The 72,089-nt window shown below is 41.5% G+C and overlaps 2 long non-coding RNA genes and 1 other non-coding gene across 3 annotated transcripts; 1 reads left to right on the forward strand and 2 right to left on the reverse strand.

Moving 5' to 3' along the window:
- Positions 1-24,759: 24,759 nt before the first annotated feature.
- LOC131002820 (uncharacterized) lies at positions 24,760-26,053 on the reverse strand. Its single transcript, XR_009094424.1, has 2 exons — positions 25,694-26,053; positions 24,760-25,055 (listed from the first exon to the last, which is right to left on the reverse strand). It is a non-coding gene; the product is annotated as an uncharacterized LOC131002820 (long non-coding RNA).
- Positions 26,054-30,698: 4,645 nt separating this feature from the next.
- On the reverse strand, positions 30,699-31,992 carry LOC131002819 (uncharacterized). The gene is made up of 2 exons (XR_009094423.1): positions 31,633-31,992; positions 30,699-30,994 (listed from the first exon to the last, which is right to left on the reverse strand). It is a non-coding gene; the product is annotated as an uncharacterized LOC131002819 (long non-coding RNA).
- Positions 31,993-53,520: 21,528 nt separating this feature from the next.
- Positions 53,521-53,627, forward strand: LOC131002832 (small nucleolar RNA R71). Its single transcript, XR_009094435.1, has one exon. It is a non-coding gene; the product is annotated as a small nucleolar RNA R71 (small nucleolar RNA).
- Positions 53,628-72,089: the final 18,462 nt, after the last annotated feature.

Genomic DNA, 72,089 nt, shown 5'->3' on the forward strand with positions numbered 1-72,089 from the left:
CTGTATGATATTTCCCGATTTTAAAAAAAATAATCTCGTTCTCCAAAATCTCGAAAATAATCCGTGTTAACATAACACGAAAAAAATCATACTCACATCATCATACAACCACACGTAACAAGTAGTCACGTAAACAATCACTCAAACCATCTCCGATAAAACACGGATACAAATCACATCAAAGCAATGAGCAATCATCTCATAACTAGATCATCTCTCAAATCGACTCTCCCTTCTATAAGGTTTCTCACTCACTTATCTCAACTCTATTCTTAATCAAATGTTCCTATTAACAATAGGTCAATTAAACTCACAGATACTCGATCGCAGTTCTGCCAACAGAGCAGAGAAATGAATTCTCGGTTCAGGGCAGAGGAATCATGATTTCTCTGTCAAAAGCAAAGACCGCTCCAAACATAGCTCTCAGAGCAGAGGAATCACTAGTCAGAGCAGCGAAATCACTGGCCAGCGGAACCGAATGCCAGAGGAATGCTCGTCAGCGGAATACTCGCCAGCGGAATGCTCGCCAGCGGAATGCTCGCCAGAGGAATGCTCGCCAGAGGAATGCTCGCCAGCGGAATGCTCGCCAGCGGAATGCTCGACTTCTCTGCCAGAGCAGAGGAATGCTCGACTTCTCTGCCAGAGCAGAGGAATAAATTCTCGGCTGAGTAGAGTAAGACTCAAGACTGAACAGTGCAGACAAGAGTAAACTCGAGAATTCATCAACTTTTTCATTCCCAAAGTTCATCAAACACTCTCAAACATCAAAATACTATCAGACTCATACTTCCATCTAACATAATAACTCGTCTCATCAAAAAGTGTAACTCTAATGCTCAGTATCTCTATTCATCATCATAACTTCATCTCATCTTAATTATAATCTCATATTTCAGTACCGTAGTACTCTCTGTAGTGTCTCGACACTACTACTACTCATAAAAGTACGGGGTGTTACATCCTACCCCCCTAAAAAAAATTTCGTCCCGAAATTTGAGTTATTCAACTTCGGGAAAAAGCTCGGGATATTACTATTTCATCTTCTCTTCAAGTTCCCATGTTGCTTCCTCTTACCCATGATGTCTCCATTGGATTTTCACTAAAGGAAATTGACTTGTTTCTCAGTTGCTGGATCTTGCGGTCCAGAATAGCATTGGGCCTCTCTTCGTAGCTCAAGTCCGGCTCTAGGGACACTTCTTCTTGATGAATGACGTGTTTTGGATCAAACACGTATTTATTTAACTGTGAAACATGGAAAACGTTATGAACGTTCGCGAAGCTCGGAGGCAACGCAAGTCTATAGGCAACAGGGCCTACTTTCTCGAGTAAATTGTAGGGTCTAATATATCTCGGTTTGAGTTTTTCTCTAACTCAAAACGATGTACTCCTCTAAATGGAGAAACTTTAAGAAAGACTTTGTCTCCTTCATCAAAATGAATCTCTGTTTATCTGGTGTCTGCACATAAGAAAGATTTTGTCTCCTTCATCAAAATGAATCTCTGTTCATCTGGTGTCTGCACAAGACTTTTGGCGATCTTGTGCTTCTTAAATTCTCTGTTGAATCTGTCGCACAATAGTGATCATCTCTTCAATGGCTTCTGGTTCAAGCACTTTTCTCTCTCTAACGTCATCCCAAAAAAAACGAGGATCTACATTTTCGTCCATACAAGGCTTCGTATGGAACCATGATAATAGTAAATTGAAAACTGTTATTATAAGCAAACTCGATCAGGGGCAAAACTTGCTCCCATTAACTTCCTCTATCTAGCACAATAATTCTAATTACGTCTTCTAAAACTTGTGTAGTCCTTTCGGACTGTCCATCCGTCTGCGGATGAAAGGCTGTACTAAAAAACAGTTTAGTACCTAACTCTTTTTGCATACTCATCTAGATACGTGAAGTAAATCTGGAATATCGATCCGATGTAATCGCACTATCTCTTGGATATAAATCTAAGCTAATTAGTCAGATCCATAGGTAATTGGGATCGGTATTAAAATGTGCACTCTTCGTCAATCGATCTATGATTACCCAAATAGTTGTGTTTCCTCTTTTAGATTTTGGCAATCTAGTCACAAAATCCATGGCTATATGATCCCATTTCCACTCAGGAATTTCTAATGGGTGTAACTTGCCATAGGGTCGTTGATGTAATGCTCTCACTTGCTGGCATGCCAAACATCTCTCAACAAAGGCTGTTATCTCTCGTTTCATTCCTTCTCACCAAAATCTCGTTTTTAAATCTTGGTACTTTTTCGTTCCTCTTGAGTGTGCTGTGTAAGGGGTGTCATGAGCTTCACTCATGATTTCATTTTTCAGCTCTTCTCTAACAGGCACACATTCTTCCATCAAATAATGTGGCATTGTTTGCCGCGTCTTGATAATTCTCCATCTTCTCGGTTCGAGTCTTCACTAGTAACCTCTCCATCTTTTCATCCTCTCTTTGAGCTGTGATTATTCTTGACCGTAGGTCAGATGTAATGTTCAGTGTAGCAATTACTATTTCCGTCGCTTGAGGTGGTATCACTACCTCCAATCTCAATCTCTCGAATTCTTTGATCAAGTTTTCTTCTTGAGTAAGGAAAAATCTTAACTCTCCTTGATTCTTTCTACTCAACGCATCAGCGACAACGTTAGCTTTTCCGGGGTGATAATTTATCCTGCAATCGTAATTTTTCACCAACTCTAACCATCTTCTCTGTCGCATGTTCAGCTCTTTTCGCTCAAAGAAGTATTTGAGACTTTTGTGATCGGTGTATATCTCACACCGTACTCCATAAAGATGGTGTCTCCAGATCTTCAAAGCATCCACTACGGCTGCTAACTCTAAATCATGCGTCGAAAAAAAATTCATCTTATGCGGCCTGAGTTGTCGTGAGACATATGCAATAACTCTTCCATCTTGCATCAGTACACATCCCAGTTCATTCTTCAATGCGTCTGTATAGACTGCATACTCTTTGTTCGCCTTTGGAATGGCTAAAACTGGGGCAGTGGTAATTCTCTTCTTCAGCTCTGAAAAAAAACTCAACTCACACTCGTTTGTCCACTCAAATTTAACTTCTTTCTTTAGCAGGTGTGTCAATGGCTTAGCGATTTTCGAAAAGCCTTCAATAAATCTTCGGTAATACCCTGCTAATCCTAGAAAACTGCGGATTTCATGCGGTGTAGTCGGTGCTCTCCACTCTACCGCTTGAACTTTTGTTGGGTCTACTTCGATTCCTCTCGTAGAAACGACATGGCCAAGGGAGTTGATTTCTTTAAGCCAGAACTCACATTTGCTAAATTTAGCATATAGCTTTTCAGCTCTCACTCTCTATCACGATTCTCAACTGCTCTTCGCGTTCTCGTTTACTCTTTGAGTAAATCAGAATATCATCTATGAACTCTAACACGAACTTGTCTAAGTATTCGTGTAAGATTCGGCTCATGAGATCCATGAACACTGCAGGAGCATTCGTCAATCCAAAAGGCATGACTATGAATTCATAGTGCTCGTATCTCGTACTAAATGCCATCTTCAGAATATCTTCCAATCTTATCTTCAGCTGATGATACCCCGTTCTCAAGTCAATCTTTGAAAAAGTGCTCGTTCCTTGGAGTTGATCGAATAAATCATCGATCTGAGGTAATGGATACTTATTCTTCAGTGTCAACTTATTCAGCTCGCGGTAGTCAATGCATAACCTCAAACTACTGTCCTTCTCTTTGACTAAATGAACCAGTGCTCCCCACGGGGAAACACTAGGTCGAATGAAGCCCAAAACTAGCAATTCTTGAAGTTGCAGCATCAATTCTTGCAACTCTGTCGGGGCCATTTTATATTGTGCCGTTGACGTCGGTGCGGCTCCGGGTTCAAGATCAATCGTAAACTCGAGCTATTGATCTGGGGGTAATCCTGGTAAAGTTTCAGGAAAAACATCCTTGTATTCTCGCACGACTGGCACGTCATCTATATTTGTTTTGGACTCCTCACTCTGATTAGGTATACAACATACGCGGTTGTATCCTTTCTCTGCAAAAGCTTTCGGGCTTGAAACGCCGAAATTATTGGCGACTTTCTTTATTTTCTCTCAACACCAAAAAAAACGAAGTAGGCTCATGGCTTGGAAAATGAAACGATATTCGTCTCTCCTTGGATTATATCGTCACATGGTTCTCCTCTAACCAATCCATTCTAAAATAATATCTATGTGCCATATAGACATCATCCTTAGGTTTTTAGCTTTAGCTTAATCGATTCTAGCTCGAATTCTAAGTCAGGACATACGAATGAGACCGTAGTGGTTCTACCAATAGGAGTCATCACTCTTAGATGTTGCGGAACAGGCTCTATGTTCAAATCCATAGTATCGACACAAGTATGGGAAATAAAAGAATGGGATGCTCCCATATCAAACAGTATTACTATGGGTACACCCTTCAACTCATCCATACTTGCTAGATTTCCTCGCTTCTTGTCCTGAGCCTTCTGCTCAAGCACAACACTCTCTGATGATGGGATTGATTCGCCTGCGGGGCTGGCGGCTGCCTTCCTGACTGACGTGGTCGATAGGTTGGCTGCTGTCGCTGTGGCGGCAGTAGCGGTAGGACTCCTTCCATCGCTTTGAGCTGCGGCTGGTACTGGTTTGGCCTTCCTCCGCCTCCACTTTGCTAACGATTTGGTCACTGGTTGAGTAGTGCCCGTCCCCTCGACAGGTGTAGCAGGTATTCTGTCCCATTTTCTCTTTCCTTCTTGCCCTTGTCCAGAAAAAAATAGATTGCACGTTCGAGTGCTCTTAACTGTTTTGGGGTGCTGAAGATTAAATCGCTTTCTCTGGCTACATTGCCAGTTCTATATCCGATACTCTATTTAATGCTTCCGTACACATAACCGCATTCTGACTCGTTAAATCGTCTCGTACCTCTTATCTCAAACCTGATCGAAACAATTCTGACATCTTCTTGTTCATCTCTTCTCGATATGTGGCATACCGAACCAAGTCGCAAACTGACGTTCGTATTCAGCTACGGTTTTATTGCCTTATCTCTTATCATCAACTCTATTTCTTTCTTCAATCGGTTTCTCTTTCTCAGCAAAGTCTAAGGGGACATGTATCAACCTTAGAACTAATTCTCATAACTCACAAATCATAAGACTCTTACTCAACATCATATTATTTCCTTAATTCTCATAACTCAATGTCAAAGACATATTCCATGTCTATCATCGTAACATCAGATCAAGACTATACTCAAGCATAGGGACTCTCTGATCATTGTCGTATAGACATATAAGAAAATTTTCTCTTTCGAGAACTCTTACTAATTGCGGGGCATAACGGAAATAAAACATCACGTACTACGACGACGATGCTGCTTCTATACTAGTCGTCATCTCAGTCTACTATTGTGGAAAACGTCATCTTGTTCTAATCTGTCATCTCGATCTCCTTAAATCTGCTATTGCCTATTCTGGCTTAGCATCACTTCTTTTCATCCTCGAAATGGTTTGCTTTCTACATACTTGGCTAATATATGAAAATCCATAATCGCACATTTGTGCTCGTCCCGTAATATTATATTCTACGACTGCTCCCATAACTCGTGTTTTCTTCCAAATACTCTTCTTGTTATGCCATCCTAGTTACCTAGACATTCCTAAATCTTGTCGGTAGGGACTAGGATGTGATGAATAAAAATGTCTGATCTTGAACAAGACGAGCTCAAGTAATGGAATGATTCCATAATAGCCAGTGCTATCTCAAGAATAATGAAGAAGTTACAATCAAAGGAAGATCAAAAGCTAGAACAGAAACCAAGATAAAAACTGAGATATGATATGATGGGAGTAAATCAATACTGGAAGTAGAAGCAATCCACTAAGTGGAAAATGAATAAATTGTCCACTGTTAAAACAAGGGGTAAGGATTTTCAAGACAACCAGCTCAGGCTCGAACACAGTGGATCTGGAAAAAAAATTTCTCAATAGCAAATAATTCATCTCATGTAGGAGTTCAAATGGATGCAGAAAAATTTAAAAATGACCAAGCGGGATAGGGACTCAATAAGTCTACTCTCATGATTACTCTAGCGATGATAAACGCGGTCCAGGTGAAAGTACCTCTATTACGAAGTATAATTGGTAAATAGTATCTATGCATCCCGTGAGGTCTCCATAATACGTTCGCCCTATTAGGGTCGTGTCTATAAAACGCGATGAAAACTCTAAATTCTCATCTCAGTTCTTTATATCTCAACTCAATTCTATATTTCTCATATAGTATTTTCATAGTTCTCGTTATCTCTATCGTTCATCTAACATCATGCATCAAATTATCAATCTCAAAACTCTGATGTGACATAAAGCTCTCTAGTCATCAACGTCATCTCTATATCATAGGGAAAAATTGCCTCTCTTTTGAGGTCTTACTCAAAAGCGAAGGTTCTCTGTGTACAAAACGCCCTATACTATAATGATGCTCTCGCTATGCAAGCATCATAGGGACTAAGCGTCATATATGTTCTATACTATGCTTCTAACTATGTACATTGGCTATGCATTACTATCAATATACATATACATCTCTAGATAGTCTCGGTAATCATCTATCAATCTCCCATCTCGTCATTGTTATCGTCATCACCTGATATCCTACTTCCAACATCATCAGTCGGTGCATCCTCACTCGACTCCGACTCTTCCTCTTCATACTCGTCTATGATCCGATACACGCTATCATCGCTCGGCTCATCCTCAACATCCGTGTCATACATCGGATAGTAAACCGGCACCTCGAGAATAGAAACCCATGTCTCGGTGCCGTCATCCGCAACCTGATACCGTAAAGGCTGGGTTCGCCCGCGTCCAACTATCAAATCCGGAGTCTCCTCGTCCGGATCCTCCTCATCGCTATCTGACCTCGCAGGTCGAGATCCTCCCTCTTTGGCGCCTCGATAAGGTGCATAGTGGAGCTGGTGCGCGTAAGGCTGTAAAGCCAAAACGTCGGAATCTAGCACTGGGGCAACTCTCGAATTGTATGGCCTCGATACCCGCTGAATCTGAGGCTCTGTAAAAACAATCGGCGGTGCTGACTTGATAGGTAGCACTGGCAAGGGTGCCGTCACCGGGGTCAAATCCCATAATGGTAAGTTGGCGCTAAGATATGTGATCATCGCCAAATACGAAAATGGATCGTGCTCCACGACCGGTGAATACGTCTCGAAAACTATCGGATCTGAATCAGCCTAGTCAGGTATAATCGGCATCGCCTCACTAGGGGGTGGTGGTGCAACCGGGTAAGGCTCATCTGGCAGTGGGGGTGCAACAACCACTAACTCTCCACCCTGGACTGGCCCAGCGGGCACTTTGTACGGCGGTGCAGGGGAATCGCCGAATGCAAAAATAACGATGGCCGAGCGTCGCGATTAAACCGCTAATGTCACCATACCTCACTCCTCCCAACCACAGTAGTGCCCACGAATAGGGGGACGAATGTTGTCGCCCAAACTCCCCACGTGGGTGGTAACCGCGGAATCAGAAGATCGATAGCTTCCGCTCCGTCGATTCCGTAGGGAATAACCCTCTGCCTGCGTCGATGGTAATGCGCTAGAAACTCTCCTAGCGTATAGTCCTCATCTGGCTCATACTCTCTAAACCAGCGTTTCGTTGCTTCTTCAACAATACGCTGCATCCTGAAAACAAAAACATCGTGTTTCTCAAAAGTGGATACGAAACTTACTTGGTATTCCACCACAATCATCAACATACTCTCTCTCATTTGGTCCGGTGGAGCAACGGCTATACTAGCCTCAACATGACTCCCAAATATTCCTCAACTCATAGTTCTCATCATGCTCAGATAGTTCCGCCATCAAACATCACATAACTCATTAGTGGGTCAACTCAAAACTCAGCATGAAAGCGGAAAAGAAAACATCAAAAGCTCTTACCTCGATAAGTCGGAGGAGATGGGGTGCTGGGGTTCTGTTTCGACCGACTCTCAAACCAATCTAAGAACTCAAATTAGACTAGTACTCAACTCATAAATAAGAGCAAATAAAAGCTCAACTCAATCAAGCATTTAACTCAGAGCAAACGACCTGCTCTGATACCACTCTATCGCAGCCCGATTCCGACACTAGTAATAGCGGGGACCGAGTATCGATACGACTAATAACAGAAAGGGGGAAGATAGAAAGAATACATAGATCAACAGCGGAAGCTCACAAAGAAACATGTTAAGGAAAGACCTTCAAAGTTCATCAAAAGGGTATATTCGACAACATCGTCATAACTCGATAAATATTGGGAATCTCAACATGAAAAGCAAAACAAGTGTAACTCAATTTTTATGTAGAATCATAATATTCAGAGTGTGATAACAAAAGGTGAACCGACTATATGTATGAAGACACATAATCGTGAGTAAAATGCTTGATTTAATACAACATAACTTCATATCAAAACTCTATCGACAAAACAGACATACGATAGAGAAAGAAAATGTCAACTCGAAACATTCCCCACCAGCACTGCACCATACTCCCCCTCCGCTTATCCTGCACGTTTAGAAATACATGCAGGGCGTGAGTACATAAATACTCAGTGGACATATCGCCGAAAAACAAAGCTGCTCATAGAGCTATAAATTGAACTTGCCACATTTCAACAATACACAAGTATTATATAAAAGAACTTGTGCAAGCAGTTTTATCCATAAACATCATAATTAAGTGTCTGCAGACAAGTACTCGACATGTATGTACCACAACTACCACTCTTCATCATCATCAAGGTACTGAGAAGTAGGCCTCCTTCTCAAGCACCGTGACTGGCCGTCCCGAAGATGGCTCACAGTCACCTCAGTGTACACTAGCCCTGGCAAGATAGCTATCAACTAACTGCCTAGGACCCGATCGTCTCATCTCAACTCATCAGTAGAGGGTAAACATACAAGCTCAACATTATCATATAAAAAATAATTGGCAAGTCAATAATTCTCAAACATCATCATAATCTCAAAACATCAAAACATCTCATAATTTCATCATTATTTAAAACAGTTTAGAAAAGCTCTTAAACTGTATACTCAAAATAATGCCCACCTGAAGACCTTACTCAAAATCTCCCGTCAAAGTGGAGTTAATTACTTCCTTGCTCTTCTCGTCTCTTCAGGGATCATCATCATCATCGAAAGTTCATGTCATAAAATGAATCTCGATTAGAACTCATTGACTAATTCTCAGGCCTTATCTCATACTCTATCTCATATTCTATCTCTTTACTCAACTCTATATAAACTCTCCACTCATCTCACATCCTTAAGTTCAAGGATAGGTTTCAAGAAAATCATGGCTCTAAGTCTCGATTTATCTCTCATATAAGGTTCGTCTAATCTCATTCAAACACATAGGCAACACAATCACATAAGGCACATAAGAAATCACAAACAAACATCATCAAAACATGCACTGTTTTTACACTGACTCAACTTCAAAATTTAAACTGTTCTGACTCCGACATCTCCTGGACTCGAGACTCATACCGAAAGAAAGATCTTCGAGTCTAGTTTCATTTAAAAAAAATTAGAGTCGAAAACTCCAAGTGATTTGAGAGATATGACGTTTTTACCACGATCTACCATTTCTGGCAGTTTTGTGCAACCGAAGGTTACAATTTTTGAAAAATAGTAAACGTTGTCAAACTAGGTTCAATCTTGGTGGATATCTAGCTAACACAATAAGGTTGATACCATAAAAATTTGGAAAGCTATATCAGAAGGAAGCTACTGAAATGAATGACTCTTTCTCCTGTTCTCTGAAATTCTCAGTAATAATGCACAGTTTAGGTTTTGCATTTTAAAGAAATATTAAACGAAGTTGAAATGGCTTGAAATTTTACCAGGGTACTCAAGACTCATGTCGGGACTTGATATAAAATTTTCAAAGCTATTAGACATCGATAAACCATCGATCACAGTAGGTCAGTAGGCCTACGAAATTTCTCCAATTTGGACATAAAAAACATATATCTCAAAAACATCTCTAACTTGAATATAACATCATAACTCTCAACAACAAACTCATACCACAACTCATTTCATCACTTCAAATCATCAATCTAAACCATCACTTAACATCATAGCATGCTCAAGAACTCATATAACCATTCAAGTCTTCAAATCAACTCAAGAACTCATGAATTTCCTCCAAACTTTCGAAAATTAAGAAAAACAAAGAGTTGAAGTTTTCATGCTTCAATCTTCCATTTAAACTCACATAGCACATCATAGAAGCTAGATCTATGCAACTAAAGATCACTTACCCCAAGATTAACAAAGATCAAAGTTTTTCTCTCTCATCCTTCATGATCAAGCTCCACGGTTCTCTTGAAAATTTCAAGATTTGGAAGTGTTTAAGCTTGATTTGGTGGATGATTTTGATCTTGATGTGTGTTTAGGAAGCTTTGGAGGTGCATCTATGGTGATCTTTGGAGAAAAATCGGAAGAGGGAAAGAGAGATTGAAGGTGGCCGAGAGTTGAAGTGTGAGGGAGAAGTGGGATGCTTGCCTTGTTAAGGAAGAGTGATTAAGGACAAAGCACTATTCCCAATTAATGCATGGTTCCCTCATAACTCTACATACTAATCCCTTGCCAACCTCCTTATCCACTTGCCTTTCAGATATAAGCATGTGGTAAAAATCAAAATAAAATAATAATAACACCAAAAATAGTGTACTCGAAAATATCACCTCGCATGTCTCAGTAAAATATTTCTCATAAAATACTGATATGCAAAATAATAATAGCTGTATGATATTTCCCGATTTAAAAAAAAATAATCTCGTTCTCCAAAATCTCGAAAATAATCCGTGTTAACATAACACGAAACAAATCATACTCACATCATCATACAACCACACGTAACAAGTAGTCACGTAAACAATCACTCAAACCATCTCCGATAAAACACGGATACAAATCACATCAAAGCAATGAGCAATCATCTCATAACTAGATCATCTCTCAAATCGACTCTCCCTTCTATAAGGTTTCTCACTCACTTATCTCAACTCTATTCTTAATCAAATGTTCCTATTAACAATAGGTCAATTAAACTCACATATACTCGATCGCAGTTCTGCCAACAGAGCAGAGAAATGAATTCTCGGTTCAGGGCAGAGGAATCGTGATTTCTCTGTCAAAAGCAAAGACCGCTCCAAACATAGCTCTCAGAGCAGAGGAATCACTAGTCAGAGCAGCGAAATCACTGGCCAGCGGAACCGAATGCCAGAGGAATGCTCGTCAGCGGAATACTCGCCAGCGGAATGCTCGCCAGAGGAATGCTCGCCAGCGGAATGCTCGCCAGCGGAATGCTCGCCAGAGGAATGCGCGCCAGAGGAATGCTCGCCAGCGGAATGCTCGCCAGCGGAATGCTCGACTTCTCTGCCAGAGCAGAGGAATGCTCGACTTCTCTGCCAGAGCAGAGGAATAAATTCTCGGCTGAGTAGAGTAAGACTCAAGACTGAACAGTGCAGACAAGAGTAAACTCGAGAATTCATCAACTTTTTCATTCCCAAAGTTCATCAAACACTATCAAACATCAAAATACTATCAGACTCATACTTCCATCTAACATAATAACTCGTCTCATCAAAAAGTGTAACTCTAATGCTCAGTATCTCTATTCATCATCATAACTTCATCTCATCTTATTTATAATCTCATATTTCAGTACCGTAGTACTCTCTGTAGTGTCTCGACACTACTACTACTCATAAAAGTACGGGGTGTTACACAATCTTATAATATGGTTTTAGTTTATACGTAAGAAAGCCCACCTGGTAGTGGTGACTCACGGCTAAGCCTTAGACTCTTGCGTTCAACCTTGATTCGGGAAAGAATAACGTAAGGTCTTAGTCCGCAGAAATTCTAACATAAATGAGGATGCGTAATGCATTTATGCATGGCTCATATTCCTTTTTATTAACCATTTAACCCAGCTAGGTTCCATCCCATGAGGTCAAGTAATTAACTACATTGATTCGTTCTCATTAGGGTGTTCTTAAACTGTCAGTAAAACATCGTAATCTCCCTTCGTGTAAGCAAGGAAAGAAATGATAAAGATTTAAACACCCTAAGTTCTCTTCGCTCTCTCACGGTCTGCTCTGCCTCTTCGCTTTCTGCTCTGGAGGTCAGCTCTGTGGCGAAGTGGTTCCTCTGGGAGGAACGATTCCTCTGGCGAGGTGATTCCTCTGGTGAGGTGATTCCTCTGGCCATTCCTCTGGCGAGGTGATTCCTCTGGCGAAGCGATTCCTCTGGCGAAGCGATTCCTCTGGCGAGGCGATTCCTCTGGACTGGACGACTCGGCTCCGCTGGCCTCGTCCCCACTGGACTTGTCCCCGCTGGCCTCGTCCCCTCTGGTCTCAGCCCCGCTGGACTCGTCCCCTCTGGACTTGTCCTCGCTGGACTCGTCCCCGCTGGACTTGTCCTCGCTGGACTCATCCCCGCTGGACTTGTCCTCACTGGACTCATCCCCGCTGGACTTGTCCCCTCTGGACTTGTCCTCGCTGGACTCGTCCCCTCTGGACTTGTCCTCGCTGGTCTGGGAAGAGCGACGGGGACTCCAATTTTCAAAACCAGACATCTTCGTCCTTATCTCGTCTCGATTCTCACTCGTATACAGACCTTAATCTCTACCTATGTGAGCATGCTGTGATTATTCAAGTTCGTCTACGTTTTAAAGCTAAAGTTCTCGTCGTTCATCAAGGTTCAAGTCGTAGGTTCCACTAAATCGTGACTTAACATGCTTTTTGTTCATCCGTTTACGGCCCATAAAATATGATCCCTGTGAGTGTGATGCATGCCGATTGGAGTAGCAACAAAGGTCGAAGGTTACCTTGGTATCTCGCGTGCTTTGGTTGGGTAAAGAACGATGGTTTCTCGCTCGCTTTTTCGAGCGTCGAGGTGCAAACTTAAAATGAATTGGCTGTTGTTCTTAGGCCGAAAACAGGTTGAAAGAAACATGGCGAAGGGTGGAAAAATTAAGCCGAGTCTTTACCTTGTTCAAGGCGGTAGCAAGAATCTCGCTCTACTCCCCTTCGTGCAAGGCGTCGAGAGAGATGAACTTCTTGCTGTTGCTGCGGAAAAATTCTAAGTGTTGAAAGGAGAAAGGGGTGGCTCAAGGATTGAAGGGTGAATTTATAGTTGGAGCTCGGCTGATGTGCACTTGAGTGCCGAAGGGGGGGGCATTGGTTGGTACTGCATAGCGTGAGGCCTTTCGATTTCCCGGCCAATGGGAGGAGTTGCTGCTGCAGTCTTGGCGTGCGGCTTTTCGGCTGCCCAGCCAATGGCTGTTGCTGCAGCACCTTATCCACCTTTTCTTTTTCGTCTTTTTCCTTCTTTTCCTTACATGTGGCGTTAGCAGGCGGCGGATAGGGTGGCAGATAGGGCGGTGATGTGATCTAAAAAGATCTAAGTAAAATCCTTCAGTGTTGCTCTCTCTCTGTATTAGAAATACTAGTTTCGCGTTTCTGCTAAAAACGATACTTGCTAAATTAAATCCGTAGATTTAATTCGTTCGTCATCCTAATACTTAAATTAAATCCGTAGATTTAATTAGCATCAAAGTCGGAAACAATTCACGATTTAAGAACGTGACATAAACTCCATCTTGATATATAACACAACTTGGCTAAGTTGGTTATAACTTTGAATAACGATCATTCATCGACTCAAAGATTCTCATCGCGGTCTTAAACACGCGAAGGTAAATAGAAATGCATACTGCTAGTGTAGTGACTCTGTCTCCAAAATACGTAATTCAGAAACATAGTTGAAATCATAAAGTGCTTCGATTACTGGCAGATAGATAAATAAACATGCAATACTGGAATTAAATACTGATAAAGGAGCGGGTTGTCACAATTTTTTTTTCAAATTGGAAAGGTTGTATAATTCTTTACGATATATATAATGTTTATCGCTTTCATATACACATATTCCAACAAATGCAGCTGGTCTTATTGAATATAGGGCGCATCCTTTCTGGTCCCAGAAGTACTGCCCTAAGCATGAGCACGATGGCACTCCTCAATGTTGTAGTTGTGAGCGAATGGAGGTAAGTGTGGAGTTTACCGTCACTAAATCTCAGCAACCTCTCGCTGTCACCACAAAATCTTTACTTTGGATCTTTTGCTTGTTGCAGTCATGGGAAGGTACTCGGTTATTCTGGAAAATTCGCCAGTATACATATTCTTGTATTAGAATGTATTACTACTTTCTTTGGATTTTATTGATTGGTGGAGTTCATTTGCAAAATTACCATTCAACAATAATTTGGTTGGTAAGAGTCGGAAGAAGAGCAACTTCTTTTTTAAGTTACACGTACATAGGATTGAATCATCATGCAATATATGAGTTATATTTACTTTTAGTTTACTGGTTGTGCATGGTAGGCTGGTAGTAAGTGATGCCATATTTTCTTTTGTATGTTTGTGACATTACAAAAGAAATGTATCTTAGGATATGGAGTATTCATTCGGGTTATTTTCCTAAATTGAAGTCAACATTCAAACTCATTTTAATTTACTCATGCTGATATGCAGTTTTGATTGTTTTTGGCCAAAGATTCTGATTACAATTTTTGGTTTATGCTCATGTTGTGGTTGCTTAAGTTTCAGCTTAACTTTTATATTCGATCAACTTTTCTAACTTGTCTCTACTGTCAACTGTCAACTATAGTCTCATCAACTTTCGCCATGTGCCGAGTGCAGGTTGACAGCATACTTGGAGCCCGTGGCGATGCTTTTGAGCATGAGGCAACTAGAAGAATGCATAATGAATTTATGGTAGCTTGGGATGGATTGAGGTCAAAAGAAAACCAGAGAATTATAGCAGGTTGATTAACTAGTTCTTGAAGACTTGGTGCTAGAAACATTGTATGATAGATTTTTGTTTTAGCTATAAGGTAGTTGGTATTTTCAATTTTGAATCGGAGTATGCAATGATGATGTATACTTGATATTTGGTTCATTTGTATAATAATGTATGAATATTTTGGATGATATATAATATTGTTATTGTTGATTTTATCATTTTGTCGTTTTATAAAAATTGCAAAATTTAAAAATATACTACAATTATAAAAAGTGCAAAAAACTGTTATAAAAGGTGTAAAAAATCGTTATGTATTCTAATCAAAGATAACGGTTAAAATCGTTATAAAAATTGCAAAAATCGTTATAAAAAGTGCAAAAAACCGTTATGTATTCTATCAAAGATAACCGTTAAAACCGTTATAAAAAGTGCAAAAAACTGTTAACTATGATTAAAAAAAATAAAAAAAATTATAATACATAACGGAAAAATCTTAATACATAACGGTGAAAAACCGTTATGTATAACCTTTATAGATAACGGATGCGTACTGTTATGTATGACGCATCGTACCGTTATCTATGCTACTATACATAACGGTTTTAAACCGTTGTCTATGATACGTATCATAGACAACACCACTATACACAACGGTTTTTTTGCTCATAGATAACGGAAAAAATCCGTTATCTATGAGCGTTTTTCTAGTAGTGAAAGTACTATTTGGGCATTTAATGGGCATTTAATGCTTTTAGCTTATAGAGTAAGATTTGTGATTAAAACAAAAGACCTTCTCTCTCTCTTTCCGTCACTCTCATTTTCGGCCCTTCACCTTCTTCTCTCTCCCTCACGCCATTCTCTCTCTCCTCCATTGGAGACTAAGCTCAAACTTCTCAAGTCATAACTGTGATAATATACTCCGCTAAATCTAGACCTTAAACACTTTCTACTCTTGAATCAAGAAAATTAGTGGAGTTTAAAGCTTGAAGAATAGAGAGAAGACTTCCTTTTTCTTGAAACTGTTTGAGTAAGTGTTCTGATCTTTTAGATCTAGACTTTTTGTGCGATATATGTGTTTGTAAAAGGATGATTTAAGCATGAGAAACTCCCCCTCCTCCATTTTCTTCACTTTCGAAAATTTGGGTTCATGCCCTTTAAAAATCTTTCCTTTCTTAAATCGAGATGAGAAATGTGTCATATGTGACGATTTGAAGTGATTAAGGTGTGTTTTGCAAAACTTAGTCTTGAGATATGAGTTTTACAAAATTTAGTTTGATATAAGAATTTGGGAAAAATCTGTAAGTTATGTCTTGAATGATGACTTGATGATGAGTAAGAACTTATGAAAGGATTAACGTGATTTTTGATGATTTTAGTGTCTGTAAGAGTTCATGAGTTGGCTATGATGCTGAATGATAAGTATTTTGATGTTTGGGAGTGTTTGACGAACTTTGAGAATGAAATAGTTGACGAATTTTCGAGTTGCTCTTGACTGCACTGTTCTGCCTTGGGTCTTGTTCTACTTTGCCGAGTTGTGATTCCTCTGCTCTGAAGCGAGAATTCATTTCGCTGCTCCGAACCGAGAAGTCATTTCTCTGCTATGACAGAGAGTTCATTTCTCTGCTGACAGAGAATTCTTCATTTCTCTGCTCTGACCGAGAATCATTTCTCTGCTCTCTGAAGTAAATTTTTCCCTCTGCCCTGACGTAAATTTTTCCTCTGCTCTGGCGAGCATTCCTCTGCTCTGGCGAGTATTTCTTCTCTGCTCTACCGAGCTAGTCTGCTCTGCTCTGCTGAGTTTTTCCACTCTGACCACCGAGCATTTCTCTGCTCTGGTCACCGAGTCAAACTTATGTTTGCTTGTTTGTGATATGTTTATATGTGAGTTGTATGCTTATGTGTTTGTGCATGCCTATGTGCTTGATTGCTTTTAATCTAGCCTCTTGAGTGTTAAGTTGAGAATAAGATTAGAGTTTATTGTCATAGAGTTGAGTGATTAGACGGAGATAAGCCGAAGAATAATTATGATGGATGTTATAATAAGATTAAGGTTAAGTTTTTAGAGAGGAAGTTTCTAACTAGTTCATCTAACTTGTCCCATGCACTACTCCGATGTTTACAACTGAAGAGACCAGTCGAGGACGCAAGTGAAGATTTTTCCGAGTACCACCTACAGTAAGCCGAGCTCTACAGGTGGGCAGTATGTTCATAACCACTATTTACATGGACAATACTTTGAGTATGCAAATATTACGAGCTTTCTGAAATGATTTAATGATGTTATGAGCTTATCAAATGTTGAGTTAAATGATGTTTAAGAACTGTTTGACTTGCCAATTTTTGATGATGAACTTGTGTGTTACCCTCTACTGATGAGACGAATTCGGATTCTGCCACAAGCGGGGTTGTGTACACAGAGGTGACTGTGAGCCGTCTTCGGGTCGGCCGGTCACGGTGCTTGAGAAGGAGGCCTACTTCTCAGTACCTTGGTTATGATGATAAGTTATAGATGCGGTACATACATGTTGATTACTTGTCTGCAGAAAACTGCATGCACAGATTCAGTTGCGCTAACTTTATTTCTGTGTAATGCTGACGATGTGGCAAGTTTCAAACATATAGCTCTAAGAGCACCTTTCTTGTCTTTCGGCGTCTGCCCACTGAGTATTATGTACTCACGCCCTGCATATATTTCTAAATATGCAGGATAAGCATGGTCGGAGGATGGCTTGGTGTTGGCGAGGATTGTTGTTTCGGATGATCACCTTCTGTCATACTTTAATCTCTATGGCAGCATTATGTTTTTGAGTTGTTCTAGACTTAATTAAGGAATACACTCTCAGCTATATGTCTCCATACATATAGTTTGATCACCCTTTTGTTGTGTAACTCTTTATATATTGAATCCTTGTAAATATTGAACTACGATCGTTTGTAAATGTTGACAAAAACTCCGATGCTTTGGTTTTTGTAGCGATGCCGATGTTTATGATCTAGAAAGGATGTTATGCTGCTAAAGTTAGTATGAATTGTTACCTTGCTTCCGCATAAAGATGAGATCAGTTTTCCAGCCTTTGTTTCCTTCTTTTATTTAGTCGTATCGATACCCGGTCTACGCTATCACTGGCTAGACGGCGGGCTGCGACAGAGTGGTATCAGAGCAGGTCGTCTGCTCTGAGTATGTTTCTTAACTATGTCGAACTTTGCTAGCACCTGTCCTCAAATGAGAGTTTTTTTTTTTCGAAATGACACCCCAGCACCCCATCTCCGCCTGCTTACTGAGGTAAGAGTTATTGCTGTTCTTTACTGCTTTCATGATGAGTTTTAAGCTTGTTTCACTAATAAGTTAACGAATTGGTTTAATGATGGGACTGCTTGAGGTGATGGAGTATGACATGAGACGACGATTGTTCCTTTTGTGGAGAGATATTGAGGCTAGTATAGCCGTTGCACCACCGTACCAAACGAGAACGAGTATGTTGTTGATTGAGGAATACCAAGCAAGTGCTACGTCCACTTTTGATAAGAATGATGTTACTATTACAGGATGCAGCGACGATTGGGAGAGGCGATGCGTAGATGGTTCAGAGAGACTGGACCTCGAGAGGGCAAAATGCTGGGAGAATTCTTAGCACTCTACCACCGACGTTGGATAGAAACTACTTCTTACGGCATTGATGAGGCTAAGGCCATCACTCACTTGATTCCGCAGCTACCTCCAGAGTGGCAGGATTGGGCAGCTTCGCTAGTACCGCAGTACATCTTCAGGACTGACTTTGGACGCTTCGTGAGCGCCGATTTCCGCGGGTTTATTGCGATGATCAGCTACCGCTACTACGCTTTCGGCGAGCCACCTTCACCGCCTTATGGAGCCCTTGACGGACCAGCGCAGGGAAGAGCAGAAGAAGCACCTCCACTGCCAGCGGATCCTTATCCAATTATTCCCCTACCTCCAGCTGATTCTATATCAGTCTTACCTGAGCCGGTTGCTTCCGATCCAGTTATTTTGGAGACTTACTCGCCCGTGAGAGATCATGATCCGTTTTCATCCTTGTCACTTATGCCTTTTCCCAGTGCCGATTTACCATCATGGGATTTTACTTCGGTGACGGCGCCTTTGCCATTACCGCTCCCAGAGATAGCACCGCCTGTTGTGATTGCTGAGCTGCCGATTGAGACTATGTCTTTTGATCCTTACCCGCGAGTTACCCCTTTACCCGAGTCGGGCACGCGGGCTTTCCAGCTGTATATGCACTCGATTCTGTATCCGCCATCCCGGGATGCCCATGAGGGAGGATCGCGGCCTGCACGACTCGATAGTGATGAGGAGGATCCCGATGAGGAAACTCCCGAGATGACAGTTGGTTATGGACAGACCCGGCCATTGCAGCGTCAGACGGCTGCCAATGGAGAGGAGACGTGGGTACCTGTTCCCGAGGTGCCTGTCTACGGGCCAATGATGGATACCGATGTGGAGGACGAGAAGGATGATGACATCGTGTATTGCTTAATCGATGAATACGAGGATGAAGAGACCGAGCCGAGTGAGGACATGTTAGTTGATGATGCAGAGAGTAGAGTGTCTGGAGCTGATGACGGGGGATGACCGTGCTGTTTAGCATGGATGTCAGTATATATTAGTGATGCATAGCTGATGTACATAGATGGAAAAGTATAGTAGTGCGTAATTATAGATGCCTAGTACTTATGATACCGGTATAGATGGAGCATCATTGTAGTATTAGGGGTTGTTTTGCTGTACATAGATCCCAGCTTTTGTAAAAGACATCGAAGAGGCAATTTTCACTATATATATGATGATGACCAGAGGGTCTTTATTTTTACTTGATCTTCGATGTTGCTTGACTTGATGTGTGATGATAGAATTGAGTAACCGATGAACGAGAACTATGAGATGATGAGAAATACAATAGAGTAGAGGCAAAGAGAGCTTACGTTATGGGTGAAACCTAATCGAGTGGATATAGATTTCACATAAAGGGTAAAATGGTAAATTCATCACTGGAGCATGCGCCTTGCGTAGTCAAGGGCATAATAGTAAAATTTCCCTTACGCGGGTGGATTTTCCGCGTTTCTAGTGATTCCTCTGGCGAGACCGACTTCTCTGGCGAGAGCGGCTTCTCTGGTGTAAGTCGTTTCTCTGATAAAGTTTATCCCTCTGATTCCTCTGCGAGAGCCCGTTTCTCTGGTGAGGTTCATTCCTCTGCTAAAGGTGGTTCCTCTGGCACAATCCATTTATCTGATTTATCCATTCCACTGGTGAAGCCCATTTCTCTGATGAGCCTGCTCCTCTGATTTATATCGTTTCTCTGCTCTGCACATATTACTCCTCATCAGTTATGTAATATAGAGAGATTAGTTCCGAGGTTAATGTGAATTTTCATTTCCTTATAGCATGCCTCCGAGAAGACAGAATCGAAACCGAGTAGAAGAGGAAGAGGAGGAGGAAGAACAGAGAGATCCCACACCACCACCTCCACCTCTCCCACAGCAAGAGAGAAGAGTAGAAGAGCTTTTTCTACGACAAAATCCACCTACTTTCAGCGGAACTGGAGATCCCGCTGAAACGGAAGAATGGATTAGAAGCATGGAAAGGATTTTTAGATTCCTTAGATGTAACGATGATGAGCGCCTCATGTGCATGTCTTACCAGCTCAAGAAGTCCGCAGATTTTTGGTGGGAGGCCAAACAGAAAACTTTGACCCCAGAACAAGTAGACGAACTTACGTGGGAGCAATTCAAAGCAGCTCTTTGTGAGAAAATACATACCACGGAGCTATCGCAAGAAGAAAGAAATGGAGTTCGTGAGTTTGAAGCAAGGGAATAATACGGTAGCCGAATATATGACCGATTGTTCTGTGACTTAGCTCGATATGCACCATATCGAGTAGATACCGATGAGAAGATGTCAGAATTATTTTGTGCCAGTTTGAAGCAAGAAATTCGAGTCGTTCTAGCAAGTCAGAGCACACTTACTTATGCTGAAGCACTGAACCGAGCACTGGACATGGAGCTGGCTATGCAGCCAGAAAAGATGAGTCAACCCTCCGTACTCCAATTGAACCCGAATGCTCAATCGGGGAGTCAATCCTTTTATGGACAAGGACAGAAAGGTAAAAGGAAGTGGGACGAGAGAAACCAAGGTCCCAAGAAGCCGTGGCAAGGTCAGAATGCGCCACCATATTTTCAAGGCAGAGATAAACGACCTTATGCAGCCCCAGCGGCAGCAGCGCAAGGACCACGAGGAATACCTCCCTACCCAAAATGCAATAAGTTACATTTGGGAGAGTATAAGATGGGAATGAATAGTTGTTTCACCTGTGGAAGAGTCGGACATTACTCCAACCAATGCCCGAACCGACAGCAAAGTGGAACCGGTGGAAGACCGAAACCTTTCCAGCCGCAACTCAAGGCCAGGGAAGGAGCCCTACCGCTACCACCGCCAGAACGCCAGCAATCAATCCACTGACAACATCAGTCGGGGAGGCAGCCAGCTGACCCGTAGGCGAATCAACAGCAACATCATCAAAGAATGTTTGCGATCGATTAGAAAACTCAAGGCCAGAATCGGGGTAATCTAACAGGTATAGGCGAGATGAAAGGTGTACCCATAGTAGTTTTGTTCGACACTGGAGCATCGCATTCTTTTATCTCTCACACTTGTGTAGATACTTTGGAACTGAAAGTAGAGCCTGCTCCACAATGTCTGAAAGTGACTACACCCATAGGCAGAACTACTATGGTTTCACATGTTTGTCCTAACTTAGAATTCGAGTTAGGAACGTTAAAGCTCGAGGCTAAAAATCTGAGGTTGATGCCTATGTGGCACTTGGATATAATTTTGGGAATGGACTGGTTGGAAAGAACCACGCGAAGATACAATGCAAGGAGAGACGGATATCATTCCAGCCACCTGGCCAAGAGCCTACTTCCTTCGTTGGCATTGAAGGAAAATGGAAGAAGACGCCAATCATCTCGGCTTTGCGAGCCAAGAAGCTTTTGCAAAGGAAAGATACGACCGCGTATGTCGTATATTTAAATCAGAGGAAGGAATCCAAAGCAGATATTCATGACATGCCAGTTGTGCGAGAGTACAAAGACGTTTTTCCTGAAACTTTACCAGGTTTACCACCTGATCGACAGCTTGAGTTTACGATCGACCTTGAACCTGGAGTCGCATCGATGTCGAAAGCGCCATACAAGATGGCCCTAGCAGAGTTGCAAGAATTGAAGCTACAACTCCAAGAACTTCTAGACATGGGTTTTATTCGACCTAGTGTTTCCCCGTGGGGAGCGCCGGTCCTTTTCATTAAGAAGAAAGATGGCAGCTTGAGGTTGTGTATCGACTACCGAGAGTTAAACAAAGTGACGTTGAAGAATAAGTATCCGTTGCCCCGGATTGATGATTTGTTCGACCAACTTCAAGGAGCAAGCATGTTTTCAAAAATCGATTTGAGAACGGGATACCATCAATTGAAGGTACGAGCAGAAGACATTCCGAAGATGGCATTTCGCACGAAATACGGACACTATGAGTTCATAGTTATGCCTTTTGGATTGACGAATGCCCCCGCAGTATTTATGGATCTCATGAACCGAGTCTTTCACGAATACTTGGATAAGTTCATGCTAGTTTTCATAGATGACATACTAATATACTCGAGGAGTAAACAAGAGCATGAAGAGCATTTGAAGATCGTATTGGAGAGATTGCGAGCTGAAAAGCTTTATGTTAAGTTCAGCAAATGCGAGTTTTGGCTCGAAGAAGTCAATTTTCTCGGCCATATCATTTCTGCGAGAGGAATTGAGGTAGATCCAGCGAAAGTTCGAGCAGTACAAGAGTGGAGATCGCCGACTATGCCGCATGAAATTCGTAGTTTCCTAGGATTAGCAGGGTATTATCGGAGATTCATTGAGGGCTTTTCAAAAATTGCTAAGCCATTGACGCACCTACTAAAGAAGGAAGTCAAGTTCGAGTGGACGGATAATTGTGAACGAAGTTTTCAAGAGCTGAAAAAGAGACTCAATACTGCCCCAGTGTTAGCCGTACCCAAGGCAGATAAGGAGTATGCCGTTTACACGGACGCGTCGAAGAATGGTCTAGGATGCGTGCTTATGCAAGAGGGAAAAGTTATAGCATACGCTTCACGACAACTAAGACCGCATGAGATGAGTTACCCAACGCATGATTTAGAGTTGGCAGCAGTAGTACATGCTTTGAAGATTTGGAGACACCACCTCTACGGAGTTAGGTGTGAGATCTACACAGATCACAAGAGTCTCAAATATTTCTTTGAGCAAAAGGATCTGAATATGCGACAAAGAAGATGGCTTGAGTTGGTGAAAGATTACGATTGTGGAATCAATTACCACCCGGGAAAGGCCAATGTCGTGGCTGATGTGTTGAGCAGAAAGAATCAAGTAGAGTTAGGATTTCTCCTTACTCAAGAGAAGAGCCTGATTAGAGAGTTTGAGAAGATGAAATTGGAAGTAGTAATACCACCCCGAACGGCAGAGATCATAATTCTACGCTGAGTATTACCCCCGATCTACGATCAAGGATTGTCACAGCGCAGAGAGAGGATGAAAAGTTTGAGAAGCTGCGATCGAAGATCCGAACTGAGAAGGTGGATGGATATCATGAAGCGGCCGACAACGCCATCATGTTTGAAGAACGATTGTGTGTGCCTAATGTAGAAGATTTAAAGAATGAAATCATGAGCGAAGCTCATGACACACCCTACGTTGCACACCCAGGGAGTACAAAAATGTACCAAGACTTGAAAACAAAGTTTTGGTGGGAAGGCATGAAGCGAGAGATTGCATCCTTCGTGGAGAGATGTTTAGCCTGTCAGCAAGTGAAAGAACTTCACCAACGACCCTATGGCAAGTTACATCCACTAGAGATTCCTGAGTGGAAATGGGACCATATAGCTATGGATTTCGTGACTGGTTTACCAAAGTCAAAAAGAGGGAACACAGCCATTTGGGTAATCATTGATAGATTGACGAAGAGTGCACATTTCATACCGATTCCGATCACTTATGGATCCGACAAGCTAGCTCAGATCGATATTCGCGAGATAGTGCGATTGCATGGAGTACCGATGACGATCACATCGGATAGAGATTCAAAGTTCACGTCACGATTCTGGATGAGCATGCAGAAAGAGTTGGGTACTAAATTGAATTTTAGTACAGCGTTTCATCCGCAAACGGATGGACAGTCTGAGAGAACCATACAAATCTTGGAAGATATGATTCGAACTGTTGTGTTAGACAGAGGAGTCCAATGGGAGCAAGTTTTGCTCCTAATTGAGTTTGCGTATAACAACAGCTTCCAATCAACCATCAACATGGCTCCATACGAGGCCCTTTATGGAAGAAAGTGCAGATCCCCGTTCTATTGGGATGAAGTTGGAGAAAGGAAGATACTTGGTCCCGAAGCAATAGATGAGATGATCACCATTGTCCGACAGATTTGACAGAGGATTAAAGAAGCACAAGACCGTCAGAAGTCTTATGCAGATACCAGGAGAACGGAGATTCATTTCGATGTAAGAGATAAAGTTTTTCTCAAAGTTTCCCCATCTCGAGGAGTGCACCGTTTTGGAATCAAAGGGAAACTGAAACCGAGATATATTGGACCATATGATATACTAGAGAAAGTAGGCCCTGTAGCCTATAGACTTGCGTTACCGCCGAGTATCGCGAACGTCCACGTTGTTTTCCATGTTTCACAATTGAGAAAGTACGTGTTTGATCCCAGACATGTCACGACCGGCCTTAATTAAGGATAATTAATCCGGGAAAACCATGACTGGGGAAGGGAAATTAAGAAGCGGGTTTAGAAAGGGGCGCATAAAAGAATACTCAAAGAGCTTGAATACGCGTGAAATATTCCTTAAAAAGGAAAAAGGCATAGTTCGCATAAAAAGGGTACTCAACGAACTTGTATAAGCGTTATATTCCTTAAAAGGAAAAAGGCATCGTTAGGGGCTTGGCTAAAACATTATCAGAGTTTGCAACGGAAGGCGTAACTGAAATAATCAGTGTTTACAGCGGAATGCATAACTGAGATACATGTATGAAGACATGTATCCTTTCTGAGCCTACTTTAAGTTAGACAAAAACTCCACTCAGCAACAACACTTCATCGCCCATCACAGCTCAACCTGCACAAACATAAACATCGAAGGGCTAAGTACAAGAGTACTTAGTGGGCAGTTGCCAAGCATATAACATAACATCATTAACAATTTCACAATATCACATAAGAGGCATGAGTTTCTTTCATATCCTTTGCTCATTAAACATTTCCAAATTCATAAATAGCATAAGGGCATTCTTCATCATCAATCTTCATTAACAAACATCGTGTCGTGGAGAAGGCCTTCCCCAACGAACACGGGCATCGCGCCGTGAGAGGGGGCCTCCCTCAGCGGTCACGGCATCGTACTATTGAGGGAGGCCTCCCCCAATAGACGCTGTAACACTGGCATACTGGCATCGCGCCGCGAGAGAGGCCTCTCTCAGCGGACACGGGCATCGCGCCGTGAGGAAGGCCCTCCTCAGCGGACACGGCATCGTACTGTTGAGGGAGGCCTCCCCCAACAGACGCAAGCATCAAACATAAGCATAAACTTATCAGCGTAAAGCATTCAAGCGTAAATAAGCGTAATCATTTAATGTGCATCATAATAAAGCTTAACTCATTTAAGCGTAATAAAGCATACCATACTTGAAGATCCAATTTGCATTTTAAAGCATAACACTTGCATAGCATTTTATTTACGCGTAAGAAATTGCCCACCTGATAGCAAAGTTTTGCTAAGGTACTCTAACTCCTTGTGTAGTTCTTACTCTTGCGCTTGACCTTAATCACGAGAATATAAAATAAGACATTGCCTCGAGGACAATTCTCAATTAATGAGAAAGCGTAATTAACTATGCATGAACTAATATTCTGAAATAATAATCATGGAAATTCTATTGTTAATCCAGGTTATCGGATTTAAACAAAAGCTAAGTCTCGTCTCATGATTTCGGATAATTAACTAAAATTAATCTGTTCTCTTCAGGGTGTTCTAATCCGTCGATTAAATAAATCCCGCTCTTCGTAGTCGATAGAAAATAATTAAATACTTCAGCTTATTCGCTTTATAAACTCATAATTAACCGGCTTAATAAAGAGAATTTGAAATGTTATGAGTTCGAATAATTAAAAGGCTCAACATAAGGTAGCCTAATAATTAATTAAACAGAAATGGGCCTGGATAGCTAAAATGAAAGGTCCAATTGAAATAATTCATTGGGCTTAGTAATTAAATAATTCTTGGCCCAAATGATTAAATAATGAATAGTTGGGCTCAAATAAATAAATCATGTAGGGCCCAATTAAATAAAAGATACTCTGGGCTTGGATCAATAAAAGTGGCCCAAATAAAACAACATCCCATAGAATTAAACTAAAGCCCAAGATATAAAATGAAAATTTATCTAGGCTAAATTAAATAAGATGTAGAGGCCCAAATAATTAAATGAGGAGGCCCAAATAATTAGTGGAAAGTCCAATAAAATAAAATCAAGCTCCAAAAGAATTAAAAATCGAAGGCCCAATTGTAGAATAAAATAAATTAGGCCCAACTAAAAAAAAAAAAACTAAAGCCCAATTGAATTAACAAAAGAGGCCCAAAGTAAATTAAAACAATTCGAGCCCAAAAATATAATTGGGATTTGGAATAATAGTCCATCATAAAATAAGCATCAGCCCAACTCTTTAAATAAATCAGGCCCAAAACACTTAAAATCTGTAGCCCACATAAATTAAAAGGGAAAGCCCAATTTATTTAAAATAAACAAGCTCACAATTTAGCCCAATTAATTAAAATAGGGGTAAGCCCAACATAGCCCAATCCCTCTCTCTTCTCAAGCTCTCGGCTCTCTTTCTCTCTCAACTCTCAAACGTTTTTTTTTTTTACAGAATTCAAGGCCGAGAGTCCTCTTCTTCATCTTTCAAAATTTCGCCGCCGCGTCTGCTGCTTCTGCAAATCTGGCGAGGTCGCCGCACAATCGGTCGGCGCAACCCTGTCTGCTTCTCTCTTACGCCTTCACCTCTCGAGTGAATCCCTCAGAAATCACACCAACAAGAGCCCTAATTTCTCCCATCATAAATCGTTGCCGCCGTTGAAGAACTGGGATCCGGCGAACGTCGGCTGCTGTCACGCCCTTGTCTGGAGCCATCGCCGCCGTCTGGAGCAGCTGCTGCTTCGCCTGGAGTCGCCGCCGACTGCTGCTGCTCGTCCGGTGGTCAGCGGTCGTCGTCTGGGAGAGCGCCGTCGTCGGTCGCTGCTGCTCCTTCGTTCGGAATCCGTAGAATCAGTCGGCCTCTCTCAACATCAGTCGAGCTTCAGTCGCCTTCTATGCTCCAACCTGCGTCGGCTGCCGCCGAGCTTGGGTCCGGCGTCGTTCAGCTTCCGCCAGTTCCGTCCAGCGTTGCTGTCGCTGTTCCCGGCGAATTAGTCGGCCTTCCTTCTCCGATGAGTCAGACGCCGTCGGCCACCGGTCTGATATGCCGCTGTTGCTGTTATACTCTGAAACAGAGGAGACAACGAGAGTTCGTCGTCTTCGTTTTCGAACTCCATCACGGCAGCAGGGTTCGTCGTTGCTTTGGGCTCGTCCGAACAGGTAGCCGGCACTATATCTTAAAGTTAAGTCCTAAATCCTTCTGTTCTAGTTTCTATTTTGTTAAAGGCAAAGGTTCTCAAGCTTTTGTTGTTCTAGAGTGCAGTGGCAATATCTCAATGTATGGACCATACTATTTTTGTGAAATGTCATAAATCATGTACTCAAACGTGGTTTGCTATGTCCATCTGCATTACTCAATTCTATATTCTGAATTTCTGATTAATCTAAGCATGCTCTGTTGGGGTGTGAAATATGCAAACATATAGACTAACTTGAGATGGTAATACCTTGATTGTTTGGTTGGCTGTTGTTGAGGTACTAGACGAACTGGAATAGCTTTCCTTGAAGTTTGGCAGCAGTGCAGTAAATGATTTCTTCCTCCAATGCTTCGAGTGTTGGGGTACTACTGGATTGGAGCAGCTTGAAATCTTGGCAAAGTAGTTAAGCCAAGTCTTCCTTCTCTTTGTGATTGCTGGTGCGAAATGGAAGGAATGGGTGAAGTGTTGGAGTTGGTGGGGAGCAAAGGTAGTGGAGTTGGTGGAGTGGGATGTTTGGTGAGGTGGGGTTGGTGTTGGTGCTGATACTTTGAGTGTGGTGGGGAAGTTGGTGGAGTGGAGAAGTGGGGAGTAAAGACGTGTACATCATTAGCAAAAGATTGAAATAATAACTGTATTTAAACTCTAATTGATTGAAGAGCTTTTGTTTTTGTAATATACTAAACGATTTTCCCCAAGCTGGGAACTAGCCTGTAATCTGTGAACTGTAAATAAATACTGGCTTCGATTTTCAATCATCGCATTTCTGTATCTTGCTTGATATCTTTTTCCTTGCCTGCTAACTTAATAAACTGTAATATAACTTAAATTAAATCCGTAGATTTAATCTGCGTTGCAGTCAGAATAATTCATCGACTTCAATGCACTAATAAAATATAACTACTTCTGTTTTTCGCTTAATAAATAACATGACTTTGCTAAGTCAGTTATAACTTGGAAATAATAATTATTGAATGGCTCAATAATCCTCGTCGCGTTTTTCTCATACATTATAAAAGTATAAAGCTAAAATAATAACTCCGTTTCTGATAAAAAAAATCAGGACCATAAACTGGATTCATTTATAAAAATTGCATTTACTAATTTTAATCATAATTAAAAGAGCGGGCTACTACATACTACCCCTCTTAACAAAAATTTCGTCCCGAAATTTGCATATCTCTGCTAAAACAGTTCGGGGTATTTTTCCTTCATCTTGTCTTCAAGTTCCCACGTAGCTTCTCTTGTCTGCGGTGTCTCCATAAGATTTTCACTGATGTGATTGAGGCTGATTTCGCAAGTGTCTACGTATTGCTGGCAAGGGGTGCGGGTGTTCTCAATTGCTGAACCTCGTTATCTGTTGGGGCATTGCGTGGAGTAGTGACCCTTTTGTCCACAATTGTAACAACCGTTAGTTCCAGTCCGACAGACACTCCTATGCATCTTACCACAATTTGGGCAAGGTAAAACTCCTTTCTGACCTTGGTTACCTCCAGTTGGCTCGAGATTAGTCTGTGCCTCGTACCTTGGTTGAATAAACTGTTCGGCCCGTTCCTTTTCTTGCCACACTTTCTTACTAGTCTGATTGATATTGTCTTCGTTGTTGTCCCACTTGCGCTTCCCTTTGAGAGTATGTGAGGCTCCTGGTGGATCGTTTGGCGTTGAGATCAATGGTGGGGCTGACTTGTCTGACGGCATTGCGGCTTCAACGTCAAGTGCCCTGTTCAGAGACTCCGTGTATGAGAGTCCTCCGTGGCTTGCTAGAGCCATCTTAATTTCGTACCGTAGACCGGCACAAAATTTCTCTGCCATCTTCTCATCTGTGTCCACTTGTTGCGGAGCAAACCTAGACAGGTTGCAGAATTCCTTGTCGTATTCAACCACAGATTTATTTCCTTGCTTCAACTCGTAGAACTCAGCTTCTTTCTTCTTCCTATAGCTTTTCGGAATATATTTATCATATAATCCCGTCTTAAAATCTTCCCAAGTATAACTTGCCCATTGTTCAGGTGTCAGAATTTTTCGACGTGCTTCCCACCAGAAGTCAGCTGATCCTGTTAGTTGGAAAGAGACGCAAGATAGGCGCTCCTCATCAGTACAACGTAGAAAGTTGAAAATGCGTTCCATTGCACGCACCCAAATCTCAGCTTCAGCCGGTTCACTCGTTCCGTCAAACGTAGGTGGATTTTGCCTTAAAAAGAGTTCTTCGACTCTCCTAGTCGGAGGCGGAGGGGATGGGTTATGTCCTCGAGCATCTTGTGGTTCTTCGGGTACAGCGTTACGGTTTCTGCGATTGTTATTGTTTTTCGCAGGGCGTCCTCTCTTAGGCGGCATTCTGGTAGCAAAGATGTGCCAATTAGTACACTCTAGCATAATCTAATACAAGTCTCAAAAGAATTCTTGTACATGTTAACTTATTCTAACTTGTAAACAAGTCATAACTCCAATGACAGCAGCATCTCAAATCCATAAGTCATATCAATTCTCAAGCATATAATATCACATCATCTAAATTGGATACTTAAGCATAAGTCATGGAGATTTATAGCGGCTATAAAATCATGAGCTTAAGAATTATTCTATACGCATCACTTATCTTGCTGCCTTCACTATAGCCACCAAAAGATACAATCTAATTTCTTCTATGTTTGCTTCTATGTTCTGTAGTAGTGGTGATCTCATATCTTAATAGCTCTATGTTCATAGGGATTCATTCCATAGGCATACTTAATCGTACTTGCGTAAATCATTTCATTCAATAACAACATAACATAGCTATTAACAGTTACTCACTTGCTATTACGAAAATTCTCACTTTTTGTAAACATTAACTCAAAACTTGGAATAGCTCACCATTCTGCTTCTTTGAGTGTGATGCGATGAAGTGCTGAGCTTTGTCGATTGAACTCTAGACACTTTAGTGATCCATTCTAAGTTTGGCTTAAATAACTCTTAGGCTCAGAGCAAACGAACTGCTCTGATACCACTCTGTCACGACCGGCCTTAATTAAGGATAATTAATCCGGGAAAACCATGACTGGGGAAGGGAAATTAAGAAGCGGGTTTAGAAAGGGGCGCATAAAAGAATACTCAAAGAGCTTGAATACGCGTGAAATATTCCTTAAAAAGGAAAAAGGCATAGTTCGCATAAAAAGGGTACTCAACGAACTTGTATAAGCGTTATATTCCTTAAAAGGAAAAAGGCATCGTTAGGGGCTTGGCTAAAACATTATCAGAGTTTGCAACGGAAGGCGTAACTGAAATAATCAGTGTTTACAGCGGAATGCATAACTGAGATACATGTATGAAGACATGTATCCTTTCTGAGCCTACTTTAAGTTAGACAAAAACTCCACTCAGCAACAACACTTCATCGCCCATCACAGCTCAACCTGCACAAACATAAACATCGAAGGGCTAAGTACAAGAGTACTTAGTGGGCAGTTGCCAAGCATATAACATAACATCATTAACAATTTCACAATATCACATAAGAGGCATGAGTTTCTTTCATATCCTTTGCTCATTAAACATTTCCAAATTCATAAATAGCATAAGGGCATTCTTCATCATCAATCTTCATTAACAAACATCGTGTCGTGGAGAAGGCCTTCCCCAACGAACACGGGCATCGCGCCGTGAGAGGGGGCCTCCCTCAGCGGTCACGGCATCGTACTATTGAGGGAGGCCTCCCCCAATAGACGCTGTAACACTGGCATACTGGCATCGCGCCGCGAGAGAGGCCTCTCTCAGCGGACACGGGCATCGCGCCGTGAGGAAGGCCCTCCTCAGCGGACACGGCATCGTACTGTTGAGGGAGGCCTCCCCCAACAGACGCAAGCATCAAACATAAGCATAAACTTATCAGCGTAAAGCATTCAAGCGTAAATAAGCGTAATCATTTAATGTGCATCATAATAAAGCTTAACTCATTTAAGCGTAATAAAGCATACCATACTTGAAGATCCAATTTGCATTTTAAAGCATAACACTTGCATAGCATTTTATTTACGCGTAAGAAATTGCCCACCTGATAGCAAAGTTTTGCTAAGGTACTCTAACTCCTTGTGTAGTTCTTACTCTTGCGCTTGACCTTAATCACGAGAATATAAAATAAGACATTGCCTCGAGGACAATTCTCAATTAATGAGAAAGCGTAATTAACTATGCATGAACTAATATTCTGAAATAATAATCATGGAAATTCTATTGTTAATCCAGGTTATCGGATTTAAACAAAAGCTAAGTCTCGTCTCATGATTTCGGATAATTAACTAAAATTAATCTGTTCTCTTCAGGGTGTTCTAATCCGTCGATTAAATAAATCCCGCTCTTCGTAGTCGATAGAAAATAATTAAATACTTCAGCTTATTCGCTTTATAAACTCATAATTAACCGGCTTAATAAAGAGAATTTGAAATGTTATGAGTTCGAATAATTAAAAGGCTCAACATAAGGTAGCCTAATAATTAATTAAACAGAAATGGGCCTGGATAGCTAAAATGAAAGGTCCAATTGAAATAATTCATTGGGCTTAGTAATTAAATAATTCTTGGCCCAAATGATTAAATAATGAATAGTTGGGCTCAAATAAATAAATCATGTAGGGCCCAATTAAATAAAAGATACTCTGGGCTTGGATCAATAAAAGTGGCCCAAATAAAACAACATCCCATAGAATTAAACTAAAGCCCAAGATATAAAATGAAAATTTATCTAGGCTAAATTAAATAAGATGTAGAGGCCCAAATAATTAAATGAGGAGGCCCAAATAATTAGTGGAAAGTCCAATAAAATAAAATCAAGCTCCAAAAGAATTTAAAATTGAAGGCCCAATTGTAGAATAAAATAAATTAGGCCCAACTAAAAAAAAAACTAAAGCCCAATTGAATTAACAAAAGAGGCCCAAAGTAAATTAAAACAATTCGAGCCCAAAAATATAATTGGGATTTGGAATAATAGTCCATCATAAAATAAGCATCAGCCCAACTCTTTAAATAAATCAGGCCCAAAACACTTAAAATCTGTAGCCCACATAAATTAAAAGGGAAAGCCCAATTTATTTAAAATAAACAAGCTCACAATTTAGCCCAATTAATTAAAATAGGGGTAAGCCCAACATAGCCCAATCCCTCTCTCTTCTCAAGCTCTCGGCTCTCTTTCTCTCTCAACTCTCAAACGTTTTTTTTTTTACAGAATTCAAGGCCGAGAGTCCTCTTCTTCATCTTTCAAAATTTCGCCGCCGCGTCTGCTGCTTCTGCAAATCTGGCGAGGTCGCCGCACAATCGGTCGGCGCAACCCTGTCTGCTTCTCTCTTACGCCTTCACCTCTCGAGTGAATCCCTCAGAAATCACACCAACAAGAGCCCTAATTTCTCCCATCATAAATCGTTGCCGCCGTTGAAGAACTGGGATCCGGCGAACGTCGGCTGCTGTCACGCCCTTGTCTGGAGCCATCGCCGCTGTCTGGAGCAGCTGCTGCTTCGCCTGGAGTCGCCGCCGACTGCTGCTGCTCGTCCGGTGGTCAGCGGTCGTCGTCTGGGAGAGCGCCGTCGTCGGTCGCTGCTGCTCCTTCGTTCGGAATCCGTAGAATCAGTCGGCCTCTCTCAACATCAGTCGAGCTTCAGTCGCCTTCTATGCTCCAACCTGCGTCGGCTGCCGCCGAGCTTGGGTCCGGCGTCGTTCAGCTTCCGCCAGTTCCGTCCAGCGTTGCTGTCGCTGTTCCCGGCGAATTAGTCGGCCTTCCTTCTCCGATGAGTCAGACGCCGTCGGCCACCGGTCTGATATGCCGCTGTTGCTGTTATACTCTGAAACAGAGGAGACAACGAGAGTTCGTCGTCTTCGTTTTCGAACTCCATCACGGCAGCAGGGTTCGTCGTTGCTTTGGGCTCGTCCGAACAGGTAGCCGGCACTATATCTTAAAGTTAAGTCCTAAATCCTTCTGTTCTAGTTTCTATTTTGTTAAAGGCAAAGGTTCTCAAGCTTTTGTTGTTCTAGAGTGCAGTGGCAATATCTCAATGTATGGACCATACTATTTTTGTGAAATGTCATAAATCATGTACTCAAACGTGGTTTGCTATGTCCATCTGCATTACTCAATTCTATATTCTGAATTTCTGATTAATCTAAGCATGCTCTGTTGGGGTGTGAAATATGCAAACATATAGACTAACTTGAGATGGTAATACCTTGATTGTTTGGTTGGCTGTTGTTGAGGTACTAGACGAACTGGAATAGCTTTCCTTGAAGTTTGGCAGCAGTGCAGTAAATGATTTCTTCCTCCAATGCTTCGAGTGTTGGGGTACTACTGGATTGGAGCAGCTTGAAATCTTGGCAAAGTAGTTAAGCCAAGTCTTCCTTCTCTTTGTGATTGCTGGTGCGAAATGGAAGGAATGGGTGAAGTGTTGGAGTTGGTGGGGAGCAAAGGTAGTGGAGTTGGTGGAGTGGGATGTTTGGTGAGGTGGGGTTGGTGTTGGTGCTGATACTTTGAGTGTGGTGGGGAAGTTGGTGGAGTGGAGAAGTGGGGAGTAAAGACGTGTACATCATTAGCAAAAGATTGAAATAATAACTGTATTTAAACTCTAATTGATTGAAGAGCTTTTGTTTTTGTAATATACTAAACGATTTTCCCCAAGCTGGGAACTAGCCTATAATCTGTGAACTGTAAATAAATACTGGCTTCGATTTTCAATCATCGCATTTCTGTATCTTGCTTGATATCTTTTTCCTTGCCTGCTAACTTAATAAACTGTAATATAACTTAAATTAAATCCGTAGATTTAATCTGCGTTGCAGTCAGAATAATTCATCGACTTCAATGCACTAATAAAATATAACTGCTTCTGTTTTTCGCTTAATAAATAACATGACTTTGCTAAGTCAGTTATAACTTGGAAATAATAATTATTGAATGGCTCAATAATCCTCGTCGCGTTTTTCTCATACATTATAAAAGTATAAAGCTAAAATAATAACTCCGTTTCTGATAAAAAAAATCAGGACCATAAACTGGATTCATTTATAAAAATTGCATTTACTAATTTTAATCATAATTAAAAGAGCGGGCTACTACAAGACATGTCATTCACGAAGAAGAAGTATCTCTTGAACCGGACTTGAGCTATGAAGAGAGACCCGAAGCTATTCTGGACAAGAAGATTCAACAACTACGAAGCAAAGCAATTTCCTTGGTGAAAGTACAATGGAGACATCACGACCAAGAAGAAGCAACATGGGAACTTGAAGAAAAGATGAAGGAAAAATACCCAGAGTTTTTTCCCGAAGGTGAGTAACATAAATTTCGGGACGAAATTTTTCTTAAGGAGGGTAGGATGTAACACCCCGTATTTTGTTTACCTTGCAATAGTATCGAAATACTATTAAGAGATTAAGGACTAGCTTACTAGACGAGAGGAAGTTATCGATGGATGGTAATATGAGTAAAATAGAGATGTTAAGAGAATTGAGAATGATGTTAGAGCTGAGATGGAGATGTTAATTGTTTTTGAGTTGAGACGAAGTGCGAGAGATAGAGTCGAGGTAGTGTTTGAGAGTCGCTATAAAGAGGATTAAGCTTGAGTGACGATTAGATTAATGGCGAGTGATGATCCGTTTTTAATGTGATAACTTTGTGAGCTTTTTGATTGACGTTATGTGATTTACTTGATACGTGTGCACCTATATTTGAGTAATTGTGATTTTTGAATAATAGCATACATGATTTTTAATTACCACCACACATTCCTACACTCACTCTCATTATTTAAATCTTCCTCACATGTGGGATTAGACAAGTGGCCAAGTGGGGAGACAAAGTACTATTTGGGCATTTAATGGGCATTTAATGCTTTTAGCTTAGAGAGTAAGATTTGTGATTAAAACAAAAGACCTTCTCTCTCTCTTTCCGTCAATCTCATTTTCGGCCCTTCACCTTCTTCTCTCTCCCTCACGCCATTCTCTCTCTCCTCCATTGGAGACTAAGCTCAAGCTTCTCAAGTCATAACTGTGATAATATACTCCGCTAAATCTAGTCCTTAAACACTTTCTACTCTTGAATCAAGAAAATTAGTGGAGTTTAAAGCTTGAAGAATAGAGAGAAGATTTCCTTTTTCTTGAAACTGTTTGAGTAAGTGTTATGATCTTTTAGATCTAGACTTTTTGTGAGATATATGTGTTTGTAAAAGGATGATTTAAGCATGAGAAACTCCCCCTCCTCCATTTTCTTCACTTTCGAAAATTTGGGTTCATGTCCTTTAAAAATCTTTCTTTTCTTAAATCGAGATGAGAAATGTGTCATATGTGATGATTTGAAGTGATTAAGGTGTGTTTTGCAAAACTTAGTATTGAGATATGAGTTTTACAAAATTTAGTTTGATATAAGAATTTGGGAAAAATCTGTAAGTTATGTCTTGAATGATGACTTGATGATGAGTAAGAACTTATGAAAGGATTAACGTGATTTTTGATGATTTTAGTGTCTGTAAGAGTTCGTGAGTTGGCTATGATGCTGAATGATAAGTATTTTGATGTTTGGGAGTGTTTGACGAACTTTGAGAATGAAATAGTTGACGAATTTTCGAGTTGCTCTTGACTGCACTGTTCTGCCTTGAATCTTGTTCTACTCTGCCGAGTTGTGATTCCTCTGCTCTGAACCGAGAATTCATTTCGCTGCTCCGAACCGAGAAGTCATTTCTCTGCTATGACAGAGAGTTCATTTCTCTACTGACAGAGAATTCTTCATTTCTCTGCTCTGACGGAGAATCATTTCTCTGCTCTCTGACGTAAATTTTTCCCTCTGCCCTGACGTAAATTTTTCCTCTGCTCTGGCGAGTATTTCTTCTCTGCTCTGCCGAGCTAGTCTGCTCTGCTCTGCTGAGTTTTTCCACTCTGACCACCGAGCATTTCTCTGCTCTAGTCACCGAGTCAAACTTATGTTTGCTTGTTTGTGATATGTTTATATGTGAGTTGTATGCTTATGTGTTTGTGCATGCCTATGTGCTTGATTGCTTTTAATCTAGCCTCTTGAGTGTTAGGTTGAGAATAAGATTAGAGTTTATTTTCATAGAGTTGAGTGATTAGACGGAGATAAGCCGAAGAATAATTATGATGGATGTTATAATAAGATTAAGGTTAAGTTTTTAGAGAGGAAGTTTCTAACTAGTTCCTCTAACTTGTCCCATGCACTACTCCGATGTTTACAACTGAAGAGACCAGTCGAGGACGCAAGTGAAGATTTCTCCGAGTACCACCTGCAGTAAGCCGAGCTCTACAGATGGGCAGTATGTTCATAACCACTATTTACGTGGACAATACTTTGAGTATGCAAATATTACGAGCTTTCTGAAATGATTTAATGATGTTATGAGCTTATCAAATGTTGAGTTAAATGATGTTTAAGAACTGTTTGACTTGCCAATTTTTGATGATGAACTTGTGTGTTACCCTCTACTGATGAGACGAATTCGGATTCTTCCACAAGCGGGGTTGTGTACACAGAGGTGACTATGAGCCGTCTTCGGGTCGGCCGATCACGGTGCTTGAGAAGGAGGCCTACTTCTCAGTACCTTGGTTATGATGATAAGTTGTAGATGCGGTACATACATGTTGATTACTTGTCTGCAGACACTTATTTACGATGTTTATGATTAAAACTGCATGCACAGATTCATTTGCGCTAACTTTATTTCTGTGTATTGTTGACGATGTGGCAAGTTTCAAACATATAGCTCTAAGAGCACCTTTCTTGTCTTTCGGCGTCTGCCCACTGAGTATTATGTACTCACGCCCTGCATATATTTCTAAATGTGCAGGATAAGCATGGTCGGAGGATGGCTTGGTGTTGGCGGGGATTGTTGTTTCGGATGATCACCTTCTGTCATACTTTCATCTCTATGGCAGCATTATGTTTTTGAGTTGTTCTAGACTTAATTAAGGAATACACTCTCAGCTATATGTCTCCATACATATAGTTTGATCACCCTTTTGTTGTGTAACTCTGTATATATTGAATCCTTGTAAATATTGAACTACGACCGTTTGTAAATGTTGACAAAACTCTGATGCTTTGGTTTTTATAGCGATGCCGATGTTTATGATCTAGAAAGGATGTTATGCTGCTAAAGTTAGTATGAATTGTTACCTTGCTTCCGCATAAAGATGAGATCAGTTTTCTAGCCTTTGTTTCCTTCTTTTATTTAGTCGTATCGATACCCGGTCTACGCTATCACTGGCTAGACGGCGGGCTGCGACAGTAGGAAAGGAAAGTATGCATAGCATGTTAGAGATAAACATGAGATGCAGCTATGCATACAATCCAGAGGGCGAATAGACAGACGAGAAGAGAAGAATTATAAGAGTGCGAGAAGTGGGGAGAAGAAGTGAAGGAAATGCATGGCAAGGCTTTGATGAAAGAAGTATATCAAAACGTGCCTCGTCATACATGGGGAAAAGAGGAGGTGAGGATGAAAAATCGAATCAGTGGCAGTCGTGAGGACTAGCACTGTCGATATTGCGCCGGATGGCAGTGAGCTCCTACTCATTGCTGTTGCACCACATCGAAGTTTCACCAAAAGGCGAGAGGCTTTCCTGAGAGCCAGGTGAAGTCTGTCTTCTTCAGACAGGTACTTCAAGCCGATGTGCCGGGCATGAGGATGGAAGACACTCGCTTCGCTGGATACAAGTGAGGGTAGAGCAAACTTTGACGTCGGAGAGACGTTGAGATCCAGTGGAAGGGTCCGATGAAGACCAGGTATGTGAGCGTCATTCTTCCACTCCATGACTTTGCAGTCATAGATTTCTCCTTTCGTCGGAACAATTTTTCTCTGCAACTTTGGAAATGTTGAAAATTTTTCTCACAGTGAAGGCTGTGGAGAGTTGTTAGTTGATGCAGAAAAATTGAGAAGACAACATGGTATAAATAGACAAGATGTGAACCATGTGAGAAGATGAAAATATATTCGAAAATTATGCCTAAAATGCATTTGAAGAAAAATTCGCGTCCGTCGTCACTGCGAGGGACTGCGTCTTCAAAAAGTTGAAAGGCATCTGGTGGACGTCGTATACCACCAAATAATTCCTGCGGAATTACCAAAATAAATTAGTATATTGGTAAGCAGGGTCGATCCCACAGAGAGCAGTTAAAACTCATTCAAATCCCTAAATCTATAAATTCGGTGATGCCACCACGCCTTAAATTTAAGAGGAGTTAATTAAACTAAGAATGCAGAATTAAATAAAATACGCTTGAAGTAAATCAATAAAAAGGTAATTCGGCTCAAATAAATCCACTCTAATTCAACTCTGATCCTCGACGCAATAATTAATCAATCCCTATCAACCAACCACTTATAGGATACCGTGATACGCACTGACATACCCCAATTCCTACTTACTATGTCGATAAACAGCTAGATACGCTAGTCTTATCTATTTCCCTTATTAAAATATAACATAGCTGGATACGCCAGTCTTAGATTTAATATTCTAACAGCATTAAGAGGAAGGAACCCAATTTAGACCAATTATCCTAGATACGCTAGTAATAATTAATCCACCAATTTATTCATACTACAAACATGGTAGTTTTGTGACTAATCAGCCCTATTCCAACAATTACGGATTGGAGGTGCTAATTGACTATAATCCAATTAAACCTAAGTTGAGCATACTTAAATAAAATCAGAATTATCATTGAACCTAGGAATTAATCGGAATCAATAGGAATCAATTTTAAACCAATTAGGTCTCACAGATAATTAAACTAGAGTTTCATTATTCTCGCCGAATTAAAAGTTTAGCTACTCATGCTTAAATTAAGAACATGCAAAGAAATAGAAGTAAACATAAAACAAGAGAATAAATTAAAACGCAATAAAATAACTACTCTGGAATGAAAAGAGAAATCGTCGGTACTGAAAGCTAAAGCAAAAGTATGAACGTAATCAAAGTAAACTAATAAATCTAAGTCTACGGTTGCGGCTGCCAAGGGAAAGTTGATCTCCAGGAAAGACGAAAATTAGGGCAAGGAAAATTGTATCTGAAAGAAAAACTAGGCCCTATTTATAGACTTCAAATCATTCTTAATCACTATGGAAGTTTTCATGCAAAGCCAGACTCTAAAAGGAATAGAATCGTGCAAAGGAAGGTAAGTCCAGCTGTGACGCGCGCTCTGGAAATAATCTCCACTATGGCGGAAATCGCGGCTCTCGCCAGCGGAACGGCTTCCGCTCTGGCTCTCGCCAGCGGGATGGGTTGCCAGCGGAATTGTGATTTCTCTGCTATCGCCAGAGGAATGGTGATTTCTCTGGCTTCTCGATTCCGCTGTAATGGACTTTGCGATTCCGCTGTAATGGACTTCGATTCCGCTGGGACTTCGATTCCTCTGGCGCTTTCAGCGCTGGGCTTCGCTGCTCTGGAGATTGGTTTCTCTGACTCGGGGCTTCGGCTGACTTCTCTGGTCTGATCTGGAGCGCGGGCTTTGGCGATAGAGCTATGCTGCTCTGCTCTAGCTACAGAGTTATGCTAAAAACACCTCTTTAACCCCGAAATCTCCAAAATTGTATTCTTCCATCTAAAAACCTAAATCTCCTGCAAAGCATCAAACAAGCCATAAAACGCACCATTTCCTAAAAGATTCTCTTAAAATAAAGCTCATATAAACCCCAAAATTTAGCACAATTAAGCATAAATCAACCCCCCACACTTAGCCTTTTGCTTGTTCTCAAGCAAAATCCAGATGAATCCTAGGAAGAGATTGATTTCAACAATGCTAATTTCCAATCCAAACATTCACAAGTCAATTCAAGATTTTACAATCAACACACATCTTCTCGATCATGTAAGTAACTCAAAGTTTAAGAAGCAACAAAAGAGTAATGCAAGTAATTCGATCAGACCCAATTCTCCGCTAGAAGTGAATTCCCTAATGTGATCGCCTTTATAATCAATATCACCATTTTTCACACTTTTTGTGCTTAAGATTTTCGACAGTTGAGCCATAATTTATGAAATAAAACCATTTGGATGTAATCCAAAGTCTTTTCACGTGGTTTCCCATGCTCATAGTTAGACTAGAGGAGCAGAGACTCAGAGCTATCATATTTTCAGAACAGGCCAGATGTTTCAGAGCTGGCAATTTCAAAGTTGGCAATTCGTCCAACATTTTCACAAATAAGATACGATCGTAGGCAATCACAATGACAACACTCCTTCTAGCATCTACCGGACAAATCACATTTTACTAACTTACAAAAATGTTGCAACAAAACTCATAATTCTTTGCACAATCAAGAAACATATATTGAAGGTAAAACAAGAATAACCACCAAACGAACACAAACCCGAAACGCGCATCGAAAATCATCTACTCTTCCACAAATTCATAAAAATTAGCAAGATTCGAGACCAAAACTAAGCATAGAAAGACTAATCTTGCCCAATTGAAAGCATAAACACAATAAAACCCCCCCTCCCCCACACTTAAAGCATGCCATGTCCTCAGGGCATAAAAGAAATAAGGAGAGTTTAGAAAACGTCCCTGAGTATTGGCAATGAAAAACTGAAGCATCGTGAGAGGTGGTGAAGAGTGGGGTGTGCGGTCTGTGCAGAGTAGAGACGGCGGCGCTGGCAGGGCAGAGGAGTGAGTGGTGGTGCTGGCATAGCAGAGGAGAGCTGTAGAAACATGAACACCTCCAGAAGCATAGTATCCGCATAGCAACCTAACTTAAGATAAAGAACAAAACACCAACTAAAAACAAAACAAGAACAACAAAAACAAAAAACTAAAAACAAACCAACTGTGGGTTGCCTCCCACCAAGCGCTAGATTTGAAAGTCGCCAGCTCGACTACATCTTCGAGGTCAAACAATGCCTGGAACCAACAGCGAAACAGACTCCGCTGGAACTAAAGAAGAGGCATCATAAAACGGCTTCAAACGTTGTCCATTCACGGTGAATATCTTAGCCGTATCTAAACTGCGAATCTCAAACGCCCCGTCTGGGCAAACAGACTGTATTACGAAGGGGCCAATCCATTTCGTCTTCAATTTTCCGGTCATCAATCGCAGCTTTGACTGGAACAAAAGTACTTTTTGGCCGACTGTAAATGTTTTTCCTTTCAAGTTCTTGTCGTGCCACTTCGAGGTGCGATCCTTATACCACATCGTGGTGTTATAAGCTTCAAGACGAAGCTCCTCCACACACTTATCTTTTAAGTCGGGTGGTTCCACATCAAAATGCAGCCTTCTGTCGCGTGGCTTCCGTTTGGGAAAACAGTTCGTATGTCCAGAACCTGCGAGTTTCGGGTCAAGATGAAGAAATTTGTCCTGCACAGAGTTGGTCTCAAGATGTTCTTAGACAAAAGGGTCAGCAACATCAGTGGGACAAACAGTTTTAACAGCACGGGGACTTTTCATGGTATCATCAATGTTGAAAGTAAACTTTCCTCCATGATAATCCAAACAAATAGTACCACTATAAACATCAATGACTGCCCTAGTGGTCCTTAAGAAAGGACGACCTAACAGAACACAAGCTAACTCCTTCGACTGCATACCACTCATTTTCACCACATAGAAATCAGCAGGATAAACAAAATTATTCACTTTCACAAAGACATTCTCTAGAAGACCCTCAGGATGAACACGTGACCCATCAGCCAACTGAATCACCACTTTAGTAGCCACCAACTTCACACCAATTAGGTTATTATAAACAGCTAAGGGCATGACATTAATAGAAACTCCTAGATCACACATAACATGCTCAATATTAGTATCACCGATGAAACAAGGCAGAGAAAACATACCTGGATCCTTGCATTTGGGCGGCAACTCTTTTCGTATCACTGATGACACGTTCTCGCCCATCACAATCTTTCCAGATTTCTTAGACTTTCCATCGATGAAGTCCTTCAAAAACTTGCTTAGATGAGGGAGTTTGAGTGCTTGGAGGAAAGGAAGATTAATCTCCAACTTTCCAAATATCTTCATGAAGTCATTGATCTCTTCATCAGGCTTCTTCCTTGCTAATCGTCCTGGGAAGGGAACTGATATTGCAACCCTAGAATCAGATAGGCTCGAAGGTTTAGAGACCTTGGTTTGTTCCTCCTCGGTGGACTCAAGTGCTGCTCCCTTGCCCTTCTGCTCAACTGTTAAACCTCTGTTCGCTGCAGAGAATAGAAGGTCGCCAGAGCGGGAATCCATTTCTCTGCAGCGCGTCTCTGCTCTGACTGTTGATTCCTCTGGCGATTCCTCTGTACCGCTCCTCAAAGTAATCATACTGACGTTCTCCATTGGATTCAATTGGACTTGCGATGGCAATTTACCTTGATGGCCCTTGAGTTGATTCACGGACGTTGCAAGCTGAGACACTTGACGAGCTAACCCCTCTATCTGCACCTTCTGCTCGGCTTGGGATTGTTGGAGTTGTTGCACATTATTCTGCAAAAATTGTTGATTACCAATCAAGTCCGCCATCATCTCCTCCAGTGACTTGCCTTGCTTCTCGGGAGGATGTTGCTGAGCTTGTGAAGCTTGATATCCCGTCCTTTGATGAGGAGGACGGTAGTTCTGCTGCTGCGGCGGTTGCATCGCTGGTGGCTACTGTGGTTGCCTCTGCTCTGGATCCCTCCAACGGAAATTGGGGTGGTTTCTCCATGGCGCATTGTGATTGTTTGAGTATTGGTCCCAGTTTGGGCAAATGGGGCAGTGGCGCGTCGCAGCTGTAAAAATTATGGGAAGAATTCACTTGGGCTTCATATTCTTCCTCATCTCCTGTGCATTGCAGGCTGGTGTGGCTTGGATTACCGCATGCTCCACATGGCTTCTCTGATGGTTGTCCAGCCGTTGCGACCTTCTCCACCACAGTGCTCAACATTCTCTCCAATTTCCCTATCCTTGCTTCGAATTTATCCTCAAAATCCGATGAACTTGCTTGAGCAGCTTTCTTGAGCATTTGAATGCGTGGCTCATCATACTCCCTCGTTGCATCCACCAAGTGTTGAATCAATCGTTTGGCTTCACTCACAGTATTCTGGGAAAATCCACCTCCACTTGCTGAGTTCACCAAATTCTTAGTGTCAACGGTCATCCCTTGGTAGAAATATTGCAACAGATCTCCTTCAGAGAATTTGTGGTTCGGACAGCTGTCCACCAATCTCCTGAACCTGGTCCAATAAGTGCTTAAGGACTCATCATACTCCTGCTTTGCACCACTGATTTCCTTCTTAAGCGCATTAGTCTTGGTAGGAGGGAAAAAGTGCTCCAGGAATAGCCTTTTCATCTCCGCCCACGTAGTGATAGAATAAGGTGGAAGACTCGCGAACCAAGAGTTCGCCTCTGCTGTCATGGTGAAGGGAAAAGCATCTAATCTGAAGTGTTCCTCCGTTACATCAGTAGGGCGCTTCTGTACCTTGCAGATCTTGATGAATTCGCTCAAGAAGTTGTACGGATCTTCTCCCTTTTTACCATAGTATTTCGGGAGAACATTAAGCAATCCAAGCTTAATCTCAATACCGGAAGCAGTTGCCGGCATGCGGATCGGAGTTGGGGGGTCATCAGCCTCGTGACTGGAGAGGTCACACAGACTAGGATCGTCAGCCATGTCATCTCCGGTGCTCTCGTCGGAATTTGACTTAACTTCCTCCTCACAATCAGTTTCTGCCTCTGTGAACTGTTCCAGCAACTTCCTCGCCTTAGCCTAATTTCTCAGTCTCTTTTCTGTTTTCTCGATCTCACTTTCGTATAGGAGTTTCGGCTTGGACGATCTGCTCATAAACAAAGAAAAAAAAATAGACAAAGGGAAAAGAATTAGATTAACACCGCTCCCCGGCAACAGCGTCAATTTGGTGGACGTCGTATACCACCAAATAATTCCTGCGGAATTACCAAAATAAATTAGTATATTGGTAAGCAGCGTCGATCCCACAGAGAGCAGTTAAAACTCATTCAAATCCCTAAATCTATAAATTCGGTGATGGCACCACGCCTTAAATTTAAGAGGAGTTAATTAAACTAAGAATGCAGAATTAAATAAAATACGCTTGAAGTAAATCAACAAAAAGGTAATTCGGCTCAAATAAATCCACTCTAATTCAACTCTGATCCTCGACGCAATAATTAATCAATCCCTATCAACCAACCACTTATAGGATACCGTGATACGCACTGACATACCCCAATTCCTACTTACTATGTCGATAAACAGCTAGATACGCTGGTCTTGTCTATTTCCCTTATTAAAATATAACCTAGCTGGATACGCCAGTCTTAGATTTAATATTCTAACAGCATTAAGAGGAAGGAACTCAATTTAGACCAATTATCCTAGATACGCTAGTAATAATTAATCCACCAATTTATTCCTACTACAAACATGCTAGTTTTGTCACTAATCAGCCCTATTCCAACAATTACGGATTGGAGGTGCTAATTGACTATAATCCAATTAAACCTAAGTTGATCAGACTTAAATAAAATCAGAATTATCATTGAACCTAGGAATTAATCGGAATCAATAGGAATCAATTTTAAACCAATTAGGTCTCACAGATAATTAAACTAGAGTTTCATTATTCTCGCCGAATTAAAAGTTTAGCTACTCATGCTTAAATTAAGAACATGCAAAGAAATAGAAGTAAACATAAAACAAGAGAATAAATTAAAACGCAATAAAATAACTACTCTGGAATGAAAAGAGAAATCGTCGGTACTGAAAGCTAAAGCAAAAGTATGAACGTAATCAAAGTAAACTAATAAATCTAAGTCTAAGGTTGCGGCTGCCAAGGGAAAGTTGATCTCCAGGAAAGACGAAAATTAGGGCAAGGAAAATTGTATCTGAAAGAAAAACTAGGCCCTATTTATAGACTTCAAATCCTTCTTGATCACTATGGAAGTTTTCATGCAAAGCCGGACTCTAAAAGGAATAGAATCGTGCAAAGGAAGGTAAGTCCAGCTGTAACGCGCGCTCTGGAAATAATCTCCACTATGGCGGAAATCGCGGCTCTCGCCAGCGGAACGGCTTCCGCTCTGGCTCTCGCCAGCGGGATGGGCTGCCAGCGGAATTGTGATTTCGCTGCTATCGCCAGAGGAATGGTGATTTCTCTGGCTTCTCGATTCCGCTGTAATGGACTTTGCGATTCCGCTGTAATGGACTTCGATTCCGCTGGGACTTCGATTCCTCTGGCGCTTTCAGCGCGGGCTTCGCTGCTCTGGAGATTGATTTCTCTGACTCGGGGCTTCGGCTGACTTCTCTGGTCTAGTCTGGAGCGCGGGCTTTGGCGATAGAGCTATGCTGCTCTGCTCTAGGCTACAGAGTTATGCTAAAAACACCTCTTTAACCCCGAAATCTCCAAAATTTTATTCTTCCATCTAAAAACCTAAATCTCCTGCAAAGCATCAAACAAGCCATAAAACGCACCATTTCCCAGAAGATTCTCTTAAAATAAAGCTCATATAAACCCCAAAATTTAGCACAATTAAGCATAAATCAGCATCATTGCATTCTGTCATGTCAATGAGCTTCTCAAGAAATTTTATTGCAGAGGCAAAAGGTTGGAAAGATTTTTGGTAAAAGATCAGGACAAGTTCCATCAAAACAGATTTTCCTTTTTAAAGACTTTTGTCCTTCTCGGATATTCAATTTTCCAACAATCAGTTAAAGTTTTTGAAAGAAACTGATCAGTTAGAGAAAAGTTTTTGAACTAAAAACATAAAACTCTAAACTGGAATAACTTATTTTAAAAGTAAGCTTTAAAAAAAACTTACTGATCAACTGAACATTGTAGTCAGTTGATACCACTTGATCCTGGTTGATTCATCAGGATGTCTTCTTCTTTAGATGAGCAGTTGGTGACCACCAGTCAACATGACTGTTTGAGTAAGTCTTCAAACACAGCATCACTCTTCAGGGTTGATGAGGCCGATCTTTCCACATAGATCAATGAACCTCTCTTCTGGAAGAGCCTTGGTCAGCAGGTCCGCTCTTTGAACAGCAGTGGGAATTCATTCCACAGAGATATTCTTCTTTTCGACATGATCACGGATAAAGTGATGTTGAATAGCAATATGTTTAACTCTAGTGTGATGAACTGGATTCTGGGAGATTGCAATAGCACTGGAGCTGTCGCAATAGATAGGAACTTCCTTTTCGTCGATCCCATAGTCCTTTAATTGATGGACTAACCACAGGATTTGTGAGCAACAGCTTCCGGCAGCAACATATTTAGCTTCAGTTGTAGAGGTGGCGACTGAAGTCTGCTTCTTTGAATACCATGAAATGAGCTTGTTGCCTAGGAATTGACATGTTCCGGAGGTTGATTTACGATTAAGCTTGCATCCACCGAAGTCAGAGTCTGAATATCCGGTGAGCTTGATGTCGTCGTCTGCTGGATACCACAATCCTAAATTGGGTGTGCCTTTAAGATATCTTAGAATCCGCTTTGCTGCATCCAAATGAGCTTCCTTTGGATCCGATTGATATCTTGCACATACCCCGACTGCAAATGCGATGTCTGGTCTGCTCGCAGTCAAATACAGCAGAGATCCAATGATTTCTCTGTACTTTGTCGAAGAGACAGATTTTCCTTCTGAACCTGGATCAACTTTCCAGTTTGTGTTCATTGGGATCTTGACTGACTTCATGTGCTGAATACCGAACTTGGCTATCAGTTCCTTGGCATACTTGGACTGACTGATCAGTATTCCTTCGTTGGTCTGCTTGACTTGCAATCCGAGAAAGAAATTCATTTCTCCCATCATCGGACATTTGAAACTTGTTGGTCATGATGTCAGCAAACTTCTTGCACATGTGTTCGGATTTGGATCCGAAAATTATGTCATCGACATAAATCTGAACAAGCAAGAGATCTTCTCCTTCTTTGAGAGTGAACAGAGTTCTGTCCACAGATCCTTTCTTGAAACCTTGTTCAACAAGATACTCCGAGAGAGTATCATACCATGCTCTTGGTGCTTGCTTCAATCCATAGAGCGCTTTTTTCAGGTTGTACACCTTTTCTGGTCCAGCAACCTCAAACCCAGGAGGTTGTTCTACATAGACTTCATCTGTGAGCACTCCATTGAGAAATGCACACTTGACATCCATTTGGTGTACCTTGAAACCTTTGTGAGCTGCGAAGGCTAAGAAGAGTCTGACTGCTTCCAATCTGGCAACTGGAGCGAACGTCTCATTGTAGTCGATTCCTTCTTCTTGACTGTATCCTTTAGCTACAAGCCTTGCTTTATTTCTCCCAACGTTTCCTTCTTCGTCTTCCTTATTCTTAAAAATCCATTTCAAGCCAATCACCTTAGCATCATCTGGTCGATCCACAAGCTCCCAAACTGAATTCCGGTTGAATTCATTTAGTTCTTCTAGCATTGCGATGACCCAATGAGTAGACTTCAGAGCTTCTTCAATATCCTTGGGCTCTGTAGATGATAAGAAACAGCTGAAAATCTTATCTTCGTTGATGCAGTTCTGGTTGATGTCGAAGATGAGGTTGCACATTGATCTTCGAGTCTTGACGCCATCTGATGGTTCTCCAATGATGTTCTCATTTGAGTGGAGTTCAAACTATCTTCGATACTTCTTGATCTCTTCTGGAGATGGTGGGGCTTCTTCGGTCAGAATCGTTCTGAGGTGTTGAGCACCTTCTGGAGCAGGGGAGAGTTAAGCTGGATCTGCTTCACCATGTTCAACTCGATCTTCAGCAACTGGAGTTCCCCCTTGACTGATGCCATCTGCATTGGCTCCAGTCTGAACTTCAGACCTTTGGTTGATCTTCTGATACTGAAGCATCTCAGTAGCTTCATCTTTGCCTGGTCCCCACACCAAGACAGTAGAGGGCTCGGTGTTGTGGATTTCAGCTTTGGAACCTTCAGTGTTTTGGACACACTTTTCAGCTTCTTGTTTCCTGAAATCATCTGTAGACTCATCAAAGATCACATGAGGTGTTTCTTCAACACAAAGAGTTTGAGAGTTAAACACTCGATATGCTTTGCTTGAACGTTCTGTTCCGGAGTATCCAAGGAAGACTCCTGGATCAGCCTTGCTATCGAAAGTGTTTAACCTCTTCTTTTCATTGATGTGGATGAAACACTTAGAACCAAAAGCATGAAAGTAGGCAATCGAAGGCTTTCTGTTCTTCCATAGCTCGTATGGAGTTTTTCCATGTCTCTGAGTGAGGAAGGAGCGATTCTGCGTGTAGCATGCGTTGTTGACTGCTTCGGCCCAAAATTTCAAGGGGAGTTTTGATTCGGTGATCACTAATTTCTTAGCAACAAATATCGCAACTAACACGATGCAATTGTAGCAAATAATTAGTAACCGAGTATCGTATCCACAGGGACTATTATAACGAATCACTCCAAATAATCCTAATTAAACTCGAGTAATATTCAGGAAACGAAAGTAAAGATTGATTTAAATTAAAACGCAAATAACGATAAATCTAAACACGTAGGAAAAATCAAGTATTAAAAGACAACTGATCCTAGGGTAGTAAATTCATCAATTAAATCTACGCAATAAATCTATTAATCCTATGTACCAATTTAATCCAGTTATGACGAGAGATCACTTAATTAATCAATTACTCTCGCTAGAGCAGCAACGATCGTAGATTAGTAAATTATCTATCTCCGTTAGGTCTCAAGAAAATCTACCAACTCCCAATAGCTCCTAAGAATAGCTCCCTATGATCCACCTATCTCCGCTAGGTCTCAAGGTTAAAATCATATCATACATTCCTGAATCCGCTAAACAGTTATCTCCGCTAGGTCTCAAACCGAATAGCTAAACATGCAAACTATTGATCAGATAATTCACAAGAAATTAAGCACCAGGAATTATGAATCATAAACTGGAAGGCACAAAGATATTAACAAATAAATCACATAAATTCAATCAACTGTTTACAAACCCTAGAATCAGCTAAAGGAAACTAGCCAGACATGCTTAAATAAAACATAAACATAATTAAATAGAATGCAATTGTAAAAACTGAATTATATAAAAACCGAATGAAAAACGATTGTAGCGATTGAATCTTCAATCTTGATCCAAGCCTTGAAAACTAGAAAACAATAAAAATCTAAAGCTAAAAACTAAAGTATGAATGCTTGGGTTCGGGGGTTGGTGCTCTCTTGAATAGGTCAAAAGAAGACCTATTTATAGATTTCAAATTTCCTTCGGATCACCATGGAGGTGGCCATGCAAAGTAGAATTCTAATGGTAATAGAATCGTGTAAAATAAGGCAACTCTCCAGCTGGATGTGCGCTTCTGGAAAATACTCCCACTCGTGCTAAATTCGTAGTTCTCGCCAGAGGAATGGATGTCACCAAAGTAACGGGTCACGCCAGAGGATTAGATGATTTCTCTGACCTCGCCAGAGAAATGGTTTGCCAGCGGAATGGGTCACCAGCGGAATGTCTTCCGCTCTGGTCTTCTTCAGCTCTGGCCTTCTTCCGCTCTGGCTTTCTTCAGAGGAATGGTGACTCCTCTGAAATTGAGGACTTGACTTCTCTGACTAGCGACTTCTCTGACATGTTGATTTCTCTGGCGATTCCTCTGACTCCAGTGCAATGGTGATTTCTCTGCTCTGGAGATGTCGGTTCCTCTGGAAAACGCCAGATTCATCCAAATTCATCCAAAACTGCATTCTTCCATCTCGAGAGCCTAAATCTCCTGCAAAGCATAAAATACACCATAAACGTACCAATTTCCAGACTTTTGCTTGTCCTCAAGCAAAATCTATATGAATCCTTAGCCGAAATTGATTTCAACAATGTAAATTTCCAATCAAACATTCACAAAGTCAATTCAAAACTTTACAGTCAACACATATCTCTCGATCATGCAAGTAACTAAAAGTTTAAGAAGCAACACAAGAGTAATGCAAGTAATTCGATCAGACCCAATTCTCCGCTAGAAGTGAATTCCCTAATGTGATCGCCTTTATAATCAATATCACCAATTTTCACACTTTGTGTGCTTTGAGATTTCGACAGTTAAGCCATAATTCATGAAATAAAACCATTTGGATGTAATCCAAAGTCTTTTCACGTGGTTTCCCATGCTCATAGTTAAACTAGAGGAGCAGAGACTCAGAGCTATCACGTTTTTAGAACAGGCCAGATGTTTCAGAGCTGGCAATTTTGAAGTTGGCAATTCGTCCAACATTTTCACAGATAAGATACGATCGTAGGCAATCACAATGACAACACTCCTTCTAGCATCTACCGGACAAATCACGTTTTACTAACTTACAAAAGTGTTGCAACAAAACTCATAATTCTTTGCACAAACAAGAAACATATATCAAAGGTAAAACAAGAATATCCTCCATTCATTCACAAACCCGAAATTCACATCGAAAACCATCTTCTCTTCCACAAATTCATAAAAATTAGCCAGATTCGAGACCAAAAACTAAGCATAGAAAAATCAATTTCGCCCAATTTTTGAAAAATATAAGCAACAAAACACCACTCCCCCACACTTAAAGCATGCCATGTCCTCAGGGCATAAAAGAAATACGAAGAGTGTAGAAAACGTCCCTGATTATCGGCAATGAAAAACTGAATCTTCGTGAGAGGCGGTGAAAAGGTGGGTTTGCGGCCTTGGGCAGAGTAAAAAGTGGTTGCGCTGGACAGATGCAACAAAGAAAATGGCTGCGCTGGACATGTGCAACGTGGAAAAGTGCAGCGAAGAGAGCGGCTGCGCTGGAACATGAAGACCACCAGAAATCTGGCAGAGAAACACCTGCCCCAAACTAAACAAAGAAACAAAGAGAAACAAAACGAAACAGAAAGAAAGGAAAACAAAACAAAGAAAAACAATTGGGTTACCTCCCAATAAGTGCTTAATTTAACGTCTAGAGCTCGACGATACCTCAAAAACTCATGGAGGTCGGAAACAACACTCTAACCATTGGAAAGCTTTTCTACTCTTGGGTGCCCTCTCCACCAAAACACTTCTCTTGGCTCGAACATCCTCCACCAGCATTGCCCCCTTCTCATTCTTGTTCCGAAAAATCCGGAATTTCACTTTCTTCTTCTTGGGGGTATGGGTTTTCAAAGACCCCCCATCATGCTCCAAAAACAGACACATCTCAAAACTCAGAACTTCTTTTGGTTTTGGAGTCTTTTTCTTGGCTTCATCCTTGGGCAGCTCATTTTTTCTCAACTTCTTCATCCTCCGACTTTGCTAGAAAACTGTCAGCCAAATTAACCACTTCATTCTGGGGAACTTCCTTTGGTGGAGGTTTCTTGAAAATCACAGTTTCCCCATAGGCTCCCAATGTCATCGTCCCCCTTTGCATATCTAGCTTTGCTCCACATGTGGCAAGGAAAGGTCTCCCTAACAGCAAAGGCATCTTTGGATCCTCCGGAATATCCAACACTACAAAGTCGACTGGGAAGAAAAAATCACTCACCTTCACAAGCACATCTTCCGCAACTCCTAGAGGTGTCGAGCAAGACTTATCAATAAGCTGAATCGTCTTGTTAGTTGGCTTCAAATCCCCCAGTTGCAACTTCCTATACACTTTGAGAGGCATGACATTTATGCTTGCTCCGGTGTCACACATTACTTTCTCAAATAATGACTTTCCAATCTTCACAGGAATATTGAAGCTGCCCGGATCTTCTCTCTTTGGAGCCAACTGATACTCCTTCACTGCGAGCACCTCCTCAAATTCATTGAATGCACTCTTCTTTTCCATCACAGCCTTCACAATTTGCACCTCGTTTGGCTTATTTCTCAAGATCTCCACGGAAGGAATATTCACAGCCAACTTCTTAAATGTCTCCAAAAATTTGGAGCTTTGCTCATCTAATCTTGGCCTCGGGGATGGAAGAGGGAAAGGTGCTACAGGCTTGTACTCTGGCCTGGGAAACGTAGGAGTAGGAATAGGCTTCTTAACAGCAGAGGTATTCGACGATACCTTAGAAGTAGGTGGCGAATCGCACACAATCATCTCCAGGTCATCATCCTCCATAATCTCTACATTTTTTTCCTTGACATCCTTGTCGTCCCTGCCGTCCCGCTGCTCTGTACGATTCCTCTGATCTCTGCAGAGGAATGGTGATTCATCTGCTCTGCATGATTCCGCTGCTCTTTATCCTCAACTGAATTATGAACCACCCGGATGGAATGACATTGCTGATTTTGCTGAGGCTGTTGATGTTGGCTCTTCGGATTGAACTGAGCGTTGCTAGGAAATTGGCCTGGCTTGTGCTGCGCAGCTGCTTGGTTGGCCATCTGGCCAACTTGAGTCTCCAATATCTGCACTTGCTTGGACAGTGCTGACACATTTTGCTCCATACTGAACATTTTGGTTCCCAAGTTTGCCGAGTTTGCCTCCATCTCGGTGACCTTTACCAATAATTGCTTCATCATTTCCTCCATTGAATCTTTCTTTGGCTCATTGATTACTCCCCCACTAGAAACAGAAAATCCTGGTGGAGGTTGCAAAGCATCGTTGGGATTTGAATAGGAAAAATTTGGATGATTCCTATTATTTGGATGATACGGAGGATTTCCACCCTGATGTCCCTGATAGTTTGGCCTATGGAATTGGGACTGCCGCTGGACAAAATTAGCATCTTCAGACTGTGCCACATCGGATAAAATCGGCTGCTGAGGGATTTTGGCTAGCAGTGCTTTTCTCTCCAACTCATACTGCTTTTGAAGAGCTTCGTATTTCTCTTTAAAATCACTTCTCTCCTCGTTTACAGCTGCAATTCTTCTCGTAGAATTTCTGTCATTCGGCCATTGGTAACTGTTGGAGGCCATCTCTTCTATCACTCGATAAGCTTTCTTTGTATTTCTATGGAGAAGACATCCACCTGCAGTGGCATCCACCATACTTTTTGTTAGACCAGTCAAACCATTATAAAAGTGAATGATTTGCTGATCCTCCGTGAAACCATGTTGTGGACAGTTCCTGAGCAGCTCACGAAATCTTTCCCAGGCATCATGAATGGTCTCATCTCCTAGCTGGGAAAAGTGAGAAATCTCTGCAATGATTTTCTGAGCTTTAGAAGTAGGAAAGTATTTTGCCAGGAAAGCTCTACACAAATCCTCCCATCCAGTAATAGCACCTCTGTCCAAACTCTTGAACCACTCATTTGCTCTGTCTCTGAGAGAGAATCCAAACATCTTCATTCTGATGGCATCAGGTGGCACTCCATTCTGCTTAATAGTGTCACAGATATCTAGAAACTGGGTAATGTGAGCATGCGGATTTTCAGAAGCCGCTCCACTAAACTGTTCAGCTTGCACCATGTTTATCAATCCCGGCTTTAGCTCAAACGTGTTAGCCTGCACAGTTGGTCCCCATCTCCCTCCTTGAAATTGATCAACCCGAGGCTGATACATGTGATTCAGTGGTGGCTCTAGTGGAGGAGCCCGGTTGCGCTCTCTCTCTTCATCTAGCTGCCTCTGAAGGTTTGTCACGGCTCGCACAAGAGTTTCAAGGTCCATGTTATTCTGTTGCTCTGCCATTGCTTGCTTCTTCTTTTCGCGGTTGTCTCTTTTATGTTGCTTTTCGATTTCCAAGTTCAAAGGTACTAGATGTTCATTTCCTTTGGATCTCGTGATCATACACGCCTGAGACAACAAACAAAAACAGAAATTTAAAAACTAGAAAATAAAAATAAGCTTATAACGCCTGAAATAATGCTTAAGTCTAATCAGAAATATTAAAGTCAATTCTAAATAGTCCCCGGCAACGGCGCCAAAAAGTTGATCACTAATTTCTTAGCAACAAATATCGCAACTAACACGATGCAATTGTAGCAAATAATTAGTAACCGAGTATCGTATCCACAGGGACTATTATAACGAATCACTCCAAATAATCCTAATTAAACTCTAGTAATATTCAGGCAATGAAAGTAAAGATTGATTTAAACTAAAACGCAAATAACGATAAATCTAAACACGTAGGAAAAATCAAGTATTAAAAGACAACTGATCCTAGGGTAGTAAATTCATCAATTAAATCTACGCAATAAATCTATTAATCCTATGTACCAATTTAATCCAGTTATGATGAGAGATCACTTAATTAATCAATTACTCTCGCTAGAGCAGCAACGATCGTAGATTAGTAAATTATCTATCTCCGTTAGGTCTCAAGAAAATATACTAACTCCCAATAGCTCCTAAGAATAGCTCCCTATGATCCACCTATCTCCGCTAGGTCTCAAGGTTAAAATCATATCATACATTCCTGAATCCGCTAAACAGTTATCTCCGCTAGGTCTCAAACCGAATAGCTAAACATGCAAACTATTGATCAGATAATTCACAAGAAATTAAGCACCAGGAATTATGAATCATAAACTGGAAGGCACAAAGATATTAACAAATAAATCACATAAATTCAATCAACTGTTTACAAACCCTAGAATCAGCTAAAGGAAACTAGCCAGACATGCTTAAATAAAACATAAACATAATTAAATAGAATGCAATTGTAAAAACTAAATTATATAAAAACCGAATGAAAAACGATTGTAGCGATTCTAAAGCTAAAAACTAAAGTATGAATGCTTGGGTTCGGGGGTTGGTGCTCTCTTGAATAGGTCAAAAGAAGACCTATTTATAGATTTCAAATTTCCTTCGGATCACCATGGAAGTTGCCATGCAAAGTAGAATTCTAATGGTAATAAAATCGTGTAAAATAAGGCAACTCTCTAGCTGGATGTGCGCTTCTGGAAAATACTCCCACTCGTGCTAAATTCGCTGTTCTCGCCAGAGGAATGGATGTCAGCAGAGTAACGGGTCACGCCAGAGGATTAGATGATTTCTCTGACCTCGCCAGAGAAATGGTTTGCCAGCGGAATGTCTTCCGCTCTGGTCTTCTTCAGCTCTGGCCTTCTTCTGCTCTGGCTTTCTTCAGAGGAATGGTGACTCCTCTGAAATTGAGGACTTGACTTCTCTGACTAGCGACTTCTCTGATATGTTGATTTCTCTGGCGATTCCTCTGACTCCAGTGCAATGGTGATTTCTCTGCTCTGGAGATGTCGGTTCCTCTGGAAAACGCCAGATTCATCCAAATTCATCCAAAACTGCATTCTTCCATCTCGAGAGCCTAAATCTCCTGCAAAGCATAAAATACACCATAAACGAACCAATTTCCAGAAGATTATCTTAAAACATGCACATACAAACCCTTAAAAATAGAGTAAATTAAACATAAATCATTCGGCTAGCATAGTCCTTGCTGCTTCCTTCAAAGATCGGTTTCTTCTTTCTGCAACTCCGTTCTGCTGTGGAGTTCTTGCTGCAGAAGTTTGATGACTGATTCCTTGTTCATCACAATACTCACGAATGACAGTATTGAGGAACTTAGTCTCACGATCTGATCTGATGCTGATGATGTTGACTTCCTTTTCAACGCTCAGTCTTCTCAGCAGCTTTGGCAGTTCCTCCAGCGTCTCTTTCTTCTTGAATAGAAAGATAACCCAAGTATATCGTGAATAATCATCCACAACTACTAAGGTGTACTTCCTACCATTGTAGCTTCTTGGAGTGATCGGGCCAAACAAATCAATGTGAAGTAGATGCAGAACCCTTTCAGAGGAGTGTCCTGACTTTGACTTAAATGACATCCGTGTCTGCTTTCCTCTTTGGCATGCTTCACATTCTTGCTTCTTCTGAAACACAATAGAAGGAAGACCTTCTACCAGTTGATGTTTAGCAAGTTTGTTGATCGTCTTGAAGTTGAGATGGTTGAGTCTCTTGTGCCACAGCCAGTTGAGCTCCAAGCTGTTCTTGCTGATGAGGCAGGTTTCTGGTGGGATGTCTTCCCAAGAAACGACGTAGAGACTCCCTTGTCTGAATCCTTTCAGAACCACCTTCTTTTGATTGTTTCTAACAGTGAATTCATCTTTCTTGATTTTCACTGTGAAACCGCTGTCACAAAATTGACTCACAGACAACAAGTTATGTTTAAGACCAGAAACAAAGCTAACATTACTGATACTGGCGTTACCCATTATGAGCACACCGTAGCCTTTTGTTTCTCCGATTGAGTTGTCTCCGAATGCAACTTTGGATCCAGCTTTCTCAACGTACTGAGACAGATATTCTTTATAGCCCGTCATGTGCTTCAAGCAGCCACTGTCCAGATACCACGTTCTGATTGAAGCTTTAACCTCTTCCTTCTTTTTGTGTTTCCTGACATTGACCTGCAAGGAAGAGTAGCTTCAGGCACCCAATCAAGCTTTTGGGTCCTTCGATGTTAGTTTGAGTTCCCTTTGGAACCCATATCTGCTTCAGAATTGGTCTGGCTGATCTCTTGCGCTTTGTTGATTGTCTGATTGACATTGTTGGCGCTTCAGTTGGCACATAAGCATTCTTCTGTTGAGAAATTCCTTTGAATGCCTCACTCTTGTAGCAATTCTGTCTGATGAGTGGTTGAGGTCTTCTTTGCTCGGCGAAGTATCTTCCTTGAGATATTCGAGTCTTTGTAGACTTATGGAGACTTGTCTGATGTCCAGTTGCTTGTCGTTGTGGATGTCGCTTAGCTCGTCTGGACTCAGCCGTGTTTGGTCTCCATGGATGTTGTTCCTTCTGAAACTGAACTGATGTCAGTCTCTGACTGTCGTGGCCTTTCTTCCCCCTGGATTGGTGAGGAAGATTCTTCTTGATTCCTGATGTTCCTTCCCCGATCTTTGACTGAAATCTGCTTTCCAGTCTTCTCAGTAAGATGATCTGGTTGGGGGCCTCCTTTGCTCGTCTATAGCTCCGTGGAGGTGGAATATTTGATCTAGCCATCAGTCTGCGCTTGCGAACTTCATCCATATCATGATCTCTTGATTCTTCTGATGTTGTGATTTCAAAAGGATCGTCCTTTGAAATGATCATGATCTTCTTTCCTTTGTCAGCTGCAACCTTTCCTCCAATGCTTTTAACAAGGCCTTTCGATGGAAAGTTGCTCATCATGGGTGACTGCATCATGCAGTTCTTGACTGTTTCTTCCAGCTTGTGATTGAGCCTCTTGATCTCATGAGATGCTTTCACATTCTGAGTTGGAGTTTCTGAGCTTTTCTTCCAGTCGGCTGTTCTCCATGATTAGCTGATCAAGACAAGTTTCATCCGGAAAGTAGATGATTGTCTGATTCTTAGCTCGTTCATCATTGATCTCCTTGTCCAATTTCTGATTCTGCTTGAGGAGATCTTCGAACATTTTCCTCAACTGACAGTGATCAGTCATGAGCTGATCAAACTCGTCAGTTTCATCGGATGAGCTATCTCCAGATTCTGAGTGGTCTCGTGAAAGCATCAAGAAGTTATCACTAGCTGTTGTCTCCAGATTCTTAGTGGTCTTCTGAGTTTTTAAGTGAGAGATTACCTCTGAGCTATTCATTCCATTGTCGTAGCTGTTGTCAGCCACGCTTTCTGATTCATTGGCCATCAGGGCTCGGCTCTCATCGTCTGAGCTGGAACTGTCGAAGTCGGATGATTCTGATGTATCTTTGGAAGAATCAGCATCGTCAGCAACCATCACTTTCTTCTTCAAAAATCTGCGATCTTTCTTAGCTTTCAGTTCTCTGTGCTCAGCTTGAGTCAGATCAGGGCATTCATGTCGAAAGTGCCCTTTCTTTCTACATCCAAAGCATTCCATGTCTTTGATGTCGTAAGCGGCTGACTTCCTTTCTCCGCTTCGATCTGTGGAATGTCTGGGGTTGCTTTCTCTTTCCTTACCTTTGTAGTGCTGCTTGTGGAACCTTCTGTACTTCCGGAACTTGGACTCCATCTTGTTGAATCTTTCAGTCAACAATGCATATTGACTGAAGAAGTCCTCTGGGTTGAGTTCCGTTGGTTCCTTGATCTGCATATTGCCTTCTCTTGTTGAGGCCTTCAGTGCAACTCCTCTTGAGGTTGATGGACCATCTTCGTCTGATCCTCCAGCCTTCTTGTTTCCAAGATTTCTCAGAAGGTCGAACTCATTTTCCATGAGATCGGAGAAAAGCTTGTTTGTCGGAAGCTGACTGAATCCTGGCTTATGCTGATGAGCGACTGAGTAGATCTGCCATTCTCCACGTGGCAGTGCTCGAAGAATCTTCAGGTTGATTTCTCGTTGAGTGTATTTGTCTTTAGAAATGGATTGAACTTCATTCAAAATTTGGTTGAATCTAAGTTCCATTTCCTCGACAGATTCATTCTTGAGCATGAGGAATGAGTCGAACTTCTGACAAGCTATAGATAGCTTATTCTCCTTGATTTCCTCGGAACCTACGCACATTCTTTCCAGGATGTCCCACATCTCCTTCGCAGTTCCGCACTTGATGATCTTCATGACATGCTTGTCGGGAACGGTGCCGGAGATGATGCTTTTGGCGAGGTTGTCTAGCTCATCTTGCTTCCTTTCTTCGGTGGTGAAGTCTGCTTTTTTGCTTGGGCTGGACCTCATCGTAAGGATCTTGTTGTGGATCAACAGGAACCCTTTTGACAGTTTCGGTGATGGTGATTGGTCCGCTGGTGATGACTTCCCATATTCGGCAATGTTGGGCGGTGAGGAAGCTTTCAAGCCGAAACTTCCATATGTCGTATTTTTCAATACTAAACATAGGTAGAGAAGATAATCTGTTGTGGTTAGTCTCCATCAAAAAAGAGAGAACAGATAACAGCAGATAAAACAGATAGCAAGCACAAAAAGAAAGAGAGAACTTTTTCAAGACCTTTAAGAAAAAGGATCTAGTTCAATTAGAACCTAGTCAAATACAGGTAATTCTTGCGAACAACCTGCTCTAATACCAATTGTTAGGTCCTGAGGGTCTCGAATAGGTGTATGGGGGGGGAATACACCTATGGGCTATTTTTCAATCAATCCTCAATCAGAGGGATCTCAGTCAGAGATCAAAACGAAACTTTGCATGCAAACAAAGACGCCTGTTTTACTGAAATCAGTTTTGACCAAACAGGGTTGACGACTGATACTGAAAGCTCTTCAGTAAAGAGTTATCAGTGAAGTTGCTGGAACTTAACTGATGCAAGTAAGGGCTTCAGTCGAGTTTGCTAAAACAGAGACGATAACACTCTTCCTGACTATCAGAAGATAGATCAGTCAGACTGATATCGTACGCAGCGCAAATTAAACTTAGTTTCGAAATAGCCTCGGTGGAGTAAGTTGTTGGTTATGGTTTCTCTTTGCAGTTAGTCAGTGTTCAGTTTTATCAATTGAAATAACACAAGTAAGAATGTAAAACTGAAAGCTGTAAACAACACAGAGACTTTTACGTGGTTCGGAAAAACCCTTTCCTACATCCACGGTTGGTTGATCAGACCAACAATCCACTCCGCAAGTGCTTAACAGGTGCACTGCAAACTGAACCGTGTGCTTGCCGGGTGCACACAATCGTACACTAAAGAAAACCCTTCTCCAGTACCCACGCTTCACTCGCGTCGGATTTCCCTTGCTTAACACAACCCGTGCTAAGACTCTCAGAGTCAGAAAACCCTTCTGACCTCCGCATCACTCAAAACACTCTTATGGGGGGGGTTTGAACGAGTGCCAACTATACTTACAAAGAACAAGTTCATTGAAGCAAGTTTGACCTTTGGCTTCTGGGTAAACAGATATATGCCTAGGGTCTAAGAGAATGTGTGTAATCAGCAGTGACTGATTTTGGCTTTGGAATTCTCTTATTCGATTCAAGCTTTGGGGAGTTTAAGCTTAAGGCTGAGTAACAATTTCGGCAGAGCTTCAGCTTATGTTGTTGAATCGGTGAAGGTTGAAGTGATCCTCGAGCGCTATTTGTAGGAGAACTCTTGAATAGATCCGTTGGCGTAAATCGTCCTTAAGATTTCTTCCGTTGGAGAGCAATTCGAATTTGGGCTGAGGCTTCAATCTTCGAGGTTTCTTGTCTGGGTGGAAACGGCTCTCTTTGATGGACATGAGATGTGACGTCTCTGAAAAGTAACCACCAGATAGGAATGACCTCTGCAGAGATAAGATCCTGAGATCTTTGCATTTAATGAAGCTGTACTTTGTGAGTACGTGGCTTCCTCTGAACGTTGGAAGATCAGTCCTAGGAGGAATGTTCAACTGATACTTGACTTTAGTATCAGTCCATTGCGCGCATTAAGTAATCAGTCTTCAACTGATACTTCAGTTGGTATCTGCAGTCTTCAGTCTTCAGTCTTCGACACCGCAAACTAAACTAGAAACGAACTCTAACACTTGAGTTCAAAACAATTCTAGTCTATTACAATTAAGTCCTATGATTTTTGGTATCATCAAAAAATGGTTAGGATATTCCACAAGGTTCCCAACAAGTCTGTTTGATGTGTTGCAGGAGATTTTGATAAAATATGAGAAAGAATCATTATTTGGAGATTTTGGATCAGAAATATTTGTTTAGGCGCAAAGTGGTGCACAGTGCTGAAAATCCTGTGCCAGAGTTGAGCTGACAATTCCGCGCCAAAGCAGACTACACCTCCAGAGCAGACTACTTCTCCAGAGCAGACTACACCTCCAGAGCAGAGTACTTCTCCAGAGCTGACCATATCCAGAGCTCACTTTATCCCGAGCTGACACTCTCTAGCCAGAGCCGGCAATCACGTGTCCAGAGCTGGCAATCACGCGCAAGGCTGCCATTACTGCTCTAGAGTTGGTAAACACTCGCCAGCGCTGCTGTTACTTGCCGACCACTCTTTCCAACCTGAACTTTCCTTTGATGTCACGATTCTATCTCTTAGGCCCAGTTTGGCTGGGCCATTCTTGATGGTCTTCAGGGTTGATGAAAGGTAGTCTATATAAAGGGCTTAACGTTCATCATGAAAAAAGATCTTCAGCCTTTGGATCAAGATAATCTTCTACCTTAGGCATCAAAACACTTTACAGTTTTCTCGTTTTCATAGTTCTTAAGATTTCTGAGTTTATATATTCTAAGTTAGCGTTCAATTCAGTTTGGTTTAGTTTACTGTTTCGAGTGGTAATCAAGTGACAGTGATTCGCTTCTCGCGACGATTTCGGTATTTATTATTTACATTAATTCTTTGCTTCTTCTTGAATTATGTTTTGCTTTCAATTATGTAATTTCGTTTATGTCAGTTTAGATTAGAAGCTTTTAATTACAGTTGTTTAAATTATTAGCGTAATAGCGTTTAAATTCGAGTAGCCTTTACTTTACCATTTAATTCTGCCTAGGGTTAGTAATTTATTTATGCTTATGTATTTGTGTTTCGCCTAATTAATTCTGAGTTTAATTTCATGTTAAGTTTAATTTACAAGCGTTAGTTTAATTTTACAGTTTTCAAACGACAACCTTTACTGCTTTCGTTGTGATACAATTAGAAGCCCTGTTAAATCTTCCTTGAGAGACGACTTGGGTTAGCTTACATGTTACAATAGATCTCGTCCTATTGCGAGTCAATCTAGCGTAGTGTTTAGGTTGAATCAGCGTGCAAGAAATTCTTGGAACTGACGTGTTTCATTTGGCACTGTTTCGACATTTGGAGTTGGGACTTCTCTTATCTCTTGAATTGGTGCAGACAAGTCTCTTTCATCCTCAATTATCATATTGTGCATGTTAATGAAGGATTTCATGATAAGCTCTAAATATTTCTTTTGCCAAAAACGGGCCGAATTTGCAACAATTGCAAATCGACTTTAAAGAACTCCAAATGCACGTTACACATCTTTTCTACACGACTCTTGTCTCGCAGCAAAATGTTTTTTCTTTGCAGTACGTGGTTCATGTATAGTTTGCACAAGTGTGGACCATTTCGGATATATTCCGTCAGCTAAATAATAACCCACAATATACTCTTTTCTCTGAATTACATAATATGCAGGTGGAGTGATACCTTTAGCAAGCTCATTGAAGAGATGAGATCTTTCCAAGACATTAATATCATTATTGAACCCTGGCAATACCAAAGTATGAATGCCATATCCAAAGATAATAATCGGCAATAATTTCAAGAATAATCGTGGGAGATCCACTACGACCTGCATACGAGCCTGCCCAAACAGTTGGACAATTTTTCCACTTCCAGTGCATACAATCTAAACTACCTAACATTCCTGGAAAACTACGTTGTTGACCAATATATAGTAGTATAGCAACATCACTAGAAGTAGGAGATCTAAGATATTGACTTGAAAATATTTCCACAATTGCACGACAAAATTTCTTGACACATTTAATTGCAGTAGACTCACCAATGTTGATGTACTCATCGATGGCATCTGCGAGTACCCTGTATGCTAATATCCGAAATGCAGCGGTTATTTTTTGCAGTGTGTACAAGCCCAGTCTACCAGTGCAATTTCTTCCTTGCTGAAAGTAGCTATTATGATTTTTTTACAACATCAACAATACGAAGGAATAAATTTCGAGACATTCGGAAACGTCAACGAAACATTCCTTCATTAAATGTTGGATTTTTAGAAAAATAATCGTTGAACAGACATTGGGCAGCCGCTTCTCGATCACAATGGATCATCCTGCGACCAGGAACTGAGCCTCTATGGATTGTTGTAGCATTTTCATTTTCAATAAGGCTTGCTACAATTAAATTATTTGACAAAATATGTTGAGACATCAGTTGATGTTCAACATCACATTCATTGAGTATTTCTTCAAGCTCATCTAATGATGAGCTTGAAGAAGAACATATATAAGAAGAGCCATCAGCATGATAATTCATATCTTATTTTTGCTTCTTGATGAGTAAAATTGATAAGATAGGTGTAGTGATTATGAGATGTGCATACTTCTTATATAATAAAATTTATTCAAAGAAATCTGATCTTGTCTGCATACTCCTGCAACTATTATCTCTCCTGCAAATCTTATCTTTTCAATGATAATATCCACCGTCCATTATGTACAAATCTGAAAGAAAAAATCTCTACCATTCGTCATGATTTCCATTAAATCCTCACCATCCGTTTCTTATCTTTTCTGCAACTTTATAACATCAAATATGTACCATCCATTTAAAGTTCTTTAAATCTGCATCATCCATTCTATATCTTATGTACGAATCCGAAAGAAAAAATCTATGCCATTCATCACGATTTTCATGAAATCTCCACCATTCATTTCTTATCTTATCTGCAAATTTTTCCACAATTTAATGTCTATAAATATGCTCTACGATTTGTATACTTCCACACACAATCTAAGCTTTTATTTCTTATTTTTATCTTTTTTATTTGTTTGTTATTATGCCTTTCATGTCTTCTTCTAGACAGCCTAATTACACAATCGATGAAGATAAACATCTTTGTCGTGTGTATATGGATCTATCCCAAGATAGTGAAACAGGAATCTATCAAAAAAAAGATACCTTTTGGAAAGAAATTTTGAAGGTATATAACTGTAGTAGACAAATTTCATATAGCCCATTTAAATTTAAATATATATTCAGTGGCCCCAAATATCCGATTCACGACCACAAATATTCGGCCCAATCCGAGAACTGAATTAATCTCAATTAGTTCAGCCCATACATTAAATCATCAGAGCCCATCGACTCAAACCCTAAAAAGGGTAAAGACTTGGAAAGGAAGACAAGAAGAAATGATGGACGTCAATCCCACGGATATCAGAACAACTAGGGCTTAAGGGAACGTGTCAGCCAAACCCTAGCCGTCAGGTTACCTCAATATAAATAAACATCAACTAGGTCAATAGACCCATCCATTCATTCGTACTCTCGCCTACTCCACCTACTCACGTCCTTAACTCTTTTCACTTGCTTAATCCCTTTGCCTCCATGCTTTCACGTTCTGGATTGAGGCTTACTTTGACCATTAAGACAGACCAATCCGACCGACGAGATTCACTATCTCACCTTTACTCTACTGTTCAATTATCCTTTCGCATTATATTCATTGTTTCTATCAATTATCTCACCGGTGCTTCTAGAATGGATCTAACGTGTTTGTGGTTTCAGGTTGCTAGTGCCCGCCAACCCAGACGTACCCGACGTCCTATTTCTTGATTGTTGATCTATCCCCAATAATTTGGCGCCCACCGTGGGGACCTAGCAATCAAGCGAATCAACGCACTTTCCGTAGATCTCTACGAGCATCAATCATGTCTGACGGTTGTGACGGATCTGAAACTCTTGACGCACCCCACGTGGTTGCTTAGACTGCTCAGACTGACTTAGCCGCCCAAATCTCCGCCCTGACTGAACAGATGAATCAGGAGCGGGAGAGATGCAAGAAGTTGGAAAAGGAGAACGCCAACTTGTATGACCGTCTCGAAGCTATGGAGCCTATCGAGATCATCGAACCTCCCGGCTTCCGAGCCCAAGTGTCTTCCATGCAGTCCCTGGGAGACACACCGATCACTCGCAAGGATGGATCCAACCATCTCGTGATGGATCCGTCATCTTCGATAAGAAGTCGTAATATGGTAGGTAATCAGACTGACCCTGGTCGTGCGAGTTTGAATGTAGGTATTAACATGACAACATCTGCGCTGGAGCAAGTACGGGAACTTGGTCAACTAAACTCGGATGCCAGAGCCACATGAACACTCCGACAAGATGGAACAACCACCACCGGAGGACAACATGCTCGAACCATCTTCACCACGCCGGGCGTAGCAATAAGCAATGCCGCCGTTGGAGGCACACAACCTACCATACTAGGGCTCAATCAGACGGTCACGCCAACCCAAGTTAACCAACAGGCTGACGGACATGGTCCGACGGAGTTCACCCAGGACCAGTTGTTTACCAATGAATTCGCCCAACCAGCCACAACTGGCCCATATGCAATCAGAGATGAAGACTTGGCGAGAAAGTTGGCGGAAATAGAGGCCTTGATCCAGCGAATTCCCGGTGTCCCGGCACCCATGCACAAAAGTTTAGAGAACTGCTATGCCGACTCACCATTCGTGGATGAAATTGCCTTGGTGGAGATGCCCATCAAGTGTAGCTTCCCAAGCATGCAAATGTTCAACGGCACGACAGATTCGACTGACCATATCGCTCAGTACAAGCAAAGGATATTCACAGCCGCAATTCCTCGTGAATTGAGACAGGCCTGCATGTGTAAGAGCTTCGGTTCTAGTCTGACAGGACCGGCCCTCCAATGGTACACTAACCTTCCAAATTATTCTATTTCAAGTTTTGCTCAACTAACAGATATATTTGTGCAGCAATATGTTAGTAGCAGGATACTTGAAAAGATATCAGAGGATCTTTACGATGTGGTGCAACAGCGTGGTAAGTCTCTTCGAGACTATATCAGCCGATTCAACAAAGAGAATGTGTCCATCATCCAATTGCAACACCCAAACAGCGGTCACCGCCTTCCGAAAGGGTCTTCTGCCCGACTCAGACCTCTACAAAGACCTTACCAAATACCCTTGTAGAACAATGGAGGACGTACTTGCCAAGGCATGGGCACAAATCAAGTGGGAGGAAGATCAATACAGCCACTACCGATCTTCACCAAGTAGAAACACTAGAAGAGACTCCAGGGTGGAACGGAGGACGAGTGATAGGCAGTCTGAGCCTTATCCACCTCCACGACAAGAATACAGAAGGAGACAGTATGACCTACCTTACGAGACGCGATCACGTGAAAGGGCCAAGACACCAGAGTACAACTTGTATATCTCGCCAGCCGAGGCGGTCTTAGCTCTCAAGAATCTAGGCAACAAAGTCAAATGACCGGAAGAGATGAGGGCACCAGCCGACCAGAGAGATAGATCCAAGTGGTGCGAGTTTCATGCCAACCATGGACACCGAACAGAGGATTGCATTGCACTACGATTGGAAGTGGCGCATTTACTCAAAGAAGGTCACCTCACTGAGTTTCTAATAGACAAGGGCCAACACACCCTAAAGTATGGAAGTGATAGACGAGACGAGCACAAAGAAGTCACCCCACCCAACCTGCCAAACCATGAGAGAACAGTCCATGTCATTTCTGGCGGATCAGAAGTTAGTGGGATTACATACTCTGCTGCAAAGAGGCATACCAGGCAAGCCAGGTCTAGCAGAACGGGAGAAAATATGACTGGTCAAGCTATGGCAGACCAGCCAACCCAGACAATCAGCTTTCAAACTACATAATCAGACAAGCTTCTTAACCCTCATCGTGATGCTTTAGTTATTTATATTTATATTGCAAATTGTTTAACGAAACGGGTGTTGATCGATAACGGCAGCTCTGCCAATATCATGTTTATTAATGCTTTCAGGGAGATGAGTTTGAACGAGTCAAACATAACTAGGAAGACCGTTGTACTCATAGGCTTCAGCGGTGAAAGCAAGACAACCGTAGGGAAGATCGACCTTCCCGTCTATACCGAATGGGTCAATTTGTCAACAAGATTATTGGTGATTGATGCCCGCTCCGCATTCAACGTCATCCTCGGTCGTCCATGGATCCACGACATGGAAGCAGTCCCTTCCACCTTTAATCAGGGGATCAGGGGAGAACAAAAGGACTCCAGATCCTGCTACCAGACCACCATAAAGACAAAACATGCTTTATAGCAATTACAGGAAGAGGGTTCATCCAACACCAAGACGGACCAATCACCACAGCTAGAGCAACATGTGCAGCATGACCGACCAGACCAACTCGACAAGCCCGACAATCGAAAGCGGTCTGCCAGTTTTGTTGAAGAAGAAGCTATGGAGATAGATGAAATCCAAATCAATATAGACTATCCGGATCACAAAGTCCGGATAGGGGAACAACTCGATCCCGAACTGAGAGAGAAGCTTATTTCATTTCTTACTGAGCATTATGATTGCTTTGCTTGGTCTCATTAGGACATTAAAGGGATTGATCCGAGCATTATTGTTCACAGGTTACAGGTACACCCACATTATCCACCAAGAAAACAAAAACGAAGAAAATTTTCTTCCGGAAGAAACCAAATCATCAATGAAGAAGTCACAAAGCTCCTACGGAACGGACTCGTCCAGGAAGCACATTACACCGAATGGCTAGCTAATGTGGTGGTAGTGAGGAAAACGAATGGAAAGTGGCATGTGTGTATTGATTTTACAGACCTCAACAAGGCGTGCCCAAAGGACTCGTTCCCACTACCACACATTGACATGCTAGTAGATGCAACAGCCGGCCATGAGCTGTTGAGTTTCATGGATGCATACTCTGGATACCATCAAATCCGGATGCACCTTAAAGACGAGGAGAAGACGTCATTCATGACCAACATAAGGCTATGGTGCTACAAGTATATGCCATTCGGATTGAAGAATGCTGGAGCAACATACCAACGCCTAGTCAACAAGATGTTCGGGAGTTTAATTGGGCATACGATGGATGTCTACATCAACGACATGCTCGTCAAGTCCATCCAGGCGAAGGATCATATTGATCATCTCAGACAAACATTTAACATCCTAAGGAAGTACAATATGAAATTAAACCCTTCTAAGTGTTCATTTGGTGTAACTGCAGGGAAATTCCTAGGCTACATGGTGACACAGTGAGGCATAGAGACCAACCCTGCTCAAATTGATACTATCTAGAGGATCTCTTCACCGACGTGTGTGAAGGACGTCCAGAAGCTAACTGGAAGGATAGCCGCACTTAGTCATTTTATGTCAAAGTCATCCGAAAGGTGCAACCCATTCTTCAACACCTTACGAAAAGCCAAATCATTCGAGTGGAAAGAGGAGTGCGAATCCGCCCTACAAGAACTCAAGCATTACCTAACCAGCCCACCCCTTCTAGCCAAACCAAAGGATCATGAAACCTTGCTGGTCTACTTGGCTATGTCCGATATAGCCGTGAGTGCGGTGTTGGTCAGGGAGGACGACGAAAAGCAATCTCTAATTTACTATGTGAGCGAGTCTTTTTTGGATGCAGAAACACGGTATAAGCCAGTTGGAGAAACTAGCTCTCGGATTGGTACAAGCTGCGAGAAAGCTACACCCTTATTTTCAGTGCCATTCGATCCAAGTTATAACCACCTGATCCACTCAAGGCCATTCTCCACAAACCAGAACTCTCAGGATGACTGACCAAGTGGGCAGTGCAGTTAAGCGAGTATGACATAACATTCAAGCTGCGCACGGCTCTTAAGTCTCAGGTATTAGTAGATTTCTTAGTTGATTTTACGCCTAACCTTACCATGCAGGCCGACAAAGAACTATGTTGCATGACCGAGCAACCCGACCAAGTCAAAACTTGGAGACTATATGTGGACGGGTCCAGTAAAATGCGAGGAAGTGGACTAGGTCTTGTCCTCATCTCACCACTAGGCGACGTGGTAGAGCAGTCGATCCGCTGTGAGTTCAAAGCCACCAATAATGAAGCGAAGTACGAAGCCATGCTAGCCGGACTTGGACTGGCAAAGGAAATGGGAGTTAAGTGAATCATCATGTTCAGTGACTCTCAGCTCGTGGTCAACCAAATACAAGGCGCTTATCAAGCCAAAGATACCAAAATGATCGCCTATCTGGGCAAAATCAAAGAACTTCAGTCTAGCTTTGAGGAGTTCACCATAACCCAAGTTCCGAGAGGAGACAACAGCTATGCAGACGCCCTCGCCAATCTTGGGTCATCTATCCAAGCCACAGAGCCTAAGACAATCCCGATCATCTGCCTCAAATGCCATTCGGAAAGACAAAGAGGGCCAGGTGGTGGAAGTATCACCCGAACAGACTTGGATGACCCCTATAGTGGAGTACTTGGAGCATGACTGTAATACCCGGGCTTTTGATGACGTGTTTAATTGTTAAGTTTGAGTAATTAGGGTTTAGATCCCTTGTTAGAAATTACTTTGTGTAATGATGTGAAGTGTTATATGAAGTTTCTTGTTATTTCTGATGAAGTGATGTTGAGATGTTCTTTTAATGATGATGTGAGAATGATGTGGGATTTTATATCCGTATTTGAGTTTGAGTATTCGAATAATTCGAGATCATTATTTGAATGATGAACGGTGAACTCGGAAGTGAGATCTGAGTCCGTTAAGACATTTTTGAAATTTTTGACTTTTCGACGAAGAATAGTAAAATACTGCTACTTCAGTCTTTTTGTCGACTTTCAAAATCTTACGTGCACGTCGTCGAGAAATATTCTTAGTTTTTCAATACGAGTCCAACGACGAAAGTTTTTATTTTTGGACGATGAGTGAATAGTAAACCAAAATTTCTCGATAAACGAACCGAGCTCGTTTATCAGAATTTCGAGAACGAACTTACGTTTTCTATATTTATATAGAATTACGGTGTGATGAGAGTGAGTAGAGGTTGAGAGGGCGAGTAACGAAGAGTACGGGTAGTTAGTCGTTAAAACGAGACGAAACGAGATATTTAACGGCTAAATATCTAACCTATCCTACCCTTGACCTCCCCCCCAACCGCCCAGCACCCTTTTCCCTTAAATATCACATTAAGTGATCAGCCAAACACTTTTCAAATATCTCACACACACTAAACACACACACAACTCACGCATGCTCCATTAAAGCTTGGAGTTGGAGCTTTCGAGCTCCGTTTTGAGCGAGGAAACGAGCCCCGATCATCTTTTCGATCACGTATCTAAGTAGGTAAGATCTCTACCTACGTTTTGATCGATGGTTTTCTTTTCGGTTTTTGTCGACGTCGAAAACGTCGATTCTCGACTTTATTTTGAAACGACGCCCGATCGTCGTGAATTTTTAGTATGTTGTTCTTGGGTAGATGTTGAGCATGTTTAATGAATGAATTGAGGTTGGTTCGAACCGTAGCCATGAAACCATGAGGGCAGCCCGTCGATGTTCGTCGTCATAGCTCGTCCTTCGATTTTTATTTAATCGTTGTGACTTGATATATGTGTTTAGGAGCATGCTAGGATTGTTATATGTTTAAATTGTATTTTTCCAAGCATGATAAGTTGTAGGTTTGGTCGAGCATGGCTGAATTTGTGTCGTGAGTTTTGAGCTTTTCTTGAGCTATGTTAGTATGTGTTGTTGAGTTCTAAGATGGAGGTTGAGCATGTTAGAGTTAGTTTGATGTTTGGAGATGGTAAGAAATGTGTAGGATGTTTGTTTGAGTTTGCAGAGCATGTTTGAGTGTTGAAGTTTTTGAGTTTGCTGCGTGATTTCCAGCTCTGCCGAGCAAAGTTAGCTCTGGAAGTCAGCTCTAGCTGCCAAAGTCAGCTCTGGCGAGTTAGCTCTGGAAGTCAGCTCTGGCTGCCAAAGTCAGCTCTGGCGAGTTAGCTCTGGAAGTCAGCTCTGGCTGCCAAAGTCAGCTCTGGCGAGTTAGCTCTGGAAAGTCAGCTCTAGTTGTTGACTTCAGCTCTGGCGAGTCAGCTCTGGCTGTTGAGTTCAGCTCTGGCTGTTGAGTGCAGCTCTGTCGAGTTGTCAGCCCTGGCTATGTCGAGTTCAGCTATGACAAGGAGTCAGTGCTGGAATAAGATGTCTAGCTATGTCAAGTAGACAGTGCTGGAATGAGAGCCCAGTTATGTCGAGTAGTCAGCGCTGGAATGAGAGTCTAGCTATGACGAGTAGTCAGCGCTGGAATGAGAATCAATCGATGACAAGTAGTCAGTGTTGGATTGGAATGTCCAGCCATGTCGTATTGTCAGCTCTGACTGCCAAGTCAGTGCTGGCAACACTTGGGTTTTAAAGTGTTAAGTTTATTTCCCTATGTGAGTTTAAGTTAGTGAGTTATCTTTTTAATGACCCTTCGTCTCATTAATTCTTCATAGCGATGAAGGTCCGGTTGGGAAGTGACGACGAGAGAGAGAGAGTGACGTTACCCTTTTTGCAGAGACTCAACGAGGTGGGCTTTTCTACGCTAAAATCAAGATGTTTACGCGTTTGATGTATGATGTATGATGTATGATGTATGATGTATGACGTATAATGTATGATTAAATGGATGTTAAATGCATTGATGTTTTATTTTCCTTTCAAAGCATGAACTGAAAATATATTTGAAGTTATTGCATTGCCAAAATATTTGATGTTTTAGTATGTTATCTATCTGTATGAGAAATGATATCGGTTCTACACGAGGTAGAATTAGTGTACACAGTGGTCGTGAGTCATCTTTCAGGTTGGCCGATCACAGTGCTGCAGAGGGAGGCCTCCCTCTCAGTACATGAGTTAACAGATACGAAACTTACTTGACGAGAAAAGTCTGCGCAGACAACTTTGAGAAATGAAAATGAGTTTAGCGAACATAAGGCCTTTTAGATAAATCCCTTATGTTTTGCATATGAAATGGCAATGACAATATGTATGATGTTATATGCATGAAGTGTTTGGCATGTGTTCACTGAGTACTTTTGTACTCAACCCTGCATATCTTTTTAAAAAATGTGCAGGTTGAGCCGGTGTGATGATGGTGCTGTATTGAGCGGAGTCACAGAGTTGTTAATAAATATGTAACCTGACTAGAATATGTCTTCATACATATGTCTAGCTACATTTCCGCTGCAGAATACTTTTAGTATTGATATGTCATACTTTAAGTTTTAGAGGATGTTTTCGTCGATGTATTAACTTGATTAATGTCTTATTAAGTTTTATG

This window comes from Salvia miltiorrhiza, unplaced genomic scaffold, assembly GCF_028751815.1.
Source record: "Salvia miltiorrhiza cultivar Shanhuang (shh) unplaced genomic scaffold, IMPLAD_Smil_shh fragScaff_scaffold_21, whole genome shotgun sequence".
Classification (NCBI taxonomy): Eukaryota; Viridiplantae; Streptophyta; class Magnoliopsida; order Lamiales; family Lamiaceae; genus Salvia; species Salvia miltiorrhiza.